This window comes from Suncus etruscus, chromosome 4, assembly GCF_024139225.1.
Source record: "Suncus etruscus isolate mSunEtr1 chromosome 4, mSunEtr1.pri.cur, whole genome shotgun sequence".
Lineage (NCBI taxonomy): Eukaryota > Metazoa > Chordata > Mammalia > Eulipotyphla > Soricidae > Suncus > Suncus etruscus.
In genome coordinates this window covers 111,222,651-111,294,739 of record NC_064851.1, presented here as the reverse complement: position 1 = coordinate 111,294,739, position 72,089 = coordinate 111,222,651, and the positions used below count along the sequence as shown (strand labels likewise).

General features: G+C 38.1%; 1 protein-coding gene and 1 non-coding gene across 2 annotated transcripts; one reads left to right on the top strand and one right to left on the bottom strand.

Annotated features, from left to right (window-relative positions):
* Positions 1 to 2,831: 2,831 nt before the first annotated feature.
* Positions 2,832 to 2,964, bottom strand: LOC126007778 (small nucleolar RNA SNORA51). The gene has a single exon (XR_007495262.1). It is a non-coding gene; the product is annotated as a small nucleolar RNA SNORA51 (small nucleolar RNA).
* A 24,171-nt stretch (positions 2,965 to 27,135) lies between these two features.
* SPCS3 (signal peptidase complex subunit 3) lies at positions 27,136 to 37,247 on the top strand. Its single transcript, XM_049771312.1, has 5 exons — positions 27,136 to 27,352; positions 28,835 to 28,910; positions 32,044 to 32,118; positions 35,738 to 35,853; positions 37,059 to 37,247. Exons 1-5 carry the CDS (start codon positions 27,210 to 27,212, stop codon positions 37,189 to 37,191), a joined length of 543 nt encoding a protein of 180 aa, XP_049627269.1. The 5' UTR covers positions 27,136 to 27,209; the 3' UTR covers positions 37,192 to 37,247.
* The last annotated feature ends 34,842 nt before the right edge of the window (positions 37,248 to 72,089 follow it).

The window sequence follows — 72,089 nt, the reverse complement described above, 5'->3', positions numbered from 1 at the left end:
TTATTTCTTTGCTATTTTTCTGTTTGGTGGATCTGTCCAGTGGTGATAGTGGAGTATTGAGGTCCCCTACTACTATCACATTTCCCTTCATGTGTTTCTCCAGGTTTACGAGCAGTTGCCTCACATATTTTGCTGACTCTACATTGGGTGCATAGATATTGACCAGGGTTAGTGTTTCTTGATCTAATGTTCCCCTGATCAGTATGTAGTGACCCTCTTTATCTCTGACCACTTTCTTGAGGTTGAATGCAATTTGGTCTGATATAAGAATGGCTGTCCCTGCTCTTTTTTGTTTTCAATTGGCCTGAATAATTACTTTCCATCCTTTGATTCTAAGCCTATGCTTGTCCTGTAGCTGTAGGTGTGTTTCTTGTAGGCAACAGAAGTCCGGTTTATTTTTCCTAATCCAGTTCTCTACTATGTGTCTTTTAATTGGAGAGTTTAGTCCATTAACATTTAGGGAGATTATTGAGAGAGAGGACTGTTGTGCAGTTGTGTTGTGTAGGGTGGCTTTTGTTACAATCGGGGGTTTGGATTGTGTAGTTCATCTCTGAGTAGGTCGTTTAGGATCGGCTTTGTTTGCACAAATAGCTCTAGTTCGGTCTTGTTTGAAAATGTTTTCAGTCTGTTCTCCCATATGAATGATAATTTTGCCGGGTATTGGACTCTAGGTTGGAAGTTTCTTTCATTCAGTCGTTTAAATATGTCATTCCACTGTCTCCTTGCTTGAATTATTTCGATTGGGAGATCTGGTTTGATTCTTATGTCCCTACCTTTGTACTTGAGGTTTTTTTTCTTTCTTATTGCCTTAAGAAGTTCCTCTTTCTCTTTGTTTTTTGCCATTTGGATTACTATATGTCTTGGTGTAGGTTTATTAGGATCTATCTTACTAGGAACTCTCTTGATTTCCTGGAATTGCCCTGAAGTTTCATTCCAAACGGTGGGGAAGTTCTCTGCTATTATCTCTCTGACTACTTGTTCTTCCCCTTTCCCTATTTCCTCCCCTTCTGGTATACCCACAATTCTTAGATTGTTTCTTTTGTCCTTGTTCATTAGGTACTGGACTTTTCCTTCCAGTGTTTTGCCTTTTATTTCTTTGTTGGTTTCTTGGTCATTTTTTGTTTGCAGTTTTCCTTCGAGTTCTTCGATGTGTTTCTCCAACTCTGTGTTTCTGCTAGTAAGGCTTGTTACTTTGTCTGTTAATTCCTTCACTTCTTTTTGAATGAACTCTCTCATACTCTTTAACATTTCTTCTTTAATTTGGGTGATTCGTTCCTCCATAGATATCTTATACTCAGTAGCTAAAGTTTCTCTCATTTCTTTCATTAGTTCTTGTGTTTCCTTCCTCATTGCTGCTTTTAGGTCACTTTCCCACAAATCTGTGCGTTTTGGCGGACTTGGAAATTTGTTAGGGTTTGTCTCCGTATCTTCAGATCTTAGGGTTCTCTTTGATTTACCCATATTTCCTTGTGTTTATTGGTGTGCTTTGGAGAGCTGTTTCTTCCAATTTCAGTCTGTTTTGATCCCCTGTGGTGTGGGAATGGGTCCCCTCCCTGAGGGTGGATCTAGTGGTACTGTTGGGTGGGCTTGCCCCGGTTTGGCTCCTCTTGTGCTCTTTTTGTGGCCTGATTCGTTGCTTTGCCCTATTGTTGTCAGCTATTTCTGGGAGGCAGGAAATACCCGACGGGGGGCGGGCACGTTCACGCTGTCCGCGTGGGTGAGCAGAACTTCCCTACCTTCCTGTGGGCAAAGGACCCCCAGCAGGAGGAAGGCAGCCGGTCGCACGGTCGGGGCGGGCGGGATAGACTTCCTTACCCTCCCGGGAGCAGGGGAACCCCAGCAGGAGGCAGACAGCCGGTCCCACGGTCGGGGCGGGTGGGTGGGATTTTCTTACCTTCCCTGGGGCAAGGGAACCCCCGCAGGAGGAAGGGAGTCGTTCGCGCGGTCGGGGAAGGCGGGAGGGACTTCCTTACCTTCCCGGGGGCAAGGGAGCCCCAGCAGGAGGAAGGCAGCCGGTCGCAGGGTCGGGGCGGGTGGAAGGGACTTCCTTACTTTCCCAGGGCAAGGGAACCCCAGCAGGAGGCTGGCAGCCGGTCGCGCGATCGGGGCGGGTGGGAGGGACTTCCTTACTTTCCCGGGGCAAGGGAACCCCAGCCGGAGGAAGGCAGGCGTTCGCACTGTCAGGGCGGGCGGGAGGGACTTCCTTACCTTCCCAGGGCAAGGGAACCCCAGCCGCAGGGAGGCCGGCGTTCGCGCGGTCGGGGCGGGCGGGAGGGACTTCCTTACCTTCCCAGGGCAAGGGAACCCCAGCCGCCGGGAGGCCGGCGTTCGCTCGGTCGGGGCGGGCAGGAGGGACTTCCTTACCTTCCCGGGGGCAAGGGAGCCCCAGTCGCAGGGAGGCCGGTGTTTGCGCGGTCGGGGCGGGCGGGAGGGACTTCCTTACCTTCCCAGGGCAAGGGAACCCCAGCCGCAGGGAGGCCGGCGTTCGCGCGGTCGGGGCGGGCGGGAGGGACTTCCTTACCTTCCCAGGGCAAGGGAACCCCAGCCGCAGGGAGGCCGGCGTTCGCTCGGTCGGGGCGGGCGGGAGGGACTCGAAAATGATCTTAATGAACATAAGAACATGAAACAAAGTTATAAATAACCCAAATGTTCACCATCAGGAAATTGATAGACAAATTATGATATATCTATTTAATGTAATACAGTTGCACAGCTAAACCATTAGGCTTCTGATTGGGGCAACAATTGATGCTTTTCCAAACATATATAGAGATTACATAGTGTTTCATTTCCTTTGTATGAAGTTCATCATCAATACTATAAACAGATATTTTTGTTCCCCAATTCACAATACAGACCAGGCAAAGGGCCTGGGTTGATGTGTATATGGGGTGCATTTACTGTACCTCCTCTTTCTATACAGTCAGTGTAAAGAACACAGCCTGTGGTAAGAATTGGAAGGCCTTATCTTTTCTTTTGTTGATTATATACATGTATACATATATATGTATATTTATATATAATTTTTTACCAATGCAACATTCCCATGACCAATATCCAAAGTGTCCTTCCTCCCCACCCCACACCTGCCTGTACTCTAGACAGGCCTTCTACTTCCCTCATTCAGTCACATTTTGTTATGATAGTTTAATTATTGATAGTGTAATTATTACTGTGACTGCAGTAAACAATCCCTGTGGTGAGCTTCATGTCAGGAGCTGGACCCTCCAGTCCTCCTCTATTTTGTCTCTGAGAATCATTACACAAATGTTTTTCATTTTTCTCAAAACCCATAGATAAGTGAGACCATTCTGTTTATCTCTCTCCCTCTGACTTATTTCATTCAGCATAATAGATTCCATATACATCCATGTATAGGAAAATATCATGACTTAATCTCTTCTGATGGCTGCATAATATTCCATTGTGTATATGTACCATAGTTTCTTTAGCCATTCATCTATTGAGGGGCATCTAGGCTGTTTCCAGAGTCTGGTTATGGTAAACAATGTTGCAATGAATATAGGTGTGAGAAAGGGATTTTTGTATTGTATTTTTGTGTTCCTAGGATATATCCCTAGGAGTGGTATAGCTGGATAATATGGGAGCTCAACTTCCAGCTTTTGGAGATGATTAAATTTCTAGGGCTGAATTTTGGTAAGGAGAGTGAACTAAAATTAAAAACAAATAATTTTCCAGAAATACAATATATGTGAATAATAAAATAATATGATCAATGCATTTTATATTATGGCAATTATACTCAATGGAATAAAAATGACACTGATTAAATTAATCTTAGTTTTTGGTAACAATAACTAGTTAATTCAGCAAAAGCCTTTTATTTCAGACAAAATTTATTAATGAAATACTAAAACTCAAGTTTAAGACAAGAGGAAAGTGCAGAGAGAAAACCATCTAAAGCCACTTTCCCCAGTAACAGGAAGAGCTTGTCAAGAAGTGAATCAATACTTCCAATAGTCTCTTGAAGGGAAATAGAATAAATGTTGAATTACAAGACCTCCCAGGAGCAAAGCACTAGTTAAAGAACTCTTAAAACTCATGTTCCAAACAGGCAAAACAGAGGCCTACGAATGAATCAGAGGCAAACCAATCTCTTTAATGCCAACAATCTCGACTGTCTATAAAATTTAACCTTAGACAGTAGACTAAAGTGTTAAAGGTTATTAGTATCTATAGGCATCTGTTCAAAACAACAGAATGATCTCTTGAGAAATATAGAATTATAAGCCTTAAGTTATTTCTATACAAACACACCTCATACATTACTAAGAGGACTTAGGAGCTGGCTGAAGTTTAACGGCAAAGGACATGTTTTGCAGTTATAAGGTCATGAGTTCTGTCTCTGGAACCATTTATTTTCTCAACCAAAGGAACATCACAAAGATAGATCAACATGAAACAGAAGCAATAAAAACAGTTTATAATCTAAATGTACTGTTATTCTGGATAGCGAACTTTCTGAGAACATATTTTTTTTTATCAAATTTACAGAGATAGAAGCCAAATTTGAATACTTAAGTACAAATCTGTCACTTTTAAAAAGGATAGCACAGATGTAAAAGTAATATATGTTTGTATATATATGTACATATACATATATGTGTGTATATGTATATATATGTATATATGTATATATATATACACACACCCATAGAGAGAAAGAGGGGGCACTGTGGTGCAGTAGGGAAAGCTTGCAGTGAGTGTGTGAGATGACATATTTGATCTCCAGTGCCAGCTCACATCTTCAAGTTTGATTCCCAGTGTCAAAGTACCACAAGATTGATCTCAGAGTTGGTAAAACACTTGCAAACCCATTGGCACCACAATACCATCATCAATGAAATGTAGCCATGAAACAGTAAAGGATACACTAGAATTAAAAAATAACTAAATCTGAAATAACAACACAAGGGATGGGTATACTGGCAGTTGAGTGCAAGTAAAAGAAGGTTAAAACATCGGAGGGCAAGTCAGAAGAAACTATGAAGAATAAAAGTGACAAAAGAAAGAAAATGTGTAATAGAATATACAATTGAAAAGTCCAATCTTTAATTAAGATGCTTTAATTAAGGTGCAAAAATAGAGAGAAGAATGGTCACCAAAATGTTTGGAAAGAAATGATTGAGAATTTTCCAAAAATAATAAAATATATCAAGCTACACATTCAAGAATCTCAATGATACTGATAGAGGCTAATAAAAAAGAACATTCTCTTGGTTTGAACAGGAATGGAGTGAAACTTTGCCTCAATTACAAACATGAAAATTAGTCTGCTATGTATGGTTTTATGGCTGCTGACAGAACAGTTGACCCTTCTTGTATAAAGACTTTTATTCATGGCATAGTAAGTAGCAAGAACATTGTGTTTCCTTTGGTTAGTTCCTTTTGTCTCTTTGTCTCTCCCATCTCATGAGGCAAAGCATGTGGAATGGATATGGACATGTCTCTCCTGCCTCTGTGTTAGTAACAAAATTGAACACCTCTAGCATTGGAAGACCAGGTATTTTAAAACACAGACTGCAGGATTACATGAACACAGGTTTTCCAAAGGATATTGAATATTGAGGGTAGTAACCTAGGTAAAATTAGGGACCTCCATTTATTTACTTAAAGAAAATATATTTTCAAAGGCACTAATTAATTTTCTAAATAGGAGCGGTAGGTTAAGTCAATCTAGGCCCTCTAGTCTAAACTCTGCTTTGAAGGGAGACATTACTTCTATTATATAGTATAAACAAAGATGTCCTTAGCTCCAGGAAGGATATTCATCTCATTCTGTGATTGCTACAGAAAGATTCCAGGTTATTTGCTAAACAAGTGGCCACGAATAGACAGTCTAGGTGAAAAATCCAGTAAGTGTCTCTGCTTAGAATACCACAGACACAAGAGACCCATGAAGAATGTGGGTCAATGCATTTATTACTCATTTATAAACCATCTTGGCTTCTAGTTAATTTCCCCAGGAGCATGCCATTCTGTTACCTATTGTAAATACTGTAATCAACAGAAACTGGGACCAAATCCATCCAATTTGCTCCTACAGCATGTAATTAAGGCTACACTTACCAAGACTCCAAGCAGTGGGACGTGGCAAACCTTGAAATAATAAAGCCCCTCCCACCACACTCTCCAAGAGTCTTGGACACAACCAATGAAACAATTTCCATAAACCACCAATGTCTGTATTCTAGCACTGAGGTAGATTCATTGATCATTTTAATGTTAGTGACAAATTTAGAACCAGATTTTCTAAATGAAGGATTATAATCAAAGAGAAGTAAAGCAGATGAGAGGGAAACTGCTCTTCTTGGGATATCCTTTTTGCAGTGACTAATCTGACAGTCAAAAGTATCAGAAGAAAGTAAATGAGTAAAAGTCAAAATTTTCCTTTTAGTTTATATTTTGAGAAAGATGCCTCGATACCTGTGGACAGTCGGTTGTCTATGTCTATGGTTGTCTGGTTAACCGGTCTTCACCATAAACAATGTGGCTTCCTCTTTTACAAGTCCAAGACTCTCCTAGACATGAAGAGTTTCTAGATGGATCCTTTGTCTCCACTCCCCCAGCCCATGGGTGTGGTCTTAATTTTCCTAATAAATACTGTGGTCTCAGCCCACCTCTTGCTCTTGTTCCTCTAGGTGGAGAGGTCCCTGGACACATGTTTCCCCCTCATCTATCTGATTTTGGTTATTTCCTATGGTAGCCCCTGTTTCATAACTATTTACCCATAGGGATTACAGTGTGTGGAACCTTTTACATATGTTTGCATAATTTTTACAACAAAAAGAAAACCAGGAAAGGACTGAAGACAGTGTAAAAAGGTAAACACACGGTACAGATTAGCTTCAAGAACACAAGGTCTAAATGTTTGGATTGGAAAAACAAACAAATATCAACAATGGTGAACGCCAAAATAGGTCATGGAGGAGTGACTCTTCCAGGAATGAGTGCCCAGAACCAGGTAGCCTTTTTCACTGAATGACCAAAGAAACAATCTTTGACCAGAGTCACAAGTCTGAGATAGGTTTAGCATCTGTATCAAGAACAGAATCATATTTTCAATTTAATTCCTCTAAAAACACCCATGGCTTTTTTTATAGAAATAGGTGTTATGTGTGTTGGGGAGGGTGTCATAAAATTATTTGACATACAAAAATTATGTATTTGAAATACATAAAATTATTTGAAATACATTTATTTGAAATACACAATAACCTTGAATAGCAAACACAATTCTGAGAAAATAAAACCAAAATGGAAGGTATATGTGTGTAAATGACTAGTAATTAATACAGCATTGGAGTCAAAACAGATGTGAAAACTGATTTATAACCAAGTAGCCAAGAGATTACCATGAAGTAAAGAGTCTCTTTATATCACTAAATGGTACTGGACGACATAATCACGTGCAAACAACAAAACCAGGCCATTATTTAATGTTATACAAAACATAAATTCAAAATAGATTTTAGAATTGTTCACAAATATGAAAACATAAAATTCATAGATGAAAGCAGAAGAAAGCATAGACCAAGCATTTGCTGACATCAGTTATAGAGACAGACGTGCTTGAAGAAATAATTCCAGTGCAAGGGAAAAAAATCAAACATAAGCAGTTGGGACTAATCAAACCATTAAACTTGTACACAGCAGTAAAATTAATTTTATTTATCTAAATAAATAATAAATAAATAAATTTTTATCAGAACAAAAATCCATTCTACTTTTACCCATCTTACATCTGACAAGGTGTTAATAACCAAAGTATATAAGATATTCATGAAACAATAATAAAAATCAAATGAAAAAATGGGCAGATAATTTGATTCAACAATTTCTCACAAGTCCCACATTTCTCGTTCTTAGATCTTTGAGATTATGTTAAATAAATCATTAGGGCTGCCATATTAGTTTTCTTTCTTTGTTTTTGGGCCATATCCAGTGTGCTCAGGCCTCACTCGTGGTAAGCTTGGGTGACTAAAGGAATTGCCAGAGACTGAACCCATGTCAGTCATATTCAAGGCAAGCACCCAACCCTACCCGCTATGCTATTACTCCAGTCCAGCCACAGTATTTTGTAATAGCCTGTTGCCGTAGAATTGGCTACACTCTTTCTCAAGAAATTGCTTACTTGTATCTTAGAAGTTTCACATTTATTTCTAAAGCTAAACTGAAGCTACATTTGACATATTTATTGCCTGTTCCCTTAGAGGCCATAGCATGAAAACCTCTCTAAAATTCCCTAGGTATATGCTCTTCTCTCCATTTAATTCTAAAATCTCAAGAAACTGTCTTTATTTCATCAGCAGCTTCACTGTGCCCACTATGCTACTTTGAAGTGCATCAATTGGTTTTTGTATCCTTTTATCTTTGACAGCATGATTTCAAGTTACCTGCTCCCTACAGCAGATATGTAGAGTTTGGGGCATTCCAATTTTAAGAGCAGACCTTGCAGTGTTTTGTGTGGATGAAGCAATCAGCCATCCCACATTCTGAATGCAACTCTACCTACTGTCTGTTTTGTTTTGGGGCCATGCCTGTCGCCTCTCAGTGCTGAGATCTGGATCTGCCTTCAGGAATCACTCCCGGCTTTGCATTCAGATTCAAGGTACCACATGTGTTCTGGCGACTGAATCTAGTTTGGGTGCATGCAAGGCAAACAGCCTCCCCGCTATCCTGTCACCCGGGTTTGATGCCCAGCATCCCATATGGTTCCCCTAGCACAGGAGAGATTTCTGAGCACAGAGCCAGGAGTCACCTGAGCGATGCCAGGTATGGCCCTAAACAAACAAACAAAGAATATTTAGCATCTCTCCAAAGGGGGAAAAAAATGTTGTCAATGTTAGTTTGGCTTTCTGGAATCATCTTATCAATCACGGAAGAAAATAATAGCACTGTGGAAATGTTGTAGTCGTGGAGAGTCTACCTTACCTGTAATTGGCAGAGAAAAACTAGCTGAAAAAGCAGGCCACTGACTCAACTCCCTTTCACCAAAGAAAGAACACCCACTTACTGGAAAAGCACCCATTCACTCTCCCTCAACACTGATTTAAAGCATCACCGAGCTGCACTTCCTTCTTTCTTTATAGCTGATTAGGGAAGAAAGCCAGGAAGACCAGCTCTGATCTTGACCAAGAGCCTCACATGGTCACAATCTGTCTGAAGACTCCCCACAATGATCCAAAAATTCAAAGGAGCTCAGTTCTACTAGACCACACCTCTGCATTGCCATTTATTTTATTTATTTATTCATTTGCTTATTTATGTATTTATTTTTGTTCTTGTTCTGGGGCCCCACCTGGTGGTTTCTCAGGGATCTCAGGCTCTGTTTTTAGAGATCTGGCTTGGACATCCTTATGGAGGAGTGCTGGGGATTGAACTCAAACCAGTACCCCACCTGCTATTCTATTTCTCTGTTTTCTGAAGAGTAAAATTCATCTATGGCCGACTAAAGAGATAATACAGGAGAGGTCACTTGGGCCAACAGCTGCTACACTGCAATAGTTGAGAATTCCCTGCACCTCATGGAGTCTCCTGGTGTGTAGCCCCCAAGTGTAGCCCCCCCACCCCCACTCCACACACACACACCCTTAATCCCCCATGCCCCTATGAACAAACAGCACCTTGGAATTTGGCAGCCCAGTCGTTATCCCTGTTCTTGAAAAAGCATGCCTTAATTAATTGTATGGTATTCCAATTATTTCTAACTCATCACCTCTCACTCAAGAGATCAAAATAATTATTAAGTAGGTGAAGCGTTTATATTCAAATCCATTAAGAAACAATTGCTATTCCTCTGTTACATGACACTAAAAAAAAAAAAAAACTTCAAATATTTTTAACTACCTTTATGATACATCTAAAAAAAAAACAAGTGAGGTCTCCTTTGTATTTGGATTCTTATTGCTAGATCTGGTAGAAGTGAAAGCAAACAAACATGGGGAATAAATAGAAAAAGTCTGACCAAAGTGCTATTTTACTATAGAAAGGTTATGGTCTTAGATTCTGGTCATACTCAAGTCTCTTTGTTTTTCATGATTTAATTTAACATATTCATTGAATGTCTTTTAGTTTTATTGGGAACACAGAGATAAATAAGAGAATATTTCCCCACCATTAACAATTGCACTAAATATTTTTATAGCATTATGGGGGCAATCCAGGGCTTCCCACATGTATGACAAGTGTCCTACTGTTGAAATACACCTTGAGCCCATAACCTGTATGGTTTTTGTACCTTAAAAGTAAAGGAACATCAACCACTTCAACACAGAACAAAATTTATGCTCAAATTTTCACACGTTATTTTCCTAGGGACAAATCAAAAATAAAGATTTAAAAAAGGCTGAGAAAAGTAGCGTTTGAATTTGGGGATCACTATGATAATAAAATAAGAAATTTATTAGCTGGTTATGAGTTATATCTCATTATTCATAGCTAGTTTTTCTTTCTTACATCAGTAGGCACAAAAAAGACATCTAATAAGCTGACTATAAAAAATGACTTTAATCAGGGCATAGTCAAAGAGGGGCTAGTTCAAATCAATAGAAGTTTAATTGCAATAAATAATCCTGCAACCTTCCATTTTAGAAACTTTTTTAATATTGAACATGCTGAGGCTTTTTTGCTCCCTCAGTTCATCTCAGGGTAATTCACTTTATTAATTCATGATCATTGGACCCAGATGCATTCAGTCTTAATAAGTCTGGTTAAGCTTGCATATCAGATTTATGTTATAGGCCTGCTATATTGTGTGAGGTGACCTTGCAATGTAATTATCATTTAAATTTTCTTCAACCAGACATGCTCTCTAATAATCACATAACTATACATCAAATCCTGCTTTTAATCTCTTTTCTTTTCCTTAATTCACTCACTAAACACCTCACTATTGTACATACCAAAATTGATAATAAACTTTTTAGTCTTAAAATGAATGTCAAAAATATTGTTCTTTGCCAGTGATACAATTTCTAAAAATAATTACTACTTAAAAATCATTTTAAACTTGCTCTGATACAGCATTAGCATTAATCAATGACACCAAAATACACAACCCACAATTGTCAGCCCATTTAAAAAACATGCATAAATATATACATAGAGTTAGGTGAAAACTGGGGGGGGGGGGGAGTTCTAAAGCTCAACTGAAGCATGTAAAGTGATGTTTGGCAATAATCATCACCACAGATTGTCTTCTCATCCAAATACTCATTTGCATCCTAGTCATTATTTTGAATTTCAGATAATTTTTACTTATTGTGAGATATTCCTTACATTTTTTTAAATTCAACTACAAAATTATATAAAAAATACATTTTTGTGGCTTGAGAGCTAGCACAGTGGTAGGGCATATGCCTTGCATGCAGCCAATCCAGGAAGGAGAGTAGTTCGAATCCTGGCATCTTATATGGTCTCACGTGCCTGCCAGGAGCAATTCCAAAGCACAGAGCCTGAAGTAACCCTTGAGTGTGCCAGGTGTGACCCAAAAACAAAACAACAAAAAAACTCAAAAATACATTTTTTAAATTAGTCTTTTTTTTTTTAGATTAAAATACCTATGGTCTGATTTGGTCTGCCAATTATAGTTTCCCTCCCATACATATTTTTTAATACTTTATTTAAGCACCATGGTTACAAAATTGTTCATGATTAAGCTTCTGTCTTAGAATGCACACCATCCTTCATCAGTGCACTTTTCAGGCCACCAATGCCTGGTTTCCCTCCCACCCAACCACTTCTGCCTGCCTCTGGGCAAGTATTTTACTCTCTCTCTCTCTCTCACTCTCTTTTTCTTTCCTTTTTGACACTATGGTTAGCGCCAGTGTTAATAAAAGAGTACCATGCATGTCACATTATCTCCTTTGAGCACCCAGTTCTTGTCCAGTGATCAGTTCCAACTATCATTGTCATAGAGGATCCTGCTCTACCCTAACTGCACTCACCATTCAATAATGACTGGAGTAACTATCAATTTATTTTGAAAGGTCATCTTTTTCCTTGTTGAAGTGATTCTCAAGCCTCATTTGGGCTTTCTCAAGCTCATCACATATTTCTGTGAACTTGTTGCTGTCTCCAGTGGAGCATTTGTGTTTCAGAATGGCTTCTCATTAGTAGCTTATAGAATATGCTCAGATGTAGTAGGTAACCTGCTCAAAAATAATAAGAAAATGTTGTCACTAAAGTCAAATTTTGTGTTCACTGTTATAGATCAATTAAGCACCGAGGTTTTTTTTTCAGTTGTCTTCTCATCCAAGTGCTCATTTGCATCCTATTCATTAATATTTTCCTGAAGAGATACATATCTGTGTTCATATTGGACTGTAATTTTCTTTTGTTTTTGATGGTGTCTCTGCTGTTAGTATTAAGGTGATGTTAACTTCATAGAAACTGGGAGTATTTCTGTCTCTTCAATTTTCTGGAAGACTCTGAAAAGTAATGGCAGTATGTCCTCTTTAAAGGTTTAAAAGAATTCACTAGTAAATTCATCTGGGCTTGATGTTTAAAAGCTCATGTTTGAAACTTTTTCACATGATCCACATGATCTGCTTTGACCAATGAGAGGTGAGCAGGTTTATGTTATTTCCAGCATGAACCTTATAAAGCTAGTGCACACTTCACCAGACTCTCTTTCTAGCTTCTACAAATAGGAAAACAAGAAAATAAAGTCTCATTGGGCCATGGAACCCACATGAAGGCCATACTAAAGGGCTCCCCACAAACCCACCAGAGTCCAACAGAGGTATCAGTCACAAACCTTTGGACTTCTAATTTCACTGGAATTTGCAAATGATTATCATAGATCATCTATATATTCAGTCTGACTAATAGATGCAAATCAGTCTGAACCATATGAGGGTGATGCTTCCATAATGAGAGTGTGCGCCCAACATTTTAATTAATTCATTCAATCAACATTGAACAGGCAGCTACTATGTGCCAGTATTAGTAATATATATGTATATATATATATGTATATAGTGCTATATTAGCTATGAATAAGACTAATGTGAACAAATAAGCCTTTCCTTTTTTTGTAGAATATACTCTTGTGAAGAAGCTGAATAAAAACAAAATAATAATAAATAATGCAAACAAGAAATATAGACTGTGGTGAGTACTGCACAGCCACCTAATGCGAATATATAGAAAGAGGAACAGCTCTAAGTGGCTGACCTCTAAGCTGTGAAGCAAGTGAGAGGAGAAAATGATATTGAGGTACACTAGGGAATAAAATGAGATGGAATCAGAGAATTAGGAAGCTATTGCAGTATTCCAGTAAGATAATAGAAGTTGAAATTGAAGAACGTGAATGAAATATATATTATTAGAGTTGTCAGAACTTGGTGACTAACTGGATAGTGGAAGAGAGGCAGACAGCAACAGAGAACACCAAAGACAGGACTCAGCTCCTTTTGGTATGTGCACTAGAAGAACTCGTTATTCTGGATACAACTGTGTTTAAGAAGTTTCAGGAATACACTCTAATGCTAAACATTTTATGAAACAATATGTATGTTTCTTTCTAGAAATTTACCCCAAGGAAATATGTAATCAGCATAATTGAAAAATGATACCATGGCTTATGATGATTTCCATATTTTAGTACAGAATTTATAACACAAGGTGTTTGCTGAAATTAGTAATAAATTACTGGCAATTAATTGCCATCTGGCACTTTGTAACAAAGCTGAGTTTCTAGGTTGTAAACTAAAGCAATGGGAAAGCAAGAAAACATGGTGTCTCCTCATTATACTGTATCAGCATAGGCTCAGAGCCAATACTGACTGATAGTCAACAGATAATTCTAATGTCACAAAATTATTTTAAAATAATTCACAAGCTTAGCACTTATGACAGAAATAAAAGAGTAGAAATTAAATAGCTCCAGAGAGATCAAACATCAGTTTTAGAATGGGCTTACAGGAATAAGTAAAATCATTTTAAATTTGAAGGTGGAGGGATAGTACAGTTGGTAAGGTGCTTACCTTGCATGCAGCCAACAAGGGTTCATTCTCTAACACCCCATAAGCTCTCCTGAGCCTGCCAGGAATGATTTCTAAGTGCAGAGGTAGGAATAACCCCCGAACACTGCTGAGTGTGGCCCCCACTTCAAGAGTTACAAAGCTTCACCTTAACAAAGCTTCCCCCCTTAAACATCTAAGTGCTAATGAACTCAAGAGTATTGTTTGCGGGGCTAGAGCAATAGTGCCACAGGTAGGTCACTTGCCTTGAATTGTGGCCAAATCACATCTGACCCCCAACATCACAAAAGATCCCCTTAACCCCTATAAGAGTGATCCCAGAACACAGAGTCAGGAGTAAACACTGAGCAATGCCAGGCATGGCTCAAAAGCCAGAAAAAAAAAAGTTCATCTGTGGTGTATCAGATACAAACATGACTGATGGTATTAGTCAAATGGTTCTTTAATAATTTTACATTTACTGTAATTTGCTATTTTGAATCAGAGATAGTAGTAATATCTGAACACTGGCCTCAAGAGGTAAAGTCAGTCTACTGAAATTGGGCTTTTATATTTTCATTGTTTCTAATATTTTCCTAAGTAGACTTTTGGAAAATAGTTTCTGACAGGAAGTTCTATTCAAATGCTTTCCCATTACTTTAGCTTTTCTTCCAATAAAATGCTTTCCAAATAAGGGATTTGTCTATTTATTCACTTTTTTCAACAGGTATTTTGCTTGATTATTGAACATTATTATTTCAGGTAGCAATAAAACAGATAATTAAGTCTCATCAAAGCAAGTTTTCTACAGAGACAAAAATCCCTTTGGCATCATATACTAAAACAGACATACACAAACATAATAGAAACATTCATTCAGTATTTCATGGTCTATCAGAAATATTGCCTATCTATCTTTAATTTGATTGACCTAACTGAAAAACTCATTTGTTTGGATCAGTATTCTCAGAGTGTTTTCTGGCATCAGATTCATTGGTTCTTGGTTATGCTTTACTTCACATCTTCCATATTCCGATCTTCTGTTATAGATGATAGTAGTGTGACAGGATGCAAATCATTGACCCTGAAACAGTTGTCTCAAGAAAATAAGGAGTTATGATGAGATAGTGTCATCCAACTCTATAATTTGGTGTCCATGAGCTTTAGTTCTTGCCACAAGTCTGATATGAAGAAGTTGGATTTGGAGAAGTTGGATTTGGAAGATATCATCCTCAGAACTGATTCAGAGACCCAAAAATCTGTAAATATCTCATATGATTATTTTGCAGTCAGTTGATGAAGCAACATTTGGTGCTAGAATATACTGGAATACTCTTTACATCTAAAGATATAAAACTATCTAGTTTAATACTAGAATATGGCTAAGTGCTATTTAAGTTTGTAATCAGTTGCTGATTATAACCTGAAGGTGATGAATGAGATGAATAGAGTTATTACAATTTAGTGAGATTTTGACAATTACATTTAAGTCACTATAAATGAAAGCCTATTTTGTTTTTGAAGTGACAGATCATGGCAATAATCATGAAGCCGTTATTGTATTGTATCATTCTTTCAAACAGTATTTAATTTGCCTTGTGTAAAAATGATTTTTTTGCTTATACATTTCATTTGTAATATTGCTCACTGTACCCTGATCACAATAAAACAAATAACTTATAACTCACATCAATGATTTTGTCCTCTAGGAGATAATATAAGTTGCAATTTAGAGTTTGGCTATAAATATCATTGATTTGGATAAAGAATGATTTAGTAAAAGTTCTATGGTACCTGAGTATCCCAATGACTGAGGCACAGATCTATAAATTAAGTTGAAGTGAAGGGTTAGGATAAGAGGAAAAGTGAAACTTTAAGAGAACTAACAAATAATCTTAATAGCATCAAACAAGCTTTTATTGAGCATGCAACATAACACTAGAATCTTGGGTTCCCTATAGCTAAAATATATTAAAATATGGAAAACAAAATGATGACAGGTGTTATATTCTACACAATACCCCACTGTGTTTCTCCTCAAATTTCAATGCCAGTGCTTTGACATTGAAATTTGATTCATAATTCCCAACATGACTGGATGTAAAGTCATGGCTTTGTGTGTTCTTATAGGATCCAATGTGAGAACAAGGCCATCATTACAAGAAGAACCCCATGGGCTTTCTCTCCCTTAGTGTACCTGGGAAAGAGCCATGGAAACATAAAAATGCAGCCATCTACCTGCTAGAGAAAGAGATTATTTTTCTAGAAACCATTCATGGTAGCAAGGTGACTTTGGATGTAGTCTCAAATCTATAAGAAAATTAATTTCTATTGTCTGGGCTAGCCAGTTTGTGTGGTATTTTGGTTGTTTAGCAGGCTAGAATAATGGTTTTTCAGCCTTCTTAAACCTCTGGAATTGCACCAATCTGAAGGTGGTAGTTGAAAACCAGTGTTTTAAGTGGCAATAACTGTTTAGTGGACCTTAAGGAAATTTCTGCAGAGCAGCAATTAAAACTAAACAACACAAAACAAAACTGCCCTATGGAGAAATAGTACAGAGTTTAAGGTGATATTGCTTTGTAGGCAGATGAGTCCAGTAAAGTCACTGACTTCCATATAAGGTTTTCTAAGCATTTCCAGGGGTGATGCCTGAGTACAAAACCAAAAGTAAACCCAAAACAAGCCTGTTGTGACCCCCAAATTAAACCCAAACAAAAAATTATATAGAGGACTGATAAAGATTCTATTGGGTAGAATAATAAGGCAGCTCCATTGTGCAAGTAAGGATGGAAGCCCAGGAAATGTGGAGTGACAGGTAGCCAAAGACCAAAAACAGAAGAATAATCTTCAGTAGACCAGTACAAAAAGAACCACAATAATCTAGAGTCATGGGAAGTACTATCTGCAAAATATTTAAAACACATGCAAGATTATTTAAAACACAGAAATATAATTAGAGCATTATTACTTAGACAGTAATTGCATTGCTACATTAGAGAATCAAGCAGAATATTTTTCATATCCACTCATTTGTTTGTAGGCATATGTGCTGTTTCCAGATCTAGGTATTGTAAATAATATAGCAATGATCACAGGTGCACATCTATCCTTTCAAATGAATGTTTTGGTTTTTCTAGGATAGATGTTCAGTAGTGGGATTACAATGTTAAATGAAAGCTTTATCATTTATTTTTAGAGACATCTCCAAAACATTTTTCAAAAAGGCTAAAGTGAGCTTATAGCCTCATGAATAATGTATGACTTTTATTTATTTTTTTTTGCCATATTCCTGACAGTACTTTATGTTTCAGGACTATCTGATACAGCATATTCATACTGATGTGAAACAGAATTGAGAATCTGGAGAATAACCATGGGGTGTCTCGTCAATCCATTTCTAACAGAGATGAAGGGTATAAACTGGAGCTAGGAGAACGTCTTCAACAAATGGTGCTGGGGAAAAAAAATGGGTTAGCTATATGCAAGTACATAAATAATAAAATCAGAGCATACACAAAGGTTAATTGAGAATGGATTAAAGACCTTGATAGCAAACCTGATTCTAGAAGATACACTAAGAAAAACAGATGGGACTCTCTAAATCTTGATCTCAGAGGAGTCTTCAAGGAAATAATTCATGAGGAGAACAATCAAAAAGCAGAAACAAATGGGACTACATTAAACTTAAGAGCTTCTGTACAGGGAAAGAAATGAAGCAAAAATAAAAACTCAGGTGGGAGAAAATATTCACACACATTAGGAAAGGGCTAATACCCAAGCTATAGCAAGGATTCTTAAAGCTTCACAGAACCCCACCAATAACAAATTGCAGAAAGAAAATGAACAGTTCCTCAAAGATTACATAAAGATGTCCATAGGCTTAAGAGATGCATATTTGCATTTCCCTGATCAGTGATAATGATCAGGGAAATGCAAATCAAAACAAAGAGGTTTTGCCTCAAGATATGCATGTATTCAGTCTCATTCAGCTTTTCTCCCTTTAGATGGTCTACTCAGACTTTCCTGTTGTGATTACTGTTGACCAGATACTTAGCAGCCTTTTCCTTCCTCTGCCTTCCCAGCTGCACTGTTATTTTGCCAAGTTGTCCTTCAAACAGCCTAGACAACTTGGAACTATAATCACATTTTTCACTGTAGCAAGAATAGGCAAAAGGGGGCTGGAGAGATAGCTTGGAGGCAAAGCGTTTGCCTTGCATGCAGAAGGTTGGTGGTTCAAATCCTGTCATCCCATGTGGTCCACTGAGCCTGCCAGGAGCGACTTCAGAGCATAGAGGCATAGAGACAGGAATAACCCCTGGGTGCGACCAGGTTTGACTCAAAAATCCAAAAAAAAGAAAAGAAAAATTAAAAAAAAAAAAAGAATAGGTAAAAGGGGCTAGAGCGATAGTACAGTTCATAGAGAATCTTACCTGCCTCGCCTGCAGTCGATCCTGGTTCAATTCTTGGCATCCCACATTTCCGCTGAGCATCTTCAGGAGTAATAACTGAGTCCAGAGTCAATAGCTATCCATGTGCATCACTGGGTATAGCCCAGAAACTAAAAAAGGAGTGCAAGGAGAAGGAGAGAGAGGATGAAGAGAAAAAGGAGGAGGAAAGGAGCTGGAGGAGAAAAAGAATGAATGAAATGAAAGGCTAACACTGCTTGGCACATGGTCAGTTTGTATGGAAAAGACAGCTACCATCCCCATGATGTTGCTAACTCAATCAAGCATTCAAAAATCATTTCTACTCAGTGGAAAACAGGATCCCAATGATCAGTGATGATGATCAGCGAAATGTAAATCAAAACAAGGTGGAGGAAGAGAGTGGGAGAAGAGAGAGGCTTATCTTCTCCTTGATTCTAAAGCTTCTGTCATCTGATGTTTTTGTTTTTATTTACAAGACATCCAGCAACTGTGGGAAAGCTTTGCTATGGTCTCAGTTTGAATACTGGGCTGCTTCTAGTTTGGTCTAAAGAAGAGTGGGGCTGAGAGCACAGATGACAGACACAGTTACTGTCACTTCATTCAGGCATCAGGGGTGCTGAGAGGCTACATAAGACCAGGGTAGTTCTAACAGTTCCTTCCATCAATTGGCATTGTTAAGGCAACAGTTCTTGTGCTGGGGCCTTTCATCTTATATCTGTAGATCATACTCCTATACACAACCAGACTGTAGTTGATGCATGATTGTCTTAAGGCCATGTTTCTTTTTTCTGTTCTTCCCTCCTAATCCTATTTTCTTACTCTTTGACTCTAAACTGTACAAAATCATTGAAATGATTAGCTATCTTTTCATATCTACTCTTGTCTTTTAGGTGCCACTTGAAATTATTCTACTGTTTACTTACCCCACACATAAACACGTGTTGTTTCTACATATTACCTATGCCACTCATTTATATTCATCAATATTTACCATTTTATTAATTAATACTCATTTCAATGCCTTTATATTTAATGGTCATTGTAATTAAGCTGCCTGTGGGGTAAATATTACCATGGCTCTGATAACCTGTGGAAGTCTTCACTTCCAAAATATTTCTTTAGTTCATATAATTTCACATTTTTAGCAATGACAATACTACTAAATTATTTAATGAGTGACTATAGTCATTAAATACCAGTATTAAAATCCATTTTAGCAGGAGAGAGATCTATGCTGATGGTTACTCAAGCCGATCCAAATGAAGAGCATGCATTAACTCAGCTACAAACAACAACTTGAATTTAAAAAATTCCAAATTCCTACACAGATAGTAGTTAACAATTTTTTAATCTTTATTTAAACACTGTGATTACAAACATGACTGTAGTTGGGTTTTAGTCACCAAAAGAACAGCCCTCTTCACCAGTGCAACATTACCACCACCAATTGACCCCATATCCCTCTATCTATACCCCCTGCCTGTATTCAACACAGGCATTCTACTTCTATCACTCATTAACATTGTCATGGTAGTTGTTACTGTTCTAACTGCACTCACCTTTCCTTGAGATGAGCTTCATATCGTGACCCGGTCCTTCTGACCCTCATCTCTGGATATTATTACAATAATGTCTTTTATTTTTCTTAAACCCATAGATAAGTGAGACTATTCTGTGTCTCTCTCTCCCTCTGACTTATTTCACTCAGCATAATAGTTTCCATGTACATCCATGTATAGGAAAATTTCATGACTTTATCTCTCCTGATGGCTGCATAATATTCCATTGTGTATATGTACCTTTATATGTGTATATGTTTCTTTAGCCATTCATCTGTTGAAGGGCATCTTGGTTGTTTCCAGAGTCTGGCTATAGTAAATAGTGCTGCAATGAATATAGGTGTGAGGAAGGGATTTTTGTATTTCCTTTTTGTGTTCCTAAAGTACATCACTAGGAGTGGTACAGTTAGATCATATGGAGCTCAATTTCCAGTTTTTTGAGAAATCTCCTTATTGTTTTCCACACCACTAATTATCAGGGAGATGCAAATCAAAATAACAATGAGGTACCATCTCATACCACAGAGACTGGCACATATCACAAAGCCCAAGAACAGTAAGTGCTGGCGGGGATGTGGGGAGAAAGGAACTCTATTTCACTGCTGGTGGGAATGCTGCCTAGTTCAAATTTTCTTGAAAACAAAATACAAAAAACTTGGGCCTAGAGCAATAGCGCCTTGCACATGGCTGACCCAGGACGGACTTCGGTTGGATCCCTGGTGTCCCATATGGTCCCCCAAACCAGGAGCAATTTCTGAACAAATAGTCAGGAGTAATCACTGAGCATCACAAGGTGTGGCCCAAACCTCCCCAAAAAACAACATAAACAAACAAACAAACAAAAAACTAAAAAGAACTTTTAATACTTAGTCTTTCACAGAGGTCCATTTCTCATACTTTTTTCATTACAATATATTATCAGATAGTATTAAGGTCTGGAGTAGAAGTACAAGACCACACAATTGAAATAAAGCAACCCAAAGCTTTATTTCTGTCTAACAGCACACCCAGTGTGCTACAAGCAAGTTTATAAAGGGTATATACAAGTGCTGTTTCATCTTGTTGACCTTTAAACTATAGACTGGTATCTGGGGTGGTGGTGGTGGTGGTGGGTTTTCCACATTTCCTGCTTAGTCCTAACAATATATCTGCTATAGCCAGGAGTCCAGAGCAGTATTTATGGTTTCTAACAGTCTTGAGAGCTGTGAGAGAGCTGTGAGATTTTTGCAAATGGAAACAGCCTTGTTAGACTTAAATTAACTAAATGGAGTCCCTTCCACTCTAGGTTTCACAACCTGACAAGAAAAAAGTGGAGGACTATAGTGTTATACAAGTAAGCCTTGCTTCCCACAGTGGGCTAGAGGCTACAAAAGAGTTCTTTGCTCTTTTGTGGAGAGTGAGGTGTCAATCCTCAGGAACCCATGGTCTCAGGAATTTCTGTCATGCCTTCCAGGATGCTCAATCCAGTCTTCTGGCATGAGAAGGTAGGGCAGGCCAAACGGATCACATGAGTAAACCTGTCTGAAGGCTAATGGCTGAGAGCACCGAGGTGTGTACAAGTCTGAGTACTGAATCACTACTTTAAAAAGTTAGTCTGCAGCTGAGGATACAACTCTGACAAGCATGTATCTCACATTAAAATAAGAGCCTCAGTTTCCTTCTGTGAAATCTTGGCTTTTCACATGCTAGAACTCAGAGCCAAAAGCATTAAGAAGGAATATTTGTCCAATATTCCCCTTCACCATGCAAATACAAAGTTACATAAAGTTTTGATAAGTAAAAGAAGAGAAACAGACAAAAAGAAAACCCCACACTCATAGTTAAAAACTTTACAACATCTCTATCAATCCAAAAATATTAAACCAAAATACTAGAAAAGGTATAATAATATAAATGACATCATAAGTAAGGTAAGTTTCATAGATAAATTTAAAAGTTTAGCTCCCATTCATAGAAAATATATCAAGTATATAAAAATATTCACAGAAGTGAAATTTTTAGGTCACAAAGATTAATAGAATTTTAATAGAAGAATAATAGTTCAAAGAATCGGTATGAGATCTATAATGAATATTATACAAGCTGAGACAAGCGAAGAGTTTGTTTGGGAATAAATATAAATAACAGTATTCTGTCTACAGGAAATAAAATCAGTTTGAGTAACAGTATTTTGTCTACAGGAAATAAAATCAGTTTGTTATTTTTCCTTGAAGTCAATAAACCCAGGAAATGTAGATTAAAAATGTAATGAGTCAGAAAAGTCAGCAGTAGAATTAGGAAAAGCACAGATAGCTCTTCGAAAAGAATGAATAAGTAAATACATAAATAATAATAAAAATCACGGTAAACACATAAAATAGGCATATCATAAATATCATTAGATTGAAAACTTAATTGATGTTAAGTAGAAAAATAGCTTTTTATGTAAATTCCTAACCAACTCTAAATATTGGAGCATTTAAATGCTACTTAAAATATTCCAGCTTACAGAAAACAAAGAAGAAAACTTCCAATTCACATACAATTTGCATATAAGGTTAAAGCCCCCAAAGAAAAAATTCTGTTTCACTTATGAATATTTATAATATTAAAAGCCAGGCAGGAGATCCCAAATGGAGTTACTTCTGCTAAGCCCTGAATCGTTTAACTTGGACTTAATTACAGTTTTGGCCTTTGCTGGAAATGGAATCCTACAACAGTCACTCAGGAATCACTTGGTCAGCACTAAAGAGCAATCTGCTAGTCAAAGCTCTGCCATCCCCTAAAGGAAAGTGACCTTGTCACAAAAAAAGCCAAACTCTTCAGTACAACTTCCTTGTTCCTGCTCTTTCTTCCAAATAAAAGTCTTTCATTTTACAGTTTCTTGAAGTAACCTTCTATGTGTTAGTGTAGTTTATGAACCACTAAAAGCTCTGAAATTAGGCTAGTTAAATTTCCCTTTTTAAAAAACAATAGCAAAACTTAATAGAAAAAAAGCTGAGAAAACCCAAATTCTATTTCAGATTAATTTACTGTGAAAAAGTGAAGTTTATATTAAGAATGTGCAGTGCACCAATATTGGGAAATATATTCATACTCTCCATGATATCAATAGGTCTTTGTGTGGCAGTACTACTTTATGTGGAAACTCATAAACAATAAACAATTCATTTTTTACCATTATGTTGGCTCAGAAGTCCAAGATCAGGTCTGGTTCCTAGATGGGCATCTTTGATGTCTTCAAATAATAGAAGGCACACACAAACATTCTATATTCTTCTTTAGCAGGGCACTAGTTCCAGTCAACACATTGGAAACTATGCTTTGAACATAAGTGCTACTTGTTTTTGCTTTGAGCCATACTTACCAGTGTTGAGGGACTACTAGGGACAAATGTGGGCTACCTGGCTACTCCACATCAACGTGTAAGAATTTTGTTGGGGTACACAGTTGAGCCGAACTCTGGTTCAATCCCTGACGTGGTAGAGATGGCATGGGAGATAATCTCTAAGTCTAGAGACAGGGATAAACAAGCCCTGAGCATAACCTAGTTTGGCCCTCAAGCAAAAGAGGGTAGAGTCACAAACATTCTACCCATAGCAGAGAGCTAGGGGACAATTATATCCAATATAGAAGTATTAAAAATTCAATACTCATTTGTGTTTTTAAAAACTCAATAAAACAGGAATTGATGAACATTTCCTTAATATCAATCAATCTAGCTATAGAGATACATTACATACACAATACATACTTACACCAGTATTGCAAAGCCAGCCTCTTGATGGAGAAATCAAAGAGAATTTCAAGGTAAAATTAGAGATAACGGGACCAGAGTGATATGCAGCAGTAGTGTTTGTCTTATACTTGATTGACCCAGAACAGACCTGTATTTGATCCCAGGCATCCCATATAGTCCCCCAAGCCAGGAGCGATTTCTGAGCACGTAATCAGGAGTAACCCCTGAGTGTCACCAGGTGTGGCCCCAAACAAAAATAAAATAAAATATATAAAATTATGGATAAGGATATAATTCCATTGCCTCTATTATTATTGAACATTATGTGAGAAATGTTAACTACTGCCATAAAGAGAAAATAATTAGAAATATAAGAATTTGATGAAGTGGGGCAGGGAGCTAGCCCAAAGAAGTGAATTGTGTGGCTTCTATGTGAAGGCCCCGGGTTTGATGCCTGCATCATATATTTGCTCTTAGTACCACTGGGTTTGGCCTTGGAAGCCCTGGCACTGTTGGAAGAGAGCATCAGATCCACAGATCAGAGGGAAGATTGATCGTTTAGGACTGCTCAGCAAGGCTGACGAAGGTAAGAAGTGGATCCTATGTCCTCAAGCACTGTGATAGAGCACTGCCTCTGCAGAATCAAAAGAAGCATAAAAATGTTCTTTAGGATATATCAGATTTAAATATTTAGAAATTCTAAAGAAATCATGAACTAGGGGCCAGGCGGTGGCGCTAAAAGTAAGGTGCCTGCCTTGCCTGCGCTAGCCTTGGATGGACCGCGGTTCGATCCCCCGGTGTCCCATATGGTCCCCCAAGCCAGGAGCAACTTCTGAGCACATAGCCAGGAGTAACCCCTGAGCATTACCGGGTGTGGCCCAAAAAAAAAAAAAAAGAAATCATGAAATAAATATAATGTAATAAACACATTCCTGCTACTTCTGTGAATTCATTTATTTATGGCTCTCTCTGTCATTCAAGTTCTAAGTCATGTATCACATGACTTTGTGCTTTCACAATCTATTTTCTTTCACATTTTGCAGACCCCACTCTTATGTAAGCAGTTGTCAAATCATATAGCTATTATCTCCGCTGTATTTTTTTTCCCTCTTAACCATCTTCAATTTTTCTCCTAACCTGCTTACTTTCAACATATAATTTACCTATCAATGACTTTTTTTTTGTTGTGGTTATGGTTTTTTTTTTTTTTTTTTTTTTTTTTTTGGTGACACAGCTACTGATGCTCAGGGGTTATTCCCAACTCGGCATTCAGAAATTAGTTTATGGGCTCAGGATACTATATGGGTTGCCAGCTACTGAACCTGGGTTGGATGCATGCAAGGCAAACACTTTACTTGCTATATTTTATATCTAACCCCATATCACTGTGTCAAGAAGCAATTCCCTGTGATACAAAGTCAGAACTTAATGACCAACATGTCTATGATAGAATCTCCATTTCTATTTGCAGTCTTATTTCTGCCTAATCCTTTAACTAATACTGCTCAGTGGACTTAATTATGACAGATCCCATATATTCCTGTACATCAGTGCAATAGATTGAGAAGCCTCAGAAACACTGTCTGAAACAATTGTCCTTCTCCCAAGTCATCACATAACAATACCTAGCACATGTTGTGGAGGTACTAAAATTAAATATTTTACCTACACAGCTTGGTCCAAATCTCACAGTTGTTATTTTTCTTTTCTTCTTTGATGTCCACAGTGTTTTTACTTTTTTTTGGGGGGGGGCACACCCGGAGACACCCAGGGGTTACTGCTGGCTATGTGCTCAGAAATCGCTCCTGGCTTGGAGGACCATATGGGACACCAGAGGATCGAACTGTGGTCCCTCCTGGGTCAGCTATGTGCAAGGCAAATGCCCTACCTCTGTGCCACCACTCGGCCCCTGCTTTTATATCTCATATTTTGGTTTTATTGACTACTAGATTACAAGCTTCAAATGGGCAGAAAGTAATTTGTACATATTGCTATCATTTGCAACATAGCAGGCATTGAATGATACTTTAGCGAATAAGCCATGACAATTACCTGAGTGATATGAAAAAAAAAGGTTCAGCAATTGACATTATTCATTATCACATCAAGAAGTGATGGACAGATAGCAAACTTTTTAGTTTTCCCTTGTGTACTGGACCAAATGTTAAAATCAAACTTAAAAAGCAATAGCCGACTGTATTCAGAATCCCTTCATTTAATTACAATGTCCTAGCTATGACAGCAACAAAAAATATTGGAGACATTTAAGGATCAAGAATTATAAGTCTGAACCCTAAAGTCCGATAGAGCTTTCATGTATTGATGGCCTTTTAACTTTTATTTTTATTTTATGTTTTTTGGGGCCATACCCAGCAGTGCTCAGGAATTAATCCTGAGTGCTCAGGAAACCATATGGGATGCCAAGGATAGAACCCGAGTTGGTCATCCATCGTCTTGCACAGCAAAAAGCCCTTTTTATCCCTTTGTTCTTTTGACAGGGGTGGCCCCTAACTTTTAATTTGCAATGCCATTTTTTTTTTGGTGGACATGTGGTGGCAGACTGAATCTAGATCCTCTTAGGTGCAAAGCACAGGGTTTACCAACTGAGCAGTGTCCCTGACTCTTCAAAACTTTCAATACTTATATTGTTCCATATTGATCCTATAACGAGGTTAAACTCCCTTTACAGAAAAGACCGTGTGAAGCTGGACATATGGACATATTTTGAAATGGCAGCATTCATTCATTCCTTGTCTTGGAAAACAGCTGTCAGTGGGAAGGCATTAGCAGAAGCTAGACTTAAAGTAGACAAGGAAATGTAAAGAGTTCTGAATGCTGGTACAGAGAATTGCTTTCTTAGACTTTTTGGGAGGTGCTGGGACAGATAATTGCTTTTAGTTGTTTGACCACTTTTCCCTCACATCCTAAGTCTTACAAAAGGGGCAACCTCGTGTCAGGACACACTTCAAACGACTTGAACCTCGTCTTGCTGCTAATTTGAAGTGCAAATGCGTGAAACATAAACTATCTAGAGCCTGCAATCTGCAACCAAAGAACTTTTCGAAAAAGCAAAGCAAAGTTGAGGTAGATGTCTCTTTTTTTATCTTTCACAGGCCAAAAGACCCAGAGAGGATCCTGCTTCAGAGACGAGACCTGGGGTAGGCGGGCCTTCCGTGAACCAAACCCCGCCTTTCTACTTCCCCCGTCACTGATTGGTGAAATGCCTACGTGAGGTCCCGCCCACGGCTCGGTGTCGCCCACTCGGCGCGTCCCGCCTCCCGCGGCGGTGGGCGTGCCCCGGGGGCGCATGCGCGTGCGTGTCGGCGGCGGCGGACCGGAAAGGAGGCGGGGCAGGCGGCCGGGCGCGTCCCCGGAGCGCGCGCGCGCACCGCTGGCAACCCGTGAGGCGGCCGGAAAGGAGCCGGTACTCGGCGTGAGGCAGCGGCGGCGGCGGCGTGCGAGGGGCTGGTGAGGTTCAGCGAGAGCAAAAGGAAGAGAGAGCGAGGCGGCGTCCGCGATGAACACGTTGCTGTCGCGGGCGAACTCCCTGTTCGCCTTCTCGTTGAGCGTGATGGCGGCGCTCACCTTCGGCTGCTTCATCACCACCGCCTTCAAGGACCGGAGCGTCCCGGTGCGGCTGCACGTCTCGCGGATCATGCTGTGAGCGTGCGGGCGGAGGCCCGGGCTGTGGCGGGGCGGTGGGTGGTGCGGTGGCGGGCGGGGGCCACCCCCGGCTTCCCGGGCTTCTCTCAAATTCCAGCCCGGAGCGTCCGTGGGCCGGCGCGGCCGCTTCCTTCCTGCGCCTCACTTCCCCCGCGGCGCGCGCGGCCAATGGGGCAGCAACACACCAGCGCCCGCCCGGGCGGCCCCCTCCCCCCGGAGAGCATTTTGGGGGGGCGTCTCGGTCGTTTGGCCCCCGAGCTTAGCCGTGGCCGGACACCTCCCCTTTGCAACTCTCCCGCCCCAGCTCTGGAGTTGTTGCAGCCCACTCCACTTGCGGGCTGAAGATGCACCCAGAGAGCATGGAGGAACGACTTGCTTGGGCCAGTGGCTCCCGGGGCAGCTTATTTGGGGGGAAATTTGTCTTTGAAAAACAAAAAAATAAGCAGCTACTGTTTGCAGTGAGCCTGTGAAAAATGTCAAGTCAATCAATAACTAAAAAAAAAAAAAAGGCCAGAAGAGAGCAAACTGAGCTGTGTGGGGAGTGATGCTGACATTTCCTGATGATGGCCTTGCCCCAAGACCCTCCTCTCTTTATATAAGTAGCAATATATATATATATATATATATATATATATATATATATATATATATATTCCGATTCAAAGTGTTTCCTCCGTATCACCCCCTTTTCGCCTCATTTTCCTAATTCTGTTATCCCAAGTTTTTTTTTTTTTTTTTTTTTTTTCTCATGTACTTCGACCTTGATTTCTTCTTTCTTTTCTGGTTAGGATATTGGTAGCAAGCTTATTTAGCGACCTCCGTGTTCATTTTTGTTGGGCTTTTTTTTTTTTTTTTTTTTTTTTTTTAATAGGTATTTTGTTAGATCCCACTCTTGTCCCTTTGCACAGCTCATCTCTTTGTTGAGCCCTTCCAGGGCTCTGGAAGAGTTTGGAAGATTGTCGTCTCTAGGAAAATCACTTGCTGTGGTGACTCTTCTAGCTAATGGCTTACCAATTTATTCTGGCCCTGGAAATGTCAGGAAAAGCAAAGCAAATCCTAAACCAGTTTACAAACACGGAAGGTCTGGTTTTTTTTTTCCCCCCCCCCCCCCCCAGGGACCTGGTCCAGGTGGATAGCAAACAGGTAGTTACCATTTTGTCTTAGATTTTCTGCACCACTTGGTTGACATATGTTTCTCCTATACCAAACTTGTTTCACAAAGAATTTCACCTTTCATTTCCTGGAAGGTTCTCATTTCTTGGGGATTCTTGTCTGGTTGCTGCAAACCAGATTTTTCTGGTGGGGTGCAGTGTTTGGCTTCTTTGTGAGTTTTCAGGTTCCCTAGTGTTTTCCTTGATGCTTTCTGAACTATCTCTTGCACCTGTTTGCATAACTGGCGCTTTCTCACATTATTAGAAGAATGACGTGGCTTTTATAGGTTTTGTGTTTTGGAAGCTGATGATAACTTCTGTCTTCTAGAAAAAATGTAGAAGACTTCACGGGACCCCGAGAAAGAAGTGATCTGGGATTCATCACGTTTGATATAACAGCTGATATCCTTTGAGGAAAAATATGGCCTTGCCTTTTCTATAGTATAATATACTATATTACAATACTCTGCATGCGTGTGTATGTATTTGTGTGTGTGTGTGTGGTAGGTATGTAGTGATTTGGAGGTACAGTGAAGTTGACTGTTCATTTATTCATTTTTTTGCTTGGAAATTTCTGTCCATGTGCTTTCATTAGCAAAAGTGCATTTGAATTTAATATGGGAAAAATGACACAAGTGCTCAGCCCATCTAGGAGAATTTCTTGTACAGTCTTTCAAATATGTTCACATTTTGATAGGGAATAATGCAAAACAATGAGTTGTGACTTTCATTGTTTCATCCTCCAGTGTGATTATCAAAATAATCATTGGCAACATTTTGTCATTATAGTTCTTGATTTTAAAAACAAGAACCAGAGAAATCTTAGCATTTAAGATAGTTACTTAAAATGGGAATGACTGAAATATTTGTATTTTATCTTTAGACAACTCTAATTTGGGGGTGGCAAATTTTTCTTTTTTCTGGGTTATTGATTACTTCCTAGTATTGTTACCTGTTACTCCCAGCCTTATCTGTCTTTTTAGGACTCCAGGATTATTAGTGTTGATATGAAAATTGTTGTTGGTAGTGGTGATTTTGGGGGGGGGGGTTGGGGCCACACCTGAAGGCGCTCAGGAGTTACTCTTGGCTTCTGAGCTCAGAAATCACTCCTGGCAAGCTGGTGTGGGGGACCATATGGGATACTGGGGATCGAACCAGGGTCCGCCCTGGATTGGAATTAAGATTGAATTGAGTGAATTTATGTCAGGCAACTAAACAGTTGAAGCAGATTATGAATTAGGGGGCTGATCTCATATGACTCTCTACTACCTTAAGATTACCTTACATTTTTTTTGGGGGGGGGTCACACCTGGCAGCGCTCAGGGGTTACTCCTGGCTCTATGCTCAGAAATTGCTCCTGGCAGGCTCAGGGGACCATATGGGATGCCAGGATTTGAACCACTGTCCTTCTGCATGAAAGGCAAATGCCTTACCTCCATGCTATCTCTCCGGCCTCAAGATTACCTTACATTTTATCTTTAAATAGTAAATTGTGGGATTTAGAAGTAGACTGGGCATTGTTTCTCAGATTTGTTCTTTGGATTTTGTTTTCAGGGGGGTCACACTTCGTAGTCTCAGGATAGTCCTGGATCTTGTGCTAAAAGGTAATCTCTGATAGCAGTTGGAGGACCTTATGGTTGTTGGGAATCCAGCTGTACTTGGCCGGCAACACCCGTAATACTTGTACCAGGTCTCCGGATATAGGTATTAAAAAGAATTTTTTGAAGGCAATAGAATGTACCTATAGAAAAGTATTCTCAGGAGAGATAGCATGGAGGTAAGATGTTTGCCTTGCATGCAGAAGGACGGTAGTTCAAATCCCGGCATCCCATATGGTCTCCTGAGCCTGCCAGGAGCGATTTCTGAGCCGAGAGCCAGGAGTAAGCCCTGAGCACTGCAGGGTGTGACCCAACACCCCCCCCCCCCAAAAAAAAAAAAAGTATTGTCAACTTTACTACCTTGCATGCCTTTTACAACTCTTTTTAAAAATTGAATTGCCATGAGATACATCGTTACAAAGTTCTTCATGTTCAGGTTTAGTCATACAATGTTCCAACATCCACCTCTACACCAGTGCACACTTCTTACCCACCAGTATCCTCAGTTTCTCTTCTGTGTCCCCCTCAACTTGTTTCTATGGCATATAGCACCCCTTTTTTCCTTTGACCACTGTGGTATGCTATACTGTTTTTAAAAGGGTACCTACAGTTCTTGTCCAGAGTGATCATTTCCAACTATTTTTGTCATACTGGCCCCTGCTCTCTCTCCATCTTTGTAGCATACTTCCAGCTATGGACCAGTTCCCCTGGGCCTCATTCTCATGTTTTTGGGTATTCTCATGAGTGCTATCATTCTGTGTCTCTTTCCCTCTCCCTGTGACTCATTACACATTTCACTCATGCTACCCTTCTTATCTTTGTGTCTATAAAAGAAGCTCTACTAAGGTTGGGTCTAGTGGAAAGAAATGGTGGTAACTACCTGGAATACTTAACAGTGAACATTTTTTTTTTTTTTGATACCTCAGCTGCTAGATTAACATTCTCAAAGTCTTATTTTGTAGCTTTTAGTCACATTTCTAGTCAAATTTTTTTTTGTTTGTTTTGTTTTATTCAAACCACCGCCACAGCAGGCGGTGTTCAGGGTTTACTCCTGGCTTTGTGCTCAGGGATTAATCACTTTTGGAGGTGCTGAACTTGGGTCAGTTGCTTGCAAGTCAAGCACCTTACCCCTATATTTTCTCTCTAGCCCCTAGTCAGATTATTTTAAGGCTGCTGCTCAAATTAAAAATGGTAGCTTTTCTAGGTTTGGGATGCTGCCTAACAGAACAGTACATGAGTAGCATCTGTGACATCCGGGGTTCAGTTTCCAGAACTGCAAATAAAATTGGGCATCCTTTTTTACAGTTGAGGAATCTACTCTTAGACGACACTTGTGAAACAGGGACTATAGTATTTAAAAGTAGAGTGTAATGAGAACGTTGCAATCAGTTTGTCAAGGCACATGGTAAAATGACTTGCCAGTTTTTATTTAATGCTTAATAAGATTCAACTATTGGTCCAATTTAATTTCCCACTGTTAGCATTATTATAGTTAATTCTGACCTCACTTTTCGCTTTTCCCATCTAAAAAGCTTAATGAAACCAGATTGGTTTTAGCTGCATATTTCTGTCAGAGCAGTTTGGATTGTTGGCATGAAAGCAACCTGACTACTTATTATACTTGATTTAATTATGTGAGCCTAAATCACAGTTCACTAGCACTAAATCTAAATTGTGATGATTGGTTATATTTTAGAGTTCTGGTGGAATCAAATGTGTTTGTATACTGAATTGTTTTGTTTTCTGATTGAGCCAGTGTACTAGAAAACTTTCATAGCTTTCATTATTAATCAAAGTATTTTAACTAAAGCTAAAATGTTGTTTTGAGGGGGGTTGGCTAATATTATGTCACATATTTGTGGCTCAGTTTGTGTCTGAATAATAATAGCTTTATTGAAAAGTTTTGCTGCCTTATATATGCTCCTTAATTTATTTACATCTAGAGAATATATTTGATTGGAATGTTAAACAGTTATTTCTTTACTTGTCAGCAGAATATTCAACAAAAAATAATGTAAGTATTTCAGTGCGGGGAAAAATAGTAGATATTTTAACCTTGTTCTTCATGAAGAAATATAGAATCTCTACTTTCAAAATAATTTATCTAAGAGACAGTGACTACCCCCTACTTTCTTTCCTGCCAAACTAGAAATAGAAGTCTGCATATACATTTTTCCATTTCAAATAGAAAAAAAAAATCCAGCTTTACGTAGTAACCATTATATGAACTAAAATTATTACAGATATTCAGTTCTTTGAAGTCAGATAGTTCCTTGCCTTTAGTAATGTCCAGGTAATCTGAAAGGTGATGAAGGGTCTGTAGTGAGAGGTTGAACAGGCTATCTTCCTCTTTGTTTTTGCTATTGTGGATTATCACATCCAGTTTGCACATCAGTAATTTGGGCCCGGAGGGTACAAGTGGTAGGCACCTGACATTTTTGCTGCCACTGGCCTGATGGGTCCCTGGCTGGTTACTGGCACTAGGATTCCCCAATTTTACCAGGTGCTCCCTTGGATGTCCCCAAGCATGGAAGGGTTTCTGGGATCTGCAAGGCTGGAGCATCCTCACGCCCTTGCACTTAACCACCAGCAGCCCTGGGTTGAGCATCACTGGGAAGAGTTCCTGGGCCTCCTGAGCACTGCAGGGAAGATACCCCTAAAGTAAACCTCTCCTCATTATCTGAAAAACAGTCTTAGCAGATGGAAGATCATGGTGCTAATAAGCACATGTAAACGTGGAAAAGTACAAACGCAGTAAGTTCCCTCCTTGATGAAGCTCAGGCATACATTTAGAAACTCAAAGAAGTCCCAGGCAGATCTAAGGAAATGTGGAAAAAATTCAAAAGTCAAAAAGAAATGCAAGCTCATATTCCTTATCAGTGGTGATTCTCATACCAGCACATTTGTGTTAATGTATGTAATTCATGTATATTCTCGCATCTGTTGGAGTTGGCGCAGTTGGTGATGTCAGGAACAGTTGGGGTGTTGCTGCAGAGTTGGTACTAGGAAAGGGGGAGGTGGTACTTAGTCTTTTGTAGAAAGAGACAGTTTTCTAAACTTGATCTCTCCAGAGCTTTTGTTAGAAATAGATGTCAAATTATCAAAACCCAGGATATTTAGATCTGCACTATTCTGCTGTGGAATTAAAAGCTGTAAAAGTAAATTTGCTAAAATGGAGCCTTCCTAAGAGATTTGAAATACAAAACGAATTACTCTGATGAGAAAAATTTGTTATAATTTCAAAGTTGAAAATCTGAACTTAATGTTGTTTTCATCTGAGTTACCTTTACTTTGTTATCAACATAGTCTTGTAGATATGAGCTACATTTTATTTGAAATATTTGTTTTGAAGAGATTACAAGTTAATGAACCATCTGTTGATTTTCTTGATTAGTTAAGTGGAATTTTTAGCACTGCAATTCATTGTCTGTTTTGAATATATCTTCTAATATCAGATATTCTTTTAGGTTCTCAAAGTGTTGGAAATTTTAGTTTCTGAAATCTGCATTTCAGAATAACACTTTGTTTATGAGATTTCAACAAATCAAAATTATCAAAATAATTGTTTCTGATGAATTGGTCTAAATTATTGTCATCATTCTTTTTATTTAGCATGAATAGAAAATTACGTGAATTTGGGGTTTCTGCAGAGTAAATTAAATGTCATATGTGTGTGTGTTTCTTTGGCATAGCTTTGATTCTTTCAATCTTTATATTTTATTTGTTAGAGGCTTTAAAGTTTAAGTTATGAACTTCATTATAAGTGCTGCCTCACATTTCTTTTTCGTAAATGTAGTCTTCACATAGTAGGCAGTTGATATTCCAAGCTAATGGGCAATAGCTTAATAAAACAGATTTCTTTGAATTTAACAACAGTCATAAATGTTTTCTCCTCACTTTATGTCCTTAAATTTTCAAAGGAATCTTTATGAAGAGACATCAAAAATAGGGGTATAGAAGAGTTGTTTCACATTTAGAAAATTGTCATGAAAAACACTGAGCTTATGAAGAGATTTTCAAAAGGCTTCTTTTGGTTTCTTGAGAATGTACAAACCTTGCAAACAGATACTGCTCTGAGGTCATTAGGCAGTAGTGATCTAATGCCACCACTCTTGCTTTTCTTTGTTTTTTCGGCCGCATCTGGTGACGCTCAGGGGTTATGCCTGGCAATGCGCTCAGAAATCACTTCTGGCTTGGGGGACCATAGGGGACGCTGGGTCTGTCCTGGGTCAGCCACATGCAAGGCAAACACCCTACCACTGTGTTATTATTCCAGTCCCTGATGCCACTACTCTTAATTCTTGCTGGTTCCCCAACATCATACAGGACCCATGCTGAGCCTGAAGTGGAAAGTATCAGGAATGGTACAGTGAGAAGTGAATGAAAAGTTGTATTTTTGTGGGGGCAGGAAGGGGTAGCTCCTGAGCAGTGTCTAGGCGCAGTGATGGCTAACCTTTTTGAGCCCGAGTGCCCAAACTGCCACACAATGCCTGGTCCTCCCAATGTCAGTCCGGCTCTGTTGCCAGTGAGCTGCAAAGCAGACACTGGCATGCCTGCCTCCTACCGCGCTGCATATCTTAATTGCAGACCCCTTCCACGTGCCATCACTGACACGCGTGCCATAGGTTCGCCCATCAAGGGCTGGGGATCCAGAGGACCCAAGGGTGATTCTTGGCCAACTGGCATAGCATTTCAGTGTAAGGAACCCAGCATTCTCCTTGGGCGCTGGAGTACCAGGTAGAGTACCTAGTACTGGTACCTAGTACCAGTACCAGCTGGAGTACCCAGACCACCCCAGCTGTGCTCCAAGGCATCCAGTGATGCTTCTGGGATCATGTAGTTCCATAGCCTGAATCTGGGTTGGGTTCAGTGCTCTGCATGTACTGTAGCCCCTTGCTATCTCCAGCCTTGGAAAAGTAATTTTGGTCTTGTTTTGGAGTTACATCCAGTGATGCTCAAGGCTTACTCCTGATTCTTCACTCAGGTATTACTCCTAGTGATGCTTGGGGGTAAGGGGGGCCACTTTTTTGGGATGTCAGGGGATTGAACTTGTTAACTGCTCATTCAAGGCAGATGCCTTACTCATTGTACTATCTCTGTGGTCCCCAAAAATTGATCTTTAAAAAGGAATTCTTTGTCAGAGAGCCTGTTGGCTTTTTAATTTTTATTTATTTTTTGTTTTTTTGGGCCACACCCGGTGACGCTCAGGGGTTACTCCTGCCTATGTGCTCAGAACTCGCTCCTGGCTTGGGGGACATATGGGACATGGGGGGATTGAACTGTGGTCCATCCTAGGCTAGTGCGGGCAAGGCAGATGTCCTACCACTTATGCCACTGCTCCAGCCTGTTTCTTTTTTTAAAGAGTATTTAGCCTAAAGTTTTACATTAAATTATGAAGCCTTTAACTAATACTATTGTGGTAGCAAAGGCAATGATTTTATTTAGGGAAGTAACTTCTGTTCAGAAAATTGTATGGCTCTTTTATCTATATATTAGTTATTTGCTTTGTATTCTCAAAGATCTTAATAATTTCATGGAAGTTGGATTCATTAATAAGGTTGTTTACCTTTACCTGAAGTGGCAGAGATGCTATTTCTGAGGAGTTATCTAATTAAATTTTTATTTTAATGCAGGCTCTGAACCAAGTTGTCCTTTGGGACAAAATTGTTCTCAGAGGTGATAATCCGAAGCTGCTGTTGAAAGATATGAAAACAAAATATTTTTTCTTTGATGATGGAAATGGTCTCAAGTGAGTAATTTTCTTTTTTTACATTAAAAATTGAAGGTGAGAAAAGGATTAAATGTAATTTTATATTGATGAAAAATATTAGATGATACACTGTAGAAAAATAAGCTTTAGTCTTTCTGAACTGGAAGTTTGGATAGAAGAAGGAACTGCTGTGGTTGCTGGGATTGAAGATTAATACCTGGTTCTCTTATAGCATGTAAAATGTAATTGTCATGCTAATAAAGGCCTTTAGGAGTAAGGCTGTCATTGTTGAAACATTTCTTTAGGAATATAAGAGGAACTTTTTTTATGAGGAAACAAGGCTTGATTTAGGATGCTAAGGTTTCCAATTTGGTTCTCTGACCTTCCCTGAACCTCAGCTTTCCTTTACACAAAATAAAGAAATTAGGGGCTGGAACAATAGTACAGCGGGTAAAGTGCTTGTCTTGCTTGAAGCTACCTTTGATGCTTTGATCCCATATGGTCCCCTGAGCCTACCAGGAGTGATTGTTGTGCTCAGAGCCAGGAGTAACTCCTGAGCACTGCTGGATGTGCCTCCCTCCCAAAAAAAAGTAAAAACAGAGTATTTAGTAACTGAAGAAGGATTTTAGCTCTTGTTCTGAATAAAAACGAGTTTTAAGGAAAGGCTTTTTTGTTTGTTTGTTTTTTTGTTTTTGTTTTTGTTTTTGTTTTTGGACTATACCCGGTGGTGCTCAGGGGTGACTCCTGGCTGTCTGCTCTGAAATTGCTCCTGGCAGGCACGGGGGACCATATGGGACACCGGGATTCGAACCAACCACCTTTGGTCCTGGATTGGCTGCTTGCAAGGCAAACACCACTGTGCTATCTCTCCGGGCCCAGGAAAAGCTTTTTAAATCAGACTTTTTTTTTTTTTTTTTTTTTTAATACAAAATTTCAAACACTGAGAGCTTGATTGTGTCAGGCTTTCACCATCCAGATATTGGTAGATTTAATTTTTAAATAATTGTTTTTATATCTCTCACTTCACTCATTCTGTTTTACTACTTTAAGCAGTTTGACTTCTATCTCTGAATACTAACTCTGAATGAGTCTGGGTAGGTCAAATAGAGTTCTTTTTTCAGATTATGATTTCATTTAGGTTTAGTTGGCTGTAACTAAAGTAGTTGATACCTAATTACTTGGGAATGTGTTCATTGAATTAGAAGTGTTTTTTGTTGACTTCTATTTATTCTATCTTTTTATAGGGGAAATAGGAATGTCACCATAACACTCTCTTGGAACGTCGTACCAAATGCTGGAATTCTACCTCTTGTGACAGGATCGGGACACGTATCTGTCCCATTTCCAGATACATATGAAATAACGAAGAGTTATTAAATTATTCTGAATTTGAAACAACATATTTTTATACGTAATGAATCATATCTCATTTATATCTTCTCTTGCATCTTCAGTTGTTTTTGATTGTTATTGGGGGAAGGTGTGCAGAACTAACACCAGAAGGCACATTTGGAAGGTAAAGGTATTAAACTCAGTTTTAAAAATGAAACAAAATGGCCAACAGAGCAGAGTGTTAAACTAGGGCAGCTACACAATAAGGATAGCAAGAAGTTGTATTTAAAGTAGTTCCTGTATTACTATTTTTAGGCAATATAACATGCACATGAAGGAAAATTAAAACTTTTAGGTGCCCGTGGAGTCGTAAGAACTCTATGCTTTGCATTCATGCAAGTGCCCATTGAATATGTCTTAGAAGTAGATTTTTGCCTTTTTAGAACATGTCTGATTCTTGAGGAAATTCATAGGGTTATTTGTGAGAAGTTGTTTATAAAATAAGCAAGATTATTTTGATAGGATTTAAATCCCATCCAAAGTGGTGGGATTTTATTCCATTTGATTTAGAAATACCTGTGATATTTGTTACTTCTTGCAGGTCACTAGTAACTTTTTCCACTTAAAAAGACTAAATACCTCTTGATAGCCTGTAACTCATTCTCACTCACTTTTTAAGTCTCAAGTCAACCAAATATGTGTCTTTCAGTTGCTTTTGCTAAAAGTGTTTCTCTGTGTTCTGTAACTTTTTTGGCATTGTCATCACAGTTAGAAATATTGGCATGGTTCATTCTCTGAGTTAGTGCAGTTCTCTTTAGTGCCACTGAGTGGCAAATATTTACATTTTTCTCTAGATCTGCTCTGGAATGGTTACTGGGCGTGGTAGTCAGTGCATGCCGCTGTGCTTTCCAGTTACAGGCCCTCTCACATGCCATCTGTAATGATCCTCATTGATCGAAGGAGCAGTACAACTGTCAGCTTTTGGCAGATGAAGAAACAGAAACTCAGAGGTTGATTGAATTGCTTCATTAAAGCGTTAACCTGGAAGTGAAATGAAAACTTAAATTCAGATCTGATTTTGTATTTTTAGTCAGTCCTTTCCTCTTTTACCTCAGATTGTAGACTAGTGAAAATGCACTTAAATTTTTATTTCAGCTTTTGTTACCTTGGCACCTTTCTACCATTCCTAGAACTCTCTGTGGAAGTGACTAATTTTCAAGCTGCCAACCAACTTATACAGAGGTAATATCTCATTGCGCTCTCTGCATAAAATAGTGTTCAAAATAATTGCAACCCAGATGTGTGTGAAAAGTCTTTTTACAGGCTACTTGGTTGAATATCTCATTAACACGTTTTTTTCCCTACAGTGGGCAGATAAACACCCACAAGGGATGCACCTGGAAATTAGTTCCCCTAAAAATCGTGACCAAACACTGTAGTTATATTATCAGCAGTAACCAAAAGGGCTAATATTTTCTAAGGGTAGTTAAAATCCATAACTGACATTTGTTCTATTTACCTCATGAAACGCATCACCATTTGTGTTTGCAACTGTTGTTGAGTTGGACAATTCCTATACATACATCAGTGTCTGACTGGGTTTGCCTCTCGGCCCTTTCATTGAGTTTTTAAGGGTATCCTTTTTTTTTTATCTGGAAAACGGTGGAGTTGGACTGGTAAACTTAAATTGCGTTTTCTTGATACTCTCCAGGCCAACGAAATACGTTCTGTTTGCCGTGTCTCATTCATTTAGCAGAGATTGACCAGAAAGGCACCTTAGTAAGTAGATGATCAAAAAACTAACATTTAATTCATATTCTGAATTAATTTCTGTTAGATTTCACACCTGAAAATTTAACTTCACGAAGTAACTGTCATGCAAATACTGTTGGTGGGAACTTAAATCTGGAGGTATCATCTCAGAAACTGGGTATGTTTTCAGTAAGGAAGATGCAATTATTCTGCAGCCACAGCCTGGCTTCACCCTGTACTTCTGATAGGTGAAGCTATAGTGGTCGAGATGCATGTCGATAGTCACCTATGTTAGAAATTATTTGAGAGATTCACCCATTTTCTTGGAGCCCGATGGGAACAATAAATAGAAAGTCCTGATGAGCACAGCGGAGAAGTCTTTTTAAACGTTTATTTAGGGCCAGAGAGATAGCATAAGGGGTACCTACTCAGGACCAGGAAAGCTCTGGTATGGGAATAAAAACCTCTGTCTCAGGAACTATTTGGGTATGCTTATTCATTCAGCTTTATTTATCATAACTCATAACTATTAAAATATGCTCATTTTGATGACACAAGTCAACCTTAAAGTCAGCATTTCAAGACATCTTGTTAAGTGTTCATAAAGACCCAAGGCCTCAGATTTAGTAAAAAACTTAAGTGATTGACAATGCCTGAGCCAAGAGATTATTCTGGGATGAGCAAATAAGTGCAAGACATCTATGTGAAGTGGCTCAGAAATGAGTCAGTTTGACAGTGTAGCACTTACACATCCCTTGTCTCTAGTAGTTTAAACTAGATAAGCAGTTAGAGCAATGTTTTCCTACTCCAATTGGTTTCTTTATGCTTAATGAACAATAATGAAAATTTCAGAAATTCCTTGGGATGTCATAGGAAACCGAATTGTTTTGGATTTTCTTTCCTGGAATTATTTCACAGTTCTTTGGGTAGAATTGGCTGGCCTAGTGATAGCAAGAGTTGAGCTTTAAGTTTATAATGTTTTTCTCCTCCTACTAGTCTGTCTAAAGTTTAGTAATCTATACCTTTAACACTGGATAGTGGTTTAATTTTATAATACTTGGAAAGTAAAGTAGGATGGGTTGAGGGTGGGTTGAAAACCCTAAGCTGTATACTTTGGTAGGAAATACCTCTCCATTTTGGAAGTTTTTCCTGCTTGAGCAGGAAGCCTGAGTGCATTATATCCTGCTGCCCCTACTTGACAGCAACCCATTTCAAAAAGGTATTGCATGTTTTTGATGCAATTTGGGAAATTGTTTACTTCACAAATACAAATGATAGTTTAGAAAGGAATAAAAAAAAACTCATGAATACATGAAAAGTGTTCTAAGATTTTCATAATTGCGATAATCAGAATTTTTCTAATGACATTAATTTTATGAGTGAAAGTGAATTTTAAGAGATTTTCAGATTTATGCTTTTTATGTGAAACTGCTAAACTAAAAGCAAATGGATGAAGTACCTTTAGTAAACTTGAGTTGATTTTTCTTTTTTGGTAGGGTTGGGGATATGGGCGTTGATTATTTCTTCCCAACCAGTCTTTTCCAGAGACTGCTCCTGCGGCCTAGACTGTAAGCCCACAGTGGCAGTCTTCTCCCACTGATCTTTGTATCTTGCCCAGCGCCTAGCACAGTGCCTTGCACACAGGAGGCGCCCAATAAATGCGAATGAATGAATGAGTCCATCATGTTTTTCTTGAGGACTGCTTTGCACCTGACACCTTTGCAAGCTCTGCTGTTGGCATTCCACACTCCCATTGATAATAAATATGCTCATTCTTGCCCTTCAAGGAAAGAGTTCCGTCAGTCAGGTGATTCTCCTATACTGGTTACTATAATCCAAGTTTGAATGAGTCCTGGGCACTGAATGTTGAGCAGCACTGGGTTTAGAACTTGTGGGAGGAGCTGGCATGTCCACTGTTTACTTGCACATGGTACTCCAAGGGCTGAACTGGGCTAGCTGCGGAGGGCAGAGCCTTAGACTCTAGGGTCCGAGTTGACACCCATGTCAGAGCCTAGAGTCAGAGACTGATAATTCAATATGCAAAAGGGAGTTTATTTGGTTAACCAACATCCAGCGGAGTTAACTAGGACCTTGAAGCGAAATCTCAGTTTTATAGGCATTACAAGCATTTAGTTAGTTAATACAAACAGTTCAACCTTTACAGCATACATAATTGCCCTATATCTTTCATCATATACATGATTGGCTTATATCATTTTGTGAACAAAACACATTTCTTAGCATTGATGTTTCAACTTGTCTGAGACCCATCTGACTCAACTTTAGTTGTCTAGGGAGCCTTGACAGGTGGAACATTTCAAACCCCACTAGTTCCTCTATCCTAACAGAATAGGAAGGGATACTTGCATTTCCTTGGAGGGTACATTTTGTGGGTTTATTTGAGTTAACTCCCTTTGCCTTGACTTAGAGTGGAAATGAGTTAATCTCTGCTTTAGCCGAGTGGAAAGTACCTAAACTTTTGACCTGCCTCAAGAAGAACTACTTTACTAAGGGCTTTGGACCAAGTTGGTCCAAGGCCCAGGGGGCTTTGTTCTCACAACCATCCTCGATCGGCTCTCTGGCATGTGAGCAGATAAAACTAGGACACTCCGTCTTTCTTTGACTTTAAGAATGTCAACACCAATTTGAATTTGTGATTGGGTCATAATACAGCACAAACTTCATTTGAATGCCCAGTTTGCTGGGTTTGGTCTTATTAAATGACACTGGGCATTGTAAATATACATTCCACTTTTCTGGGAATACTAGTTAACAAAAATAATTTTTAAGTGTTTGATTCACACCTTTGCTTTCACTGCTCCTAAAGACAGCCCTTTACTAAGCCACTGGGGATGGAGGAATAGTGGGAAAGGCTCAGGTGCTTAGTTTAGTCAGCTACTCAGAAGTGCAGAATGTGATCTGTAACCAGAGCATATTCCAGGTTGACAGTGTGTATAAATGCAAGGACTTCTGGGAAGATCTTCAGGTGGCCAGTGGTGCCTCCCAAACTACTGATGGCTGAATGCACAGGTTTTGGAAGAGCTACTGGTCACTTTTGGCTCAGACTTAACCCCCTTGGAGTCTGATGTTCCAGCACGTCATACCTGATTCATACTGAAAGCTTAATTGAGTGCTTTTTATTTTCTGTAATTATCTGACAATAGGTTTGGAAGCCCATAGTTACTTCTCTGTTCAGAAATTAGAATATTTATTTAAAAGTTTGAAGTTTACTTAGGGACCACACTACAATGATGCTCAGGGCTTACTCCTGTTCAACTAGTAGGTTGCAGAGACCATATGGAATGCTGGGGATTGAATCTGGGTCAGCTTTGTGGAAAGCAAGCACCTTTCCCACTGTACTATCATGCTATTCCCTTGAATACAGTTTAAAACACATGATTTATGTCTTGCCCATTTTCTGATGTTTACAATCATATTTTAGATAGAGGTGTCCTTAAGAATAATTATTTAAGGACCTAACAATACTGACTTGTAATTACAATTTTGCTATAAGGTTTATGAGTAATTTTTGGTTACTAGATGCTTACTATCACATCTACCTTAGTACATATTCTTTTTTTTTTTTTGGTTTTTGGGTCACACCCGGTGGTGCTCAGGGGTTACTCCTGGCTGTCTGCTCAGAAATAGATCCTGGCAGGCACGGGGGACCATATGGGACACCAGGATTCGAACCAACCACCTTAGGTTCTGGATCGGCTGCTTGCAAGGTAAGCACTGCTGTGCTATCTCTCCGGGCCTATTAGTACATTTTCTTAACTCAGCCTGAGGCCATACCCAGTGGCATTCCTGTTACTCCTGGCTCTGTGCTCAGAAATTATTCCTGCCAGATTCGGGGGACATATGCGATGCTCGGGATCCAACTGGGGTTGTCGGCATGAAAGGTAAATGCCCTACCTGCTGTGTTATTTCCCTGATCCCTGTTTATTTTTAAATGTTTCCTTAGATATTCCTCCATCCTCTTAACAATTCCACCAAAGGACATTGCTGAGCCTACTGCAAATCTATCTCCCTCCCTCCCTCCCTCCCTCCCTCCCTCCCTCCCTCCCTCCCTCCCTCCCTCCCTTCCTTCCTTCCTTCCACAAAATTACTATACTTCCACCATCACCAACTTGCTCATACTTCACCACTATCCTTGGGTGGCTACTAAATCTTTCCATTGCTCCCTCTGCAGTTTGTAGTTTCTCTTAAAATCAAAAGCCCCAGCTATTGTCATCTGATGATTACATCCTCCCTGGACTTCATGGTGCCTGCCCATTCTTGGCTGCAGGACATCATGCATGATCATAGTTGTGTGATATTCCATCATATATGTACCAGCATCTCTATCCATTTGTCTGTTGCGCATTTGGGCCAGCCAGATTGTTTTAGTAGAGGACATGAGAGCAGGACTGGTTCTCATAAAAATCTGGCTTTTTTACAGAATGTGACTCTGGATGAAAGCACTGCTTTTACTTAAACACCTAAGGCTGTAACTCCTAATCTTAGAGGATTTGTACTTTTACTACATTATACCAAGTGATGATTTTTAAGAATGATTTGCTTTTATTTTTGCTTTTGCAGATTTAAGTTTATATCAGACTCAGGATGTCCGCTGAGGTTTATTTTATTTCCTTAGGAAAGTTTTTTTCCCCCCCTAGGAAAGTTTTTATTGTCCATTTGGATTTCTTTGATAGGAGGCCTTTTGGAATCTCTTCCCTTTACTACTGTCTATCTTGATTCCTAGAGTTTATATATATATATATACTCAATGGTAGCCCTAGTTTAATGATTGTGCTTTATATGCTGGCTTACCCATTTACAATTCTATGGTTCCTTATGTAAGTGAGAGGCTATAATACGTCAGTCTTTTGAAATTTCAAACTATCCTCCTGGCTTCTGTGGTTCTGTATCTAAAAGTATCCAAAGGCACAGGTACCTGGATTTGGATTCTAATTATGCCACATTCTTTATTAGTTTTTGTTATGTTTGAGGACCTCACCTGACAATACTCGGGGTTTACTTCTGGCTCTGCACTCAGGAATGACTCTTGGAGGGCTCAGGAAACTTTAAGATACTAAGGATTGAATCCAGTTGAACCCAGGTTCACAGAGTGCAAAGCAAATGCCTTACCTACATACCTAAGATGATGACTCCTAATCTGTTGCTCCAGATCTCTGACACTTTCTTTTTTTTTTTTTTTGGTTTTTTTTGGGTCTCACCCGGCAGTGCTCAGGGGTTACTCCTGGCTCCACGCTCAGAAGTCGCTCCTGGCAAGCATGGGGGACCATATGGGACGCCGGGATTCGAACCGATGACCTTCTGCATGAGAGGCAAACGCCTTACCTCCATGCTATCTCTCCGGCCCCAGATCTCTGACACTTTCTAACCTGGTGAATTCTAGTAAGTTTTTTTTCATTTGGCCAACAGGGTAGCCTGCTTATAGAGAATGTGTGATGGCAGTTGAATTAGTTGTGTGTGCCTGGTATTGTATATGTTTGGCTTATATTGATCTAATTGTTATGGTTTATCAGCGTGTACTCATTTCTATAGTATTTTGAAAAATAAACATTTTGTAGTATATTAGTTTCATAATCCCTTGTTAAAAAATGTTCTAGTTGGGACCAGGCAGTTAAGTCAAAGGACAGAACAAGCTTTTCACATCAGAGCCCTGACATGGTCCTTCAGCAATCCCCTGAGTACTGCTGGTAGTGAATTCTGAATCCTGAGCACTGACGTGTGGCTATGAGCCCTCCCTAGCCCCCATTTTTTTATTTTAATTTTCAAAGGTCAAAAACTAATAAGAATCAAGAAATTTAAAGTCAAATGCCAGAGCAATAGCACAGGATAGGGCTATTTTCACTCAAGCCAGGAGGGATTTCTGAGCGCACAGTCAGGCGTAACCCCTGAGCATCACAGGGCGTGGCCCAAAAAAAAAAAAAAAAGAAAGAAATTTAAAGTTTAATTACCACTATCATCATGACCAGCTGTAAGAGTCTTGATAGTCATTCATATCCAGCAACCTTTAATTCTGTCCTTTTTACCAGATGCTAGTTAGCCACTAGACAAAAGCAAAAAGACACACTTCTGTGCTTGTGGAACTTAGATTCTTGTGGGGACAAGAGAAAATATCTGAAATAGAAATTTTATTTCACAGTGTTATAGATACTGTGGATAAAATACAGAGTGTTGGGTGGAAGTATCAGAGAAGAGCTCTTAAGAGAGGATGGTTGAGCCATGGAAGAGAAACAAGAGAAACTGTCACAGATAAGATGCTGAATCAAGAACATTTACGGGACAGGACCAAGTACTACAGAGTGTGAAAAAGGGGGTTGAGAAGTTGAAGGCAGTGTCTGACTAGAGTGGGTCTAACCTGGGTCTAGTTGTTTCTAATGCCAGAGCTTTTTCCAAGTTATGTTCATTCACCTGTAGCTTCCTGCTCCACCTGCCATAGGTGATGGCATAACCATAAGTTTAGGGCTTACTCCTGACAGCACTTGGAATCAATCATTTCTGTCAATATTCGAGGGACTAGATAGGTTACTGGGGATCGAACCCAGATTGGCCATGTGCAAGATAAGCGCCTTCCCCACTGTGCCATCTCATATTTTCTATATAAGTGGAATATTTTGAATTAAATGTAGCCTGTGAAATAACTAAAACAGGACTTATTTTTCAGCAGATGGAGTTTGTCTAGTTTAAACTTCACCTTTGTGATACAATTGATTGACTTTCACGAAGGTTCCATATACACTGTATTGACAGATCACACATTGGGCAGGAATGGATTTTATTTCAGGAAGCTAAAAATGAAATATCTGGTTTCAAAAGATAGTTTCAAATATCTGGTTTCAAAAGTGTTCAAATCAATGTAGTGTGTAGAAGAGCCCTGTTTGCTTGTGCTCTGGTGACCTCTGGTGTTTTAGTTGGAGATTACAGGTAATAGTTTATATAGTTGTTTTTTAAGTAGCCGTTTAGGGCACTGAAAAGCATAAAGAAAAGATCAACCACAAAAATAGCTATTCACCTTTGTTTCATTTACTCTCACTTCACATAAAATTCACGTCGGGTCTGGAGCGGTTGTGCAGCACTAGGGCGTTTGCCTTGCACGGACCTAGGACTGACCTCTCGGTTCGATCCCCTGGTGTATCATATGGTCTCCCAAGCCAGGAGCAATTTCTGAGCGCATAGCCAGAAGTAGAAGTAACCCCTGAGCATCACCAGTTGTGGCCAGCACACACACACACACACACACACACACACACACACACACACACACGAGCAGTTTCTGAGCGCATAGCCAGAAGTAACCCCTGAGTGTCACCAGGTGTGGCCAACACACACACACACACACACACACACACACACACACACACACACACACACACGAGCAATTTCTGAGCGCATAGCCAGAAGTAACCCCTGAGCGTCACCAGGTGTGGCCAACACACACACACACACACACACACACACACACACACACACACACACACACACACACATTATACCCATTAAGAATAGGGTAAGCAGGTCCGGAGAAATAGTACAGTGGTAATGTGTTTTGCCTTGCACTCAGCCAACCCAGGATGGACAGTGGTTCAAATCCTGGGATCCCATATGGTTCCCTGAGCCTGCCATGAGCGATTTCTGAGCACAGAGCCAGGAGTGACCACTGGATACTGCAAATAAAATAAAATAAACTAAAATGGGATAAAAGTAAAAAGTAAAATAAAATAGGATAAATGTAGATACTCAGTTTTATTCTATGTACCGCAGGATTTTATTGTTAGATGTTCATTTGATAAAGAACTGATGACAGTAGACAATTGGTTTTTGTTTATCAAAAATACTTTGTTGGTTCCAGGACAATAGCACAACCAGTAGAACTCTTGCCTTGCATTCAGCAGACTAGGGTCTGATTCCCAGAACCCTAAATGGTCCCTAGAGCCTGACAGCACTGCCCTGTTCCCTCCACAAAATACTTTTTTTTTTATCAAGTACATGTTGAAACTGTACTGTGTGATTGATTCCAGATGAACATACTTTTCTCTCAGCATCTTAAAGATAATTGACACAGTCCACCTTTATCCCTAAGATTTGTATGTTGAAATTCTAATTCCCAGTAATGTGAGGCAGGTAAAGTGGGGCTTTTGGAGGTGATCAGATTAGGATAGGTAAGAGAGATAAAGCCTTAGTAATGATATTAATATCCTTATAACAGAGGTTCAAGAGAGGTCTAGAACCTTCTGAGTGGATATCAAAAGAAGTCTGAAGCCTCAAAGGAAACCTTACTCAATATTCTGACTTCAGAGCACTGAGATATAAATTTATAAGCCATCCAGTATGACATATTGTAGCTTAAAATCTAATAATTTAATGAGTGTTTAGTCTCTCAGTTTTCACATCAATTCTATAGTCTAAGTCTTAAGAAAGGCAGCTGATAGATTGAGATTAAAAATATATGATGGGTTGCAGTGATAGTACAAAATTTAGTTCATTTTCTTTGCACATGGCCACCTGGGTTCAATCTCTGTCACCCCATATGATCCCTGAGTTTACTAATAGTGATGTCTGAGTGCAGAGCCAGGAGTCATCCCAGAGTATCTGAGTGTAATCCCTAAAACATAGAACAAGTATACAATTTTGGAAAACAAGTTTCAGATTGTCTACCAAATGGCTTGTCAGAAAAGTTTAAAAATCCTTAGGCAACATTTTATGGTGGAGAGGTAACATTTACATTTCTTTCTATACCTCAAAACACAATAAATTATTTTCTTAATTGCTTACTGGGAGAAAAATTTATCATTTTTACACTTTATAACCATTCTGAGATGGAAACATTCAGTGGAAGGCTGCTCTACTCTCCACTGTACCATCAAGGCTTTGAAACAACTTGCAGGGTTTTTTCCTATTCATGGTTTCTCACGTCCTTGCTAACATCACATGATTTAGAAAAAAAATTGTAATCCTTCCTCTCTTATTATCCTCAGTTGGGAATTTCATGAGCTTGATGCACTCCTTTATTTTATAATATGATGTTATTTCAGAGACTTTACGTTAGTGTATTTACATTTTTTTTATTGTTTTGGGGTTACACCCAGTGGTGCTCAGGGGGTACTCTGGCTTTGTTTCAGATACAACTCATGGCAGGTTTGAGGGACCATATGAGATGCCGAATGAGACCTGGGTTCTGTGTGCAAGACAGATGCCCTCCCCATTGTGCAATTGCTCTGGTCCTTCGATTAACGTTTTCTATCCTGCTCTCTTCTGTAAAAGCCAGGCCAACAATACTCTTATCCTTTAAAATGTCACTTCTCTTATTTTACCACATGTGAAATAAGTAAGTACCAACTCAGATAGTACTGAGAAGTACTGAAGAAAGGTTGACATGGAGTTTAAACAACCTTGACAAGACTGAAGTATAATGAGTTCTGTTCTTTCCAACATTTGAAATTAGAATTTAATACCAGCACCCCATAAAAAAGCTATAGTCCTTTATAGAGTTTTCTATATTGGAACTGTTAAGTCCAGAACTCAGGATCCACTACCCAAAGACCACTGGGGAGATAGGTAGTAATGTACATACAAGGGAGTTTATTCCAGCATGTGGGGGTCCAACATCTCCTAAGAAATGAGGACCCTGAGAATGGCTTATGATGCAGTTTTAAAGGATACTAAGGCTCAGTCTGGGAGATTCCTACCTCTGGGCTTTCGATCTTTAAAGTTAGTTTCCCTAGTACAAGGTTGGGCTAGGACTGATTGTAGTTCAAATGTAGCACCAGACAGACAGCTGGGTGGGATGCACACCCCAGATCCAGGGTATGGTGTCTTTTGGCTGTCAGCTGTTTGCTGTTTAGCCTTATATGACTGTATTTTCTGGCATTTATCCCTAGAATCTGGTTCCAGGAACTGGCTGTTCTCTGGGTCTAGTCTTTGTACCTTAAAACTGCAGCCTGTCATGACTGCACTTAGGCTCACAATAAAGCCAGGTTTACAGTAGTTAACTTTCTCTAGCAAGCAGAGTAAGCAATGTAATTTCTAATATTCTCAGCAAAGGCACATCATATTCTAACATCAACATTTAGGTTACAGTTAATTCTAAATCTTAGATTCTAACAGAACCCATTTTCTTTTCTTTTTATTTTTTTTATAACCCATTTTATCTTTTTTTTAAATAATGAATTAACATTAGGGGCATATACTTATTATCTTGTACATAAAATCATCACTTTTGAATTTGGGGGTATCTCAGTAGACCAAGTCAGTAAAGGCTGCTTTCAGGAAGGAAAGGCCTCAGATGTCACTTATATCTGAAATTCTAATGTCAGAGAAGATCAGAGTTCAGTGATCCCGCTGTAACCTGGTCAGTTGTATCAGCTATTCTAGGAAAAGTGCCTCAACATAGACCAAGTCATTTACTTGCTTTCAGCATATTAAGATGTATTTCTTGTACCAGTTATTGGATTTATGAGATCCCTTATTTTTTTTTCCATGTCACTAACCCTTTGTTTCCAAGCAAAAACAACCCACAAATTTCAGTAGATACTTTACACATTTTAAAAACAGAACAAGTCCTTAAGGTTTATTTTTGAAAAAGAGAACTAGAAAGAGAGAAAAAATATATATGCCCCAGAGACAGGAAAGGGAGTGGGCATCAGGGAAGGAGAGAGGGAAACTAGAGACATTTGTGGGGGAACTACCACTGGTGAAGGTTGTTACATTGTATGGCTATTGTAACTCAATCATGAACATTTTTATTTATGAAGGGGGTAAACAGTGAACAACCTGGTAACCCAGGTTTTTTTAATACAATAAATAAATAAATAAATAAAAATTTTAAAAAGAAAGTAAGGGGCCGGAGTAATAGCACAGCAAATGGCACCTTGCATGTAGCTGCCCAGGACAAACCTGGGTTTGATCCTTGGCATCCCATATGGTCCCCTGAATCAGGAGTGATTTCTGAGCATATATCCAGGAGTAACCCCAGAGTGCCACTGGGTATGGACCCCAAACCAAAATAATAAAATAATTTCTTTATCTTGACTTTTAAAGACATAATAAAAAAATAAAGTTTAGATCTTGACCATTTGAAAAATAAAAAAAGTTTACATAGAACCCATATCTCACAAAGGAGCAGGGATTCTGAGCTTTGTATTCAGAGCCTGGGTCCAAGGCTGTTGAGATTCAAATTTAATGTGAATCTCTAGGGCCTGTGAGCAGAGAACAAAACAAAAAAGAAAAAGGAAAAGAGTCTTGCTGTGCTTATATTTAGTATAATTAAAGGAGAGAATTATTTGTCATCTAAGAGAGAATACTACCAGTTATCAGTGACCTTTTAGTTCTGAAAACTGCTGGCCAGTTTGTCCTCTCTTATCTGGATTATGGTTGCTTCAGGATAAATGAGCAAGTCTCCTCGGTGCCACTCTTAAGAAACCAGTTATTTTATCTCCCCTCACCCGGTCTTACCAATGATCTGACCCATTAGCTCGGAAGAGAAGTTTAGAACTACCCTGCACACAAAGGGCATTTTTAAATTCTGACAGCAAAGATGATAACATGGAAGTGAGTACAGCATGTTACAGGAAATTGAGGAGGAACAGTAATAGAGCAAGACACCTAGGAAGTTTCAGCAATTTTGGGATTCAGTCCAGAAGGTCAGCAGAAGATTAAGCAGAACATAGGATTAACATAAACAGCAAAAGAATTGGAAAAGAAAAAGACTCTTAAGAACTGGGGCTGGAGAGATAGCTCAGTGGATTGGGTACTTGCATTGAAGGTGCCTGGCCCCATCCCCCCTCCATTTTATCTTCAGTATCCCATATGCCCCCCTCCCAGCACCACTCAGAGTAATTCCTGAGTGCAGAGCCCAAGAGGGAGGCCTGAGCATTTCTGGGTGGGGCCTAAAACCTGAAAAAACAAACCAAATCAAAACAAAAAACCCTTAAAAACGTGTTAATAAGAAAATGAGCAGTATATACAGTTGCGTTTATTTATTTTTAATAAAAACTTTACTAAAATAATACAAACTTGTATATGCATTATTTTCCATTATTTTTTTTTGTTTTTGTTTTTTTTTTGGGTCACACCTGGCGGTGCTCAGGGGTTACTCCTGGCTATCTGCTCAGAAATAGCTCCTGGCAGGCGCGGGGGACCATATGGGACACCGGGATTCGAACCAACCACCTTTGGTCCTGGATCGGCTGCTTGCAAGGCAAATCCGCTGTGCTATCCAGGCCCCTGTTTTTTCCTTTACTTAAACATCTTGATTACAAATATGATTGTGATTAGGTTTCAGTCATGTAAAGAACACCCCCCTTCACCAGTGCATCATTTAATGTGCACACACATATATTGTTAGAGTCCGAAACTTAGGGTATGCCACCCAAAGACCACCAGGAAGATAGGCAGTAATGTAAATGCAAGGGAGTTTATTCCAGCATGTTGGGATCCAACATCTAAGAAATCAGGACCCTGAGAATGCTTCACAGGCCAAATTTAAAGGGGTAGCTAGGGTTCAGTCTAGGAGATTCCTGCCTCTGTTATTGATCTTTTAAAATTATTGGTCCTTAGTACAAGGTTGGGCTAGGATTGGTTGTAGTTCAAATGTAGGATCAGACAGACAGCTGGGTAGCTGCAGCCCACAGACCCAGGGTACAGTGTCATCTGTCCGTCTGTCAGCTGTTTAGCCTTAATAGATTTAGTCCTGGCATTTAACCTTAGGGTCTAGTTCCAGAAACTGGCTCTTCTCTGAGCCTAATCTTTGTACCTTAAAACTGCAGGGGCCAGCGAGGTGGTGCTAGAGGTATCTGCCTTGCAAGTGCTAGCCAAGGAAGGACCGCAGTTCGGTCCCCCAGCGTCCCATATGGTCCCGCCCAAGCCAGAGGCAATTTCTGAGCGCTTAGCCAGGAGTAACCCTTGAGTATTAAACGGGTGTGTCCCGAAAACCACCCCCCAAAAAAAATCCCTGCAGCCTGTCATGGCTGCACTTGGGCTCAGAGCAAAGTCAGGTTACAGTAGCTAATTTCCTCAAGCAAGCAGAGTACAGACGCTAAAGCAATATTATTTCTAATATTATTTCTCAGCAAAGGCACATAATATTTTAACATCAACATTTAGGTTACAGTTAAGTCTAAATTTTAGATTCTAACAATATAAATTGATTTCTTGTAAGGAACAGCATTATCAAAATCTTGTACGATGAGAGATTGATTAAAAGTAAGCTTACAGTTTTTAATATTCAGTTGAGTTGGATTATTTAATAAATTAATTTAATTTATTATAAGAAATTTAATTAAAATTTAATGTTTGTTAAAATCCATGTTTCCACTATCCTTTTACCATTGAATTAATTACTGCCCATCACAGGGAATACAGATCTAGACTTACTTTTAAAACTGATTGTTATCCACTAGATGGTGCTATTGAGCTCCAGACAGTTTATTTAGTTTGGAAGTAAATTAATGTAAAATTTTAAACTTTGGAATAGTAATAAAACTTCTTAAGGCATTTCTGTGATTCTTGATATCTTTATTATAATTCAAAAATGTTGTGAAACATAAAAAACCTTCTTTGGTTCTTATTACACATTTTGAACATTATTTACATACAACACTGATTTCTCTTCAGATCACATGAATGTTTCACCTTTTACATTATTTTCATGTAAGTTTATTTGCAGCTATATATATTTATTTATTTTTTGGTTTTTGGGTCACACCTGGCAGTCCTCAGGGGTTACTCCTGGCTCTATGCTCAGTAGTTGCTCCTAGCAGACTCAGGGGACCATATGGGATGCCGGAATATAAACCACTGTCCTTCTGCATGAAAGGCAAACACCCTACCTTCATACCATCTCTCTGGCCCACTATTTTCATTTTTAATTGAAATAATAACTTCATCTTCAGATAATTGTAGGTTGATTTTCAAAAATTTATCAGGTGAGAAAATATCTTACTAGGGATATTTGTGTATAAAAAGCAAACAGAGTTCCAGTACATATTTTCACTTTTGTTTCCTTGAGACCTTATAATCAAAAACTAACACTCAATAAAGTAAAATTAGCAATGGACAAGTAGTCTATATATATATATATGAATGTATATATATATATATGTATATACAAGCATTGAATATTTGAGATTGCCTTTGCAGAATAACAAACCTATTAACTATTTCTATTTTTATAAATACACAACTGGAAGAGATCTCAGATATGCTGTAATTCATTCCAATCACTAGAAATAAACTGAGGATTCTAACAACATTTAAAATTGTACTTGAGAAAAAGAAAAGATGAGCTTCTTAGCCATGGAATAGCAACTTAATGGTCTTAAGTTCTTAACCAATTCTTTGCTCACAGATTGTCCAGAGGGAAGACCCAATTATGGTGAAAAAATGAGGTTTTTAGGCAGTGCTTAATAAAGTCACCATTCTCATAAAAAAAAAAAAAGAAAAAGACCCACAGGAAACTGGGGACATTGGTGGCAGGAAATGTGCACTGCTGAAGGGATGACTGGAACTTAATCACAAGCAACTTTGCATCTCATGGTGATTCAATCTAAAAGTTTATTTAAAAAGGGGAAGCATGACATAATATTGGTACTAGCAGACAAAGCCAGCTTCTCCGTGGTATCAATAGTAGAGTGAACCATAATGCTAGAATCTGAAGTTAGGAAGAAGTCACTAGTGAATTCTAGAGTTCTTGCCTTTATATCTGCCTCAGAGCCTGTACCCCTCCAACAATTCTCCTAACTCTGAAATGGAATAAAAGTATAACCTCCTTGGAGAACATGTACACTACACATGAAGTAACATGATGGCAGGGTACCCCTAAAAAGATATTTCCTTAAATTCCTTTTGATTAATGTCTTGGTCCTGGGCTTGCCATGTTCATCTGATAGCATGACTGATAGCATAGACCTTGCTGAAGGTGAAGAAATAATCAGTAAGATATAAAAGGAGAAACAGTCTGTGCTTAGGTAGAGCTCTTCTAGGGCTGCATAGGTTGAATCTGACTCCTCATCACGCTGCAGCACAAGTCACCCATCTCCATTACACCCCATTATCCTTGCCTCGCAGAGGCTTCATCCTAAGTGTCAGGTCACAGAGTGTAAAATGTAAGGATTCTTGAACCCTTAACTGAGTGAGCATTTTTCTAGACGAGATTTTTTTTCTTTTCATTTCTCCTGCTCTCCAGCAGATGTCAGCCATTCTCTTTGTTAATCTTGAGTCTCACCTGCTGCGGACCAGCTAAATAACACTTTTGGTTGTGGTCGGTTGAACTAGTACCATAATCATCATCTTCATGAGCCTATCAGGGACTCAATGCATTTTATATTCAGGCAACGTTGAACTTTTATTTTTTTTATTTAATTAAAGGAAAAAAACCTCCATTTTGGTTTCCAAAACACATAACTAGAAAATAAATGAGAAAGCTAGGATGACATGCAGGGAATTTAAATTTGCATTTGTAGTAAAATTAATTGCGCCCTCATGAACGTAGACAAAGCACTCCTTGATGTTAGTATGAGGTTATGACTTCACGTTATAGTTTAAAAAGTTTGTGCAGATGTGTGTGGAAGTATGGGGACTTTTTCATATTTCCTTTCCCATTTTCTTTCTTTCTTTCTTTCTTTCTTTCTTTCTTTCTTTCTTTCTTTCTTTCTTTCTTTCTTTCTTTCTTTCTTTCTTTCTTTCTTCCTTCCTTCCTTCCTTCCTTCCTTCCTTCCTTCCTTCCTTCCTTCCTTCCTTCCTTCCTTCCTTCCTTCCTTCCTTCCTTCCTTCCTTCCTTCCTTCCTTCCTTCCTTCCTTCTTTCTTTCTTTTTTTCTTTCTTCATTTCTTCATTTCTTTCTCTCTCCCTCCCTCCTTCCCTCCCTCCTTCCCTCCCTCCCTCCCTCCTTCCCTCCCTCCCTCCCTCCCTCCCTCCCTCCCTCCCTCCCTCCCTCCCTTCCTTCCTTCCTTCCTTCCTTCCTTCCTTCCTTCCTTCCTTCCTTCCTTCCTTCCTTCCTTCCTTCCTTCCTTCCCTTTATTCTGCTACAAGTCAGAGAGTATATCTGTTATTGGATTTCCCCAGTGTTGGTTTGCTAAGCAGAAAATTTTTTAAAATCTGAGAAAACCAAGTTTCATTTCCAGGAAGTAAACAGTGCTTCTATTTCTACAAGCCAAGAAGTATTTCTTTAAGGAGGAATGTTTTACTAAATGCATATAGCCTTAGATATTTTCCAGACAATCTTTGGGTGTTAACTCCATGCTCTCCTTCTAATGGGGATTAGTAATCTGTCCTCCAAGAGTATTTTGGCTGATGAGAATGATATTCTCAGGTTTTCTTTTTCAGCAAATGGGTGAATTATTGTGGGATAATTGATCTTATGTGTGAGTATGTTGTTGAGTCTTGTATTTGAAATGTGTTTAATGAATCTCTTGATGTCTGGGCTTTTGGATAGGCCTTTCTGCTTGAGTCTGCTGAGATACTAACCTAGATGCTTATCATTTATTCAGCCTGTATCTGCCCCTCACATAGATTTCTCTGATCAATCTTTGTTGCCCAAAATCCATTTGCAGCCAATGAAACAAGTCATCAGTTTTCTATTTATGGAGATTTATTGACCTCTGCTATTATTTATACTGTTTTTAAATAGAAAAAGGCAGTTTTGAGGGCTAAATACTTATTTCTTCTTATTTATTAATCAGGACATACAAAAAATAAATAATAGCAAAAGTGTGCCCGATTAATAAAACCCGAAGAAGAAGAAACAAAATTATCTGCCAAACCAGTATTCAATAACATCACGAAAAAAATAATAGTTTAATAGCTAATGAAATTCAGCTATTATTAAATTTAAAATTTCAGAGTTTTACAGCCTAACAGTAGTTGTTAGAGTAGATCTTATTATTTTCATTCCTACACCTGCCTCCCTCAGTTGATATTGTTGGTATCTGCTCTTGTGATGACTGGGTGCATAGGTGTGGCCTTGGGCACATTCTAGCTGTGTTGCTCACACATTATTAACCGTGTCACACTCATAGTTGGCCTTGGTGCTTCTGAGCTAGGACTTCTTCACTAGCTCTTGTGCTCATGCTGGCTGGATTGGGGCGTCGACTTCTTATGATGGGCATAACTATATGGTTTTATGATAATCTGGGTCACTACAATGAAAGTCTGGTCAGTCAGGGTTGCTATCTGGCATTATCACACTCACATATGTCTTCTGAGTTGTGGTACTCAGCCTTTTATTGGTGTTAACACACTCGTGTATGTGTCCGCCAATAGCAAAACTGCCAGGATTGTGCTGGAAGGAAAGTGCACAGATGATATCACAGGAAGAGGGATGAAAAAAAGTAGTAGAACCAGCAGAGATGGTCCTGGAACATGATGAAATGCTGCAAGATGGAGCAGAGGAGGGAGAGGTATTTTTTTAGAGGAGGTGTTGCTTATGAGCACTTATAACCTGAGAATCCCTGATTGATGAGCTTCTCTGGTCATTGCTCTACAGCAATATTCCTATTCAAGGTCATCATCACCACAGTTAATCCAGTTACTGAGCAGTCAGATGAAAGCAATGCTGTTTATGTGAACTTGAGAATTCAATCTTTGGTTCTTTCCTATTTTATATATCCTTTTTAAGCATCTAGTAGGTGTTTCATCATATCCCTAAGTGTTTGAAGGTTTTGATACCTATACTTTATTGCTTTGAGACAAAAGAACTGAATTTTTGCAGCAAATGCACATGATAGGAAAGTCTTGTTCAAATTAGTCTCCACCAGGAAGTATAGACTTTTTGCCTCTTCCATATGTGTTGCTATTGAAATAAATACTCAATGATCCTCACTTAAAGAATTCCAGAATAGTGGTTCTCTATGAATAAACTTTCCCCCAAGTGAATCTCAAATGTAGACTATGTTTCTGGCAATGGAGAATATAGGAGATGGGTCTTAAACAAGAATGACTATAAGAAATGAAAGTCTCTTCTTTTGTTGTTCAATGTAGCTTTACTTATTTATATATATATTTAATTTTTATTTCCACTACCTCCTGTCAAGAGATGAGCTGCGCTGAGCTAGAGAGAGCTGGTGTTGGAATAACTAAGACAGTAAGCCCAAATGAAAGGAACAGTCAAGCCTTTTATCCCTTTCTGAGGTAGTACAAGCAAGAGGAAAAAAATGGCAGCTCCTTCTGTGTACTATTTTCCTCACATAAAAGTCTTGATGTGATTGTGAGATGGATCATCACAGACTGGAGAAATGAGCTATGTGGGCCAGAACCAAAGGATCAGGGCAAGTGAACATGGGAGTAAGAGAGGCATGTGGGTAGAGTGCGTAGGCATGTGTGCTTAAGAGGGAAGGCTTGCCAAAGTACTGAACACTGAATCAAAGGGAGGAGAAAGACATGTCCCCTGCAGGAGGGACCCACAGAGATACCAGAAGATGGTCTAAATGGAAGGTTCTGGATAAAGAGTCTTCTGAATGAAGGCAGCCAGGCTAGAAATGCAGAGATGGATGGAGTCACGCTGGCCAGCATGCCCAGTCCTTGACAGTGAGTGACTCTGTTCAAAGACTATATTGTGCTGGCTGGGCAGGAGCCTAGGGATTTTCTGGAGAGTTCTGCCTGCTAATGTCTAAGCTAATTGCCCAGAACCTAGCTTGAGAGATCACAATGAGGTTTTAAGCTAGAAGCTGGACTCTAGTCTCATCCAAGCCCTGCTCTTTGGATTTAACACTGGTTAAGATGCTTCAGAAATATTTGGACCTTGATATACTCATTTATTATGAGATGATAAAATTGATTCCTGATATATGTTCAGAAGATTCAATTTTATTCCTTAATACTGTCCTCTGAATTTGATTTCTTATAGGAATCATGGAGGAAGCTTTTAGGCAGTACTTGATAGGGCTGGGGTATTTGGTGGTATTTGGCTAACTGGCCAATTGATAAATTGGCTAACTGGTTCAGTGCAAAGGCACAAGCATGATGGTGCCTAGTGGTGCTGGAGTAACTTGGGTTTCCCAGCCTGCTAGGGAATTCTGGGGCCAAACCCAGCAATGCTCCAGGAGGGTGGAGTCAGGGCTGAGACCCTCGCTTCCAGCCGTCTCTGTATCAGCCCATAATACAGCATCCATCCTCCTCTTGAAACATTGTTCAAATAAGAAATGTGACTCATTTTTTTTTATCATACAATAGTACCATTTCATTCCCTAAATTATTCTGCAAACAAGCCATAAAGACATTAGAATCTTCTAGTAAATTTACCTGAGCATCATTGTTTGTTCATTGACCATTTTAAAAATCATATCTGTCATTAGTTTTAGAATCAAATGTCTTACATGGGGTTTCCAATTTCTTCAAGCTTAGAGTTTTTGAGTGTTGTCAAATGTTATTGCTATTTAAAATATTATTATTATTATTATTATAGCATATATACCAAAAATAAAACAGGGTCATATTCAGAAGTTGAAAAATAAAAAATAAATATGTAAATAATTTGTGCATAGGTACAAGCAGTTATCTTTCTAGTTCCATAAGAAGAAAAAAAGAAATCGACATTTTCTAATCATAAGGTAAGTGATATAATTCTATACTTGAACATGAGGTGTGCATAATTTTCAAATTAGTAGCAAGCAAATTTACTTTTTACAGAGCACAGTTTTCTACTATAGACTTAGTAAGTGTTTAAAACATTGACGTTTTTCTCATTACTGTTTTTAATTCTTGAGAAAAGGGAAATGATACAGGATGCGGTGGTGAGAATAGTTAAAGGAAACAATAGTAATGAGTCATTGGAAGTCTGGCCGCCTGCAATTCCCATGTGTCTCAAAAGTGCTTGTAGGGGTGGGGGACGAAAGGGGAAATATTTAGGGCTGTTTTTTAAAAAAATATTTTAGTCGCCAAGAAGAGAGTTGAGATTTTTAAGAAAGCCAAATGAATGTCCACGTCATTCCATACTGCCCCATTTCCTTGAATTATGGCATTGTGAAATGGGTTTCTGTGGAGTTTGGCTTCACGGGCTGTTTCCTTCCCTTACAAAGGACCTATTCCTTTTTTCCTTTTCTTATTTCTTTTTTCTTTCCTTTTTTATTAGCAGAAGTACCTCCTAGATTTATTCAAAGGGTGATGTCCATCTATACCATGAACTTAAGTGAAAGGGAATTTGAACAGAGGTAGACTTTGTGGACCGTCCCATTTTCATTCTCAGTTTGCACATTTCTGATAAGTTAGGTGGATGCTGTTTTAAAACAATGGAGCCTGAGTTTATACTGGCAAGTGGCTTTTCCTTATTGGTGTGGAAACATGGCTGCACCCACTATTTATCAGCCTTTGCCACCATGAATCTCCCAAATTATATTCTGGCTAACAGGCTTTTCAACGGGTGATCAAACTTTCCCATGCTGCAAAATGAAAGCAGGACTTCTTGGGAATATAGAACTTGGGAGAAATTTTAATACTTTCTGTTGCTAAAATCTCTTTTCTGCATATGGATTGTCTGAGATTCAACTATAGTATTTGGGGCACTTATTTTCTAATAAATACGGTAGTTGTCGTGCTAAGAAGTATATGTTTTAAAATGATCTTTCTCATTAGTCATTTTTTTTTTGCATTAGTCATTTCATTATGATTAAGACATCAGTAAAGCTCAGTTCAGATGTTTCTTTTCCTTTTTTTTTTTTTTGCTATAACTTCTAGTACTCAGGGATTATGTCTGGCTCTGTGCCCAGAAATTACTTCTGGAGGCATTCAGAGGACCGTATGGAATGCCGAACCCAGGAATGACACCTGGGTCATAGCATGCAAGGCAAATGCTCTATCTACTGTACTATTTTTCCAGCCCCTCAAACATGCTTCAAACCTCTGTTCCTCCATCGATGCCATCACTACTCAGCAGATGTTTTTAACCACTTAAACAGCTTGAAATCTGTGAAATTCTATGTCGAGATAGTTAATACTGTGTGATGATATATCATTATTGGATAAGGGCACTGCTTACATTTGCTTAAATTTATTTTGAATCTGGAATAGAATTGGAACAGATATAGTAAATTGCTAAATAAATGTTATTATGTATATTGTTATATAGGCTCAGGAGAGCCTGTCCCAAACTTCATTGCTACTTTATGACATATTTGAGTTTCTAATTATTATATTGTAGATTATAGTATATATAAAAGAACATCTTTTCATACACTATCACTATAACCATTTTAACGTAGTATTTTGTTTAACACACTGTTATTTAGTATCCATATTGTGCTGGAGCAGTATGTATGACTGCTGACATAGAGATTTTAAACCATACTCTCACTTTCAAGGTGCCCAATATTCAAGTTGGTAATTATGATAACATTATGTAAATACTAATAAAGTAATATTTAAGACATTTTGGTATCAGGAGAAATTGAACCAATTACTGGAGGTAAAAGAGTACAGTAGTTAAGTCTTTAGTAAATTTAGAGTGCTCTTTGTTTATTTTCCATCTCTGAAATTTTCTAGTTTATGACTTAATTATATAAAATTTTTAGAAATTATTAATTCCTTGCTCTGTGAAATGGACTGTAAGAGTAGATGGATTAAAACATACATTCAATCTTTACTTTGTACCTAGGAGATTACATTATTATCTAGTTCAGGTTATAGAATAAGAAAGTGAAGGCTACACAGTTTTAAAAAATAATGGTGCCAGGATGCCAAAACCAAGTAGATTGACTCCAGCCTTTAATTTTAAAGATGACTCTATTTGTCCTTGTAAAGAAAATTACATTTTCTGACACATTGCAAGAATGCAGTACCTCAGCGTTATAATTATTGTGATTGAGTGTACGTAGATAAATGTGAGACAAGGAGGTTGTACTTCAGGAGAAAGCTGGACTTGACAAACCAAGCCAAGCACCTTTCTAGCAGAAGAAACAAAACAGAGTAAGAGTAATATTGGACTATGCAGAGGAGAGTGTCTAGTTGGAGTAATGAGAGGTGTTGGCTGAGATGTATTGGACAATATATCCCATATAAGGAATGTAGGTGGAATAGAAAAGATGGAGGCTGGGGAAGATTGCCCAAGTTTAATCAGGCAAATGATATTATCAGGGAACTTCCTAATGTAATATTGTCATTAATAATGGAATGATACTTATGTCTATGGATCTTATGTATCTAGGAAGCATTAGTTCTAAAATCAGAGGGTAGTTATTTTAGTCCAGAAGTCAAGGTCTGACATGAAACTTACATTCTCTTTGATATAGTGGCTATAAAAAGAACTGTTGCTTTTGCTGCTAGGGAATTAGCTCCTTTTTTTATTCGGACCCTCAAATTCAGATGGCATAATACATAAAAGTCCATGTTTATGTCTGTTTGTGACTTAAAATTTTCCATATTGAAATAAAGTCCATATAATTATAAAGCAGACTTACTCAAATTACAAAAGAATGTCATTCTTTATTTTTGTAAGAATATTACCATAAGATGATATCTTCCTCAGAAATTCTAAGGGTAACATGAGTGGAAATTGATGAGTTTAGCATTCTGGATGGAAGAAAAAAAAATTTTAAAACCCTATAATTGCACTATTTTTATTATTCAAATGGATCATGTATATGTATTTATCCTTAGCTCCAACACTTGTAATTCTGAAAGGTAATTTTATAGTATTTACAAGTAATTACTTATCTGATCTCCAATGTCTGATATAAAGCTAAGTTATTTATTTAACAATTATGTCTGTATTCAGTGGATTAGTATAAGAGTATTAGGTTGATCCAACTATTTCCCTAAGGGTATGTATCACAACATGAATATTTTGGCAGTATAGTGCTACTGTTCTTAAAGATCATGTTTTGAATTTTTAGAACACTCTTGTTCATAAATCTTGATATATCCCAGAATAATTTTTTCACAAACTTGATGTCATATTTCTCACTGAAATGGATCAAATTAAAAATATACATCGCACACTTCAAATATTCAACATGTAACTAATACATAAAGACATGTGTATTAGTGTGTGAGTGTAATAGTATTGGGGTGGAAAGTGGATTAACAATTTTAACTGAATTATCCTGTTTGATAATTGGATTAGAATGCTTCTTGAAATACGTTTTTTTAACTGAAATCCTTTGGACCGATTAGCATGGTTTAGTTAATAAAGAGTTGCACAATGTGTGTATTTCGCTTTCTTCTCTATTGTTACTGTGTGATGGTTGGAGCTTAAATATAATTGGTTGTGGTGTGAAATAATTGATTATAGTGTCTGCTGGTATGTGCCCTTTAGAGTGCTCACTCACACCTGACTGGTGTAAAAAATCTCACACACTACAAAGGGTTCTAAAATGTACAGTGGTTGGATCGTACTCAGCATGCGGAGTGGCACTAGAGATTGAACTAAAGGCCTCATATTTGCAAGGCAGGTGTGTTCCCCACCAAAGTATCTCAATACTTTAAAGTTTTAAGTGGGGACAGAAACATACTCATCGCAGCCATCCTCATATCTAAGTTCTGTCACATATTGACACATTTTCTGCCAGACTTCTGAGAATTTTTCTTCTGGCCAATGCTATCATTGACTGCAGTTACTTAAATCTAGTTATTATATTGAATACTTTCTTAGTCACACCATTAGCAATAATTAACCTTTACTTTTCTAGGAAAAGTAATAAAAATAATAAAAGTAATAAAAATAAAACCTAGCAAAACTAATATTTAGAGTCTGTTTCTAGGCACATTTGACTGAACCTCTTGTGTATATGCCTTGACATAAAGTTTAGGAAAGTTTGTGATCCGAGCTGAGATGAAAACTTATTTGGTGGTTCTCAGAAGCAGTTCATCATTAAGATACTTTTATTTAGTAATAAAGTGATTTGGTGTTAGGACGATTCTAATCACTTCTATTATGATTTATTGATAAATTAATATGTTCCCATTTCTATTAGGGAAAGGAAGCTTAGAACAATTAAATGTCATATTCCAGATCACATGGTCAATAACCCTTTTAGCCTTTGTCATCCACGTTTTAATTAGCGAATAGCTTGTTGAAGAACAATTGCTTCTCATAATGAAACTAAAATCTCAACTGTATGATTGATCAATTTTTCTCAGATATTTGTCATTTAAAAATGTATAAATACTGCCTTTGTACTAGCCATGATCTTAATAATTTACAGTGAAGTTTTTATTAAGTTTATGAAGTTTATGATATAGATGCAATTTTACATATTAGGAAACAGATATAAAGTTTAGTTTACATGACTGGCACCTACATGCTATTGTTATTTGCCTTTATGCCTTTATGAAGAAATATTGATTAGTCATTACTCTAGAGACATTATTTCATTTTTTTTTCTGTGAAGCAAACATAAGTTGTAAGTTCACCTTTGGATACTGTAACATTATAGAAAATTCAAAGATCAAATGATGATTATATTAAGCAAACATAAAAGGCAATGCACAGCTTACAAGGAATCAATTCTTAATTTTTGTTATTAATTGAAGAAGCTGTGATGTTTTCATCAAAGTCATGCTGAAAACTGTTATTGCTAAAGCTTTATGGGTTAGATTATACTTTGGTTTAAACTGTTTGTGAAATTCAGCAGTCTTGAGGTTTTATAATCCTCAAATCAGCTTTAATGAATTTATCAAATCCTTTTAGAATTTGTTTCAGTGATTTTTGCACCTGCTAAAAACAAAACATTATTAGTTTTCTGTAATCTTGAAAACAGGTTGGTTCCTAGAAATTAACATGCTATTGAATGATCTCTTTCACCCTTTCCCAACACACACACACACACACACACACACACACACACACACACACACACACACACACACACACACACACCTCAATCCTTTATTTGATTTTAAATGTGATCCTTCCCTTTTGGAATATACTATATTCATCCACGTTTGCAGTAATATTTAATTAATTTATGTGAATACTATAATATTTAACTTAAAATTTACCATGTTTAATATTTATTATATTTTACCTCAGCCCATATCCTAGACAAGGATGAAAACTAATATTTTTTAGAGTCCACTTAAAAGGGTTTTAATTTAATTTTGATAATCCAGATTAAGACACCTAATTATGAGGGTGAGTTTTTTACCTTTTCCTTCTTTTTTCTTTGACCACATTCAGCAGTGGAAAGGGGCTTTTACTGGCTATGTACTCATGAGTGACCCATGGCAGTGCTCAGGAGACCATATATAATGCCAAAGACTGAACCAAAGTTGGTCAGATGCCAGGCAAATGTCTTACCTCCTGTTCTAGACCAAGGGTGAGTTTCTTATAATATCCTAAAGAAGATCTCTAATTTAATTCTGCTACTATCAATTCTTTCTTATTACAAAAGAATGGTACACTCCATGACATTGAGACTAAAGGCATCTTTAAGATGGAAACAGCACTCTCCAAACAAGTGGAAATAGAGATAAACAGATGGGAATATATTAAGCTGAGAAGCTTCTGCACCTCAAAGGAAATAGTTCCCAGGATACAAGAGCCATGCACTGAGTGGGAGAAATAATTCACCCAATACCTATCAGATAAGGGGCTAATATCCAAAATATACAAGACACTGACAGAACTTTACAAGAAAAAGAACATTTAACCCCATCAAAAAATGGGGAAAAGAAATGAATACTTTGTCAAAGATGAAATATAAATGGCCAAAAAGCAGTGAAAAATGCTCCAAATCACTAATCATCAGGGAGATGCAAATCAAGACAATTATGAGGTACCATCTCATGCCACAGACATTGGCACATGTCACAAAGAATGAGAACAAGTAGGCTGACAGGGTTGTGGAGAGAAAGGAACTCTTATTCACTGCTGGTGGGAATGCCATCTAGTCCAACCTTTATGGAAAGCAATATGGAGATTCCTCCAAAAACTGGAAACTGAGCTCCCATATGATCCAGCTATACCACTCCTAAGGATATATACCTTAGGAACACATAATACAATACAAAAATTCCTACCTCACACCTATATTCATTGCAGTGCTATTTAAAATAGCCAGTATCTGGAGAAAACCAAGATGCATTTCAACAGATTAATGGCTAAAGAAACTGTGGTACATATATACAATGGAATAGTATGCAGCTGTCAGAAGAGATGAAGTCATTAAATTTTCCTATACATAGATGCACATGGAATCTATTATGCTGAGTGAAATAAGTCAGAGGGAGAAAGATAGATGCAGAATAGTCTCCCTAATCTATGGGCTTTAAGAAGAATAAAAGATATTTTATTATGTCTATTATGCTGAGTGAAATAAGTCAGAGGGAGAAAGATGCAGAATAGTCTCCCTCATTTATGGGCTTTTTTTTTTTTTTTTTGGTTTTTGGGCCACACCCAGTGGTGCTCAGGGGTTACTCCTGGCTATCTGCTCAGAAATAGCTCCTGGCAGGCTCGGGGGACCATATGGGACACCGGGATTCGAACCAACCACCTTTGGTCCTGGATTGGCTGCTTGCAAGGCAAACACCGCTGTGCTATCTTTCCGGGCCCCATTTATGGGCTTTAAGAAGAATAACTTTGTAAATCACAGTTCTTCAATTAAATAAGAATTTGTTATGAACAAAATTTTAAAAAGAATGGAAATGCTGATCTCTATTTATAATCAAATACATTACCCTGAAAAATTTTCCCACCAAAGTTAGACAAATAGCAGACACATGAAATGATAAAATATATAGTTTTAATATTTTCTTCTGACATCTTAGCCTTATATATCAACTTTTAGTTATAAATAGGACCGGGGCAATAGTACAGTGAGTAAAACATTTACCTTTTATGCATCCAACCTGGTTTTCCTACATGGTCCCTAGAGCCTTACCAGGAATTATCCCCTAATACATAACCAGGAGTAATCCCTAAGCATCATGGGGTGTAGCCATAAATCCCTCATGCCATTTCTTTTTGGTTAAGATTATCTTTAGGAAAATTTTTTATATTTTACAATCAAATATTATCTTTCTTGAATTGGATAAACTAAAATATTTTATTCAGTAGGTAGCAAGATAATATATTTTATTTTGGGATATAAAATGATTATAGTTCTGCCATCAAGAGTTTCTGGTGTAAGTTTTTGAGGTAATCAGCTTTCACTTCTGGACTCTGATTCCTTGAGAGTAGGAAATTGCTGAAGAGATTCATGGGGGAGTCAAGAGCAAGTTCAGTGGGAGCAAGGTTCAGGAGTGGAAAGTATTTTCAAAGGATAGATATATAAATATATACATCCATATATATCACACATATATGTGTATGTATACATATAATTTCAGAATATAAGATTGTATTTAATGATGCTGACTTAAGATGACATTGTGTACTGTGTGACACGAGAGTCATAGAAATGAGAACCCATGTAGAGGTGGCCAAGACAGTAAAACAAAGAGGTCTCCATGACTCATTCACACTGATGTGGAAATTACCTTAGGATGGATTATAAGAAAGGAGAACCATTTTTCCATTTTATTTTAAACATATATATATATATTTAATTTTAAGTGATTTATAAGACTTATTGGTATTGCTTCATACAAAAAAACTGGAAAGAAAAAATTTCTACTAGAAGACACAACTTATAAGATCCTAGCAGAGCTTCAACAAAAGGTAGCTGATCTAACACGTTGAGAGACGAGTCCAACAATGGCAAAGTACAAGAAAAAGACATTGGGACGTGGGAGCCATGAGTAGACATGCAGCTTATGTTTGAAAAATGCTTGAAAAAGAGCACAGTGTCAACAATGAAAAGTTGAGTTTTAGGAAAATGGTGACATGTCAATTGCTCAGTAAATAAAAGCCTGAAAATGCCAGGATTTCCATTGACAGTATCTAGAGTTAAGGGAAACAGAGAGTATCTGAAGGTAGAACTGAACCAGCTTTTGCTGAAAACAGTACTTTACCTAGATTGATTGATTGATTGATTGATTGATTGATGAGTAACTCAAGAACTAGGAATCAGAGAGAGTGGAACAGTAACTGAAAAATTTTGTAACTTTAGAGAAGTTATGTGTAGACGTTACTTATACTACAGTGATACAGTGTGTTCTATGATAATGTTTTTATAACATTTATGTAGTCATTGCTCCCATCCAAAAACTGTTTTTATTTGGACAGCCTGAAAACGCCATTCACTTTTCATTGTTGCAGATTCTAAGCCATAGCTGGTCCTTTTCTTTTAAAACTACAGTTCCCATGGGGCTGCAGAGATGGCATGGAGGTAAGGCGTTTGCCTTGCATGTAGAAGGTCGGTGGTTCGAATCCCTGCATCAATTTCTGAGCATAAAGCCAGGACTAACCCCTGAGAGCTGCCAGGTGTGACCCCTCCAAAAGAGGAATTTACTTTTTTTTCAGTTACATAATTAAGACTATTATTAAAGTATTTTAGAAATGGGAAATTAAGATCCATTTTCTCTGCATGTGCTTATAAAAAGTAAATAGTTTGCTAATTCTGACTAGAGTCTATTCTGAAAAATACCTTTCCTTCCTTCTGAAATGTAGTCTTTACTTAAAAGAGATATTATCGGCAACCTTGCACTCAGAAATCGCTCCTGGCTGCATGCAAGGCAAACACCCTACCTTCTCAACTATTTCTTGAGCCATCTTTTTTATTTTTAAGTTTTTAAGTTGTTTCCTGAATTGCAAGTTGATTTAATTTTTATTATTTTAGAAATTTATATCAAAATTTCCTTGAGAATTTTTTCTTTCTCATTTTTAAAACTATCTTGAATTTCAACCAGATAAAATATAGTTCAGTAATATCCCTTAAATTACTGAGGTTATGTTTATTTTTTACTTATTTATTCTATCTTTTAGACTTGACCATTTTTAATTGTCTTCAAGTTTGGAGATCCTGCCTTCTGTTATCACTAGTGTTCTATTGGCTCTATTCAGAAAATTTGTTCTTTAAAATACATTTTTAGTTCTAGGATATCTGCTAAGTTCTTTTTTTACTCATATAGTTTCCCTTTTATTATCTGAGAATGCCTGTCATTCAATATAATCATATTTTACTTTATGTATTTGAACATATAAACTTTTCTTTGAAGTCTTTTTAATATACATAAATATTAAAATATACATAAATAATAAAATCTCAGAACTGATTTATGTTGATTACTATTTTTATTGTCTCAAAAGTATGAGTCATCCTCTTATTTTCCATTATAGAATATTTTTATTATTTACTGAAAATTTTAATGATTCATTATAGAGCATTCCTATTTTTTAACTGCTGTTTATTGTATTCTTTTACAGTTCCGTGTTTGGCTGATCCTGCTACATTTGTGTTGATTTGGTTTTATGCTTTTTAAGGACGGAGATGTAGAATACATTAGATTCCAGTCCTTGATAATAAAAAACCCAATTTATTCTCTTCTGTGGATCTTGTTGATGTTGGTTTTATCCTTTATTAGAGCAAATGTCGAGTAGGTCTTCATCTTGAGCATTGTCCTTACTTCTAAGGAATATCAAGTTGGAGGAATTTTAGAAAAATATATGTGTTATTAGCACAGTGTCTCAATATTGGTTGGCAAGAAATTCATTATTCCCAGCATACCCAAGCTAGATTCACCCCTTTTTAGTTCTAAAGAATTGTTACATCCAGAACCACTCCTTACCCCTTCCATCATCTTGTGTTGAGTCCCTCTGCATAGCTCTCTCATGCTGCACTGAAAATCAAACACTGGAACGTATATATGGTCTCTGCCTGAAACTTTTGTCAACCACAATAGAGTCTGCGGTTGTACAGTATTGCAATTATGTTCCCAAACTAAAATAAAATAAATATAAATATTACTGCTTTTAATTTTATTTGGATATATTCCTCCACATAAAAATGCTACATATAAGAGAATTTCTGTGTTTCACTTTTTGATGACTCTCAGTCTTCCTTCCATACTGAATTTACTAGTCTTTAGTTCTACCAAATAGCACATAAATATTTTCTTTATCCACATCCTTGCCTTCATTTATTTTATTAAAATAAACAAAGATGGTCATTATAATGAGAAAAATTGCCATTGTTAATTTTGATTTGAATTTCCCTACTGTGAGACATTTTCAGGCACTACTCATTTTTTGTGTTTTTTTTTATTTAACCAACTTTATTACATACATGATTGTATTTGGGTTTCAGTCATGTAGAGAACACCACCCATCACCAGTGCAACATTCCCATCACCAGTGTCCGAAATCTCCCTCCTCCCCACCTAAGCCCCGCCTGTACTCTAGACAGGCTTTCTATTTCCATCGTACATTCTCATTATTAGGATAGTTCAAAACGTAGTTATTTCTCTAACTAAACTCACCCCTGTTTGTGGTGAGCTTCATGAGGTAAGCTGTAACTTCCAGCTCTCTTCTCTTTTGTGCCTGAAAATTATTATTGCAAGAATGTCTTTCATTTTTCTTAAAACCCATAGATGAGTGAGACCATTCTGCGTCTTTCTCTTCTCTCTCTGACTTATTTCACTCAGCATAATAGATTCCATGTACATCCATGTATAGGAAAATTTCATGACTTCAACTCTCCTGACAGCTGCATAATATTCCATTGTGTATATGTACCACAGTTTCTTTAGCCATTCATCTGTTGAAGGGTATCTTGGCTGTTTCCAGAGTCCTGCTATGGTAAATAGTGCTGCAATGAATATAGGTGTAAGGAAGGGATTTTTGTATCCTATTTTAGTGTTCCTAGGGTATATTCCTAGGAGTGGTATAGCTGGATCCTTTGTAGTTATGGTCTGCCTCAAGAAATTTTACAAAGGAAATTTCTTCAGCCCTCTGACATGACTTACCCAATTTTTTCTTTCATGACAGCTATTCTACTGTCACTGTGTTTCTCCCTGTTGGTTGAATGAAATTCTGGCATGATAGTTTCCTCCTGTGCTTCTTCTGACTTCCAATCAATAAAAATATCAGCAAGGTCAGAACTTGACAGGTGTTCTACATTGAGCTAATGAGACATTGTCAAATCTCTGAATGGATGAAAATTTCCCTCCCTGCTATGTATTAAATTGGTGTCAGTGTGTGTAATTGTCTTCTTCTTTCTTCTATTAGTTTTACTCATACTTACTCTAAGATTTTCCTTTCTCCATTATTCTATCACTTTCCAGTGTCTATATCATTATTTGTAATCATTTGTCTTCTGACTCAACATAATTCATATTTTTAAGAAAATCAAAAACCATTAGTATTTGTTGCCAATAAGAATATATAAAAATAAGAGGAACAAATTTTGATGATTAGATACTTACATTACAGACTTAGTTGGGAGAAACTTGTATCTTTCCCTCTCAAAGCAATATTAGATTCACAATCTTCTCTCCATGAGTAAAGCAGACAGACTTGATTGAGTAATAGTACTTTTTCTTGTCATTTATAGTTATGAAATTATAATTTAAATAATCCTTGATTGAATTTATTTTATTATGCTCAAATTGTGGTAGCTTCTGATTAAAATTATATTCTTGCTTTTACACTTAGACAGTTAATTTTGATATACTCTAATATTCAGTAAAAATGTAGACTATAAATATTGAAAACATTTTTTGTCTTAACTGTCACCAATCTTACCTATACTGTGAGGTAAAGTGCACAAAATGACTTTTTTTTTTTTTTTTGGTTTTTGGGTCACACCCGGCAGCGCTCAGGAGTTAATTCTGGCTCTATGCTACCCCTCCACCCCTGCAGTCTCAGGGGACCATATGGGATGCCGGGATTCGAACCACTGTCCTTCTGCATGCAAGGCAAATGCCTTAGCTCCATACTATCTCTCCAGCTCCTCAAAATGACTATTTTTAACCAGAATTCTAATTTATTGAGTAAATTTTTGCTTGGACCACCTTTTTTTTTTCCTGAAAGGAACAGAATAGTTAAAAGGAAATAGAAGAGAATGATGTTTGTCTTCTGACTGTCTTATTCCTTTATTTTCTCCATACTAGGAAGAGGACTGTCTGGTGAAAAGATTCCCCGTTCTGATGACCCTAATCTTAATTGGACTCAGTGTTGCCAGGATATTTATATCTTTACCCATTTTCTTTTCCCCTCATTATATAAATTCATATTCCATAGCTCTCCCCAGAACTTCCTTCTTAATTAGTCTTAATTGCTGTGATGTTGTTCTTTATTTCTCTGAGAAACATATAGCAGAAAGATGAGATAACGCACATCTCAGCACCATATCTAAATACCTGCTTCTCTATCACACTTTCTACCTTATCCCCACTATTTTCAAGCTTGTCCTCTTGTCTGAAGCCATTTGTCTTTTATTTTACTCTTGGCAGTGCTTGGGGGATCATATGGGATGCTGGGGGTGTAACCTGGTTAGGTGGCATATAAGGTGAGCACCCTACTCACTGTACTATTGCTCCAGCGTCCAATTTTTCTGCACATATACAGTATTCTCTTTTTCTATTCTCTGCTGGAGGAAGTATCTCTTGAAACAGAACTCTTACATGGACATTTTCTTCTATATTCATAATATATCAGTTCCCATATTAAAAGTATTCTCCTGGGGGCCAGAGCGATAGAACAGTGGTATGGACCCAGATTCGATCCCAGACACCCCATATGGTCCCCTGAGCCTGCCAGGAGCAATTTCTGAGTGCAGAGTCAGGAGTAAACCCCTAAGTACCACTGGATATGGCCCCCAAACTAAAAAAAGTATTCTATAGTGTCACAGTTTACTTATTTCCATTTCTTTTTTGCAGCAATTTTTTTTTTAATTTTGGCCACACCTGGGGTCATTTCTGGATTTGAGTTCAGGAATTACTCCTTATAGGCTCAGGTAACCATATGTGATGCTGAAGATCGAACTCACACAAGCCACACCTTACTCACGTAATATTGTTCTTCCCCCTCTGTTGTTTTTTTGTTCTTCCAGCTATTCCCTTCCTACGTGTTAACTGTGCTCATTGTCTCCAACTCTTACACTCTTTGGAAGTCTCTTGAAGCAACTCCAGTCAATTCAGAACTCTTGTCTTTTTACTGGCTTATAACAGTTTGCAATCAACATCATCAGGGATTCTTTGCATTGCCAAACTATTTTGTTTCCATATTTTGTTTTAATAAATTATAAAGTGTTTTATATAGTTCATGTGCCTCTTAAATATTTTCTTCTGGAGCCCGGAGAGATAGCACAGCGGCGTTTGCCTTGCAAGCAGCCGATCCAGGACCAAAGGTGGTTGGTTCGAATCCCGGTGTCCCAT

Excerpts from the sequence above, each read along its gene's own strand:
- SPCS3 (XM_049771312.1), top strand. The coding sequence starts at position 27,210 with ATGAACACGTTGCTGTCGCGGGCGAACTCCCTGTTCGCCTTCTCGTTG. Across the intron at positions 28,911-32,043 it reads CGTTTGATATAACAGCTGAT|CTAGAGAATATATTTGATTG; the intron begins ATCCTTTGAGGA and ends ATTTATTTACAT. Across the intron at positions 32,119-35,737 it reads AATATTCAACAAAAAATAAT|GCTCTGAACCAAGTTGTCCT; the intron begins GTAAGTATTTCA and ends ATTTTAATGCAG.